The 72089-nt window shown below is 41.3% G+C and overlaps 4 protein-coding genes across 7 annotated transcripts; 2 read left to right on the top strand and 2 right to left on the bottom strand.

Annotated features, from left to right (window-relative positions):
* Positions 1–11894: 11894 nt before the first annotated feature.
* Positions 11895–34248, top strand: LOC135541494 (interferon-induced protein 44-like). Its single transcript, XM_064967808.1, has 8 exons — positions 11895–11997; positions 15149–15244; positions 15557–15590; positions 20054–20258; positions 31805–31954; positions 32086–32257; positions 32429–32529; positions 32833–34248. The coding sequence occupies exons 2-8, from the start codon at positions 15190–15192 to the stop codon at positions 33004–33006; spliced, it is 891 nt and encodes a 296-aa protein (XP_064823880.1). The 5' UTR covers positions 11895–11997; positions 15149–15189; the 3' UTR covers positions 33007–34248.
* Positions 34249–45965: 11717 nt separating this feature from the next.
* LOC135541495 (protein ABHD14A-like) lies at positions 45966–52046 on the bottom strand. Its single transcript, XM_064967809.1, has 5 exons — positions 51949–52046; positions 51265–51547; positions 50847–50962; positions 50044–50279; positions 45966–46603 (listed from the first exon to the last, which is right to left on the bottom strand). The coding sequence occupies exons 2-5, from the start codon at positions 51525–51527 to the stop codon at positions 46421–46423; spliced, it is 798 nt and encodes a 265-aa protein (XP_064823881.1). The 5' UTR covers positions 51528–51547; positions 51949–52046; the 3' UTR covers positions 45966–46420.
* Positions 52047–52273: 227 nt separating this feature from the next.
* LOC135541489 (zinc finger protein 43-like) lies at positions 52274–57582 on the top strand. Of its 2 annotated transcripts, none has more exons than XM_064967800.1 (3): positions 52274–52786; positions 53033–53245; positions 53362–57582. In XM_064967800.1, the coding sequence occupies exons 2-3, from the start codon at positions 53047–53049 to the stop codon at positions 55917–55919; spliced, it is 2757 nt and encodes a 918-aa protein (XP_064823872.1). In that variant the 5' UTR covers positions 52274–52786; positions 53033–53046; the 3' UTR covers positions 55920–57582. The 2 variants fall into 2 exon arrangements, with proteins under 2 accessions (XP_064823872.1, XP_064823871.1); XM_064967799.1 differs by having other exon boundaries at positions 52274–52565.
* A 3308-nt stretch (positions 57583–60890) lies between these two features.
* LOC135541491 (hyaluronidase-2-like) lies at positions 60891–69832 on the bottom strand. Of its 3 annotated transcripts, none has more exons than XM_064967803.1 (4): positions 69626–69832; positions 66001–66970; positions 63402–63491; positions 60891–62773 (listed from the first exon to the last, which is right to left on the bottom strand). In XM_064967803.1, the coding sequence occupies exons 2-4, from the start codon at positions 66952–66954 to the stop codon at positions 62381–62383; spliced, it is 1437 nt and encodes a 478-aa protein (XP_064823875.1). In that variant the 5' UTR covers positions 66955–66970; positions 69626–69832; the 3' UTR covers positions 60891–62380. The 3 variants fall into 3 exon arrangements, with proteins under 3 accessions (XP_064823875.1, XP_064823878.1, XP_064823877.1); XM_064967806.1 differs by lacking the exon at positions 69626–69832 and adding an exon at positions 69412–69614; XM_064967805.1 differs by lacking the exon at positions 69626–69832 and adding an exon at positions 68869–69386.
* Positions 69833–72089: the final 2257 nt, after the last annotated feature.

Here is a 72089-nt window from a genome sequence, read left to right on the forward strand (position 1 = left end):
TAACTGCTGTATATGAACTTTCATTCATTCTACAATAAACCGTAGTATGCCAAGTGTCCTCATTTCTACCTCCTGCACCTGTTTGACCCCACACAAATGCAAGCTCACACACATGCACGCACAGACACATTTTCTGCAGACGTCGCTCTCTCTCTCTAGAGTCTAGACACTCAAAATTAGATCCATATAGATAGAGGTATCAGGCCTCCTCTATATTTAACCAGATTCACTAGTTGTGTTACCTCCTTCAACTGGTTTTTATTACACTGAGATTAACAGTCCTACAGTATTGTAGCTACGGTAACTACCGGTAATAGTACGCTATTTGTTGCCCTGATTCCTGAAAAGGATCTGATGTATTTTTTATCCAACATAACAGATTTACATTGTAATTTAAAAACTAGAATAGGACTTTTCTTGAAGACAACATGCGTGTGTTTGCTCTTCTTGAAGTATTTTTCATGGTAGTGAAAGAGGCCCTGAGATTACAGAGTTGGATTGACCAGCTGCTGCCTCCCTATGGTACATCTTGGCCATTGCACAGCAAAGAGGTGAGCTCTCCTTTCCAAACCTGCCTTACCATTACATTTATGGTCTTGCTACATTGGTGAGAGAGATTTTCAGTCAAGAAAAAGTAGGAGGTAAAATTACAGAACAATGTTGTGCGTAATTGCAGGGTATTCTTTGAGAGCTGAAATCAGATAATTATATGTGACGTCGGAGATCCAGTCTGCCCACATTAGTTGCTGGTCAACTCCATCATGGAGTTGAGTTTAATTGGCTAATACTGGCTAAGAGTGCCCTACAGCAAAAGCCCTGATGGGAGACTAAAACCAATAACTAGGAATTAAAAATAGTTTATCTTTGCCCAGCAGCCCATTGTGTCAACAGAAGAGTATGGAGAACATGTACAATGCATTCAGAAAGTATTCAGACCCCTTCCCTTTATCCACAAGTTGCTACATTACAGCCTTATTTTAAAATGTATTAAATAAAAATCCTTGTCAATCTACAGACAATACCTCATAATGACAAAGCAGGTTTTTAGACATTTTGAAAATGTATTCAAAATAAAACACAGAAATACCTTATTTACATAAGTATTCAGACCCTTTGCTATGAGACTCAAAATTGAGCTCAGGTGCATCCTGTTTCCATGAATCTCCCTTTAGATGTTTCTACAACTTGATTGGAGTCCACCTGTGGTAAATTCAACTGATTGGACATGATTTGGAAAGGCACACAACTGTCTATATAAGGTCCCACAGTTGACAGTAAATGTCAGAGCAAAAACCAAGCCATGAAGTCGAAGGAATTGTCCGTAGAGCTCCGAGACAGGATTGTTTCGAAGGCACGGATCCAGGGAAGGGTACCAAGAACGCAGTGGCCTCCATCATTCATAAATGGAAGACGTTTGGAACCACCAAGACTCTTCCTAGAGCTGGCCGAACGGCCTAACTGAGCAATCAGGGGAGAAGGGCTTTGGTCAGGGAGTAGACCAAGAACCTGATGGTCACTCTGACAGAGCTCCAGAATTCCTCTGTTAAAATGGGAGAACCTTCCAGAAGGGAAGCACCACCAATCAGGCCTTTATGGTAGAGTGGCCAGATGGAAACCATTCCAGCCCGCTTGGAGTTTGCCAAAAGGCACCTAAAGGACTCTCAGACGATGAAAAACAAGATTCTATCGTCTGATGAAACCAAGATTGAAGTCTTTGGCCTGAATGCCAAGTGTCACATCTGGAGGAAACTTTGCACCATCCCTACGGTGAAGCATTGTCGTGGCAGCATCATGCTGTGAGGATGTTTTTCAGCATCAGGGACTGGGAGACTAGTCAGCTTTGAGCGAAAGTTGAACGGAGAAAAATACAGAGAAATCATTGATGAAAACCTGCTCCAGAGCGCTCAGGACCTCAGAATTGGCCAAAAGTTCACCTTCCAACAGGACAACGACCCTAAGCAAACAGCCAAGACAATGCAGGAAGGGCTTCAGTCTCTTAATGTCCTTGATTGGCCCAGCCAGAGCCCAGACTTTAATTCGATTGAACATCTCTGGACAGACCTGAAAATAGCTGTGCAGCGACGCTCCCCATCCAAGCTGACAGGGCTTGAGTGAGTCTGCAGAGATGAAATGGGAGAAAAATCCCCAAATACAGGTGTGCCAAGCTTGTAGCGTCAAACCCAAGAAGACTCAAGGCTATAATCACTGCCAAAGGTGCTTCAACAAAGTACTGAGTAAAGGGTCTGAATACTTATGTAAATCTGTTTTTGCTTTGTCATTATTGGGTATTGTGTGTAGATTGATAAGGGGGGGGAACAATTTAATCAATTTTAGGATAATGCTGTAATATAATAAAATGTGGAAAAAGCCAAGGGGTCTGAATTATTTCCAAATGCACAGTGTAACCAATATAGAAAAACATTCTTTTAGTATTTCTCCAGTATGTTTCCTCAAGGATAAAGCCTCCACTTCTATGTACAATATAATAAAACAAAAACACTAAAGTAAATACTACAGTAATTTCTGAAAAAATACTACAGTAATTATTACAGTATACTACAGGCCTCAAAAACACTACAGTAAATACTACAGTATACTACAGTCCAAAAACACTACAATAATTACTACAGTATACTACTGTTTTCTTTTACTATGGTAATTATACTATAGCTAACTGTAAATGCTAGTTTTCACAGTCATGTTTTTCCAGACTTTAGTCTATAGTATTTAGTATTGTTTCAACAAAACACCAAATAATTAAGTTTCTCATAGAAGAATTGTGTTGCGTTCTTCCAATAGAGTTCCAGACACTTGTAGGATACACTGTATGCCAAGAAGCATTTGAAGCTGTTCTGGCAGCTCATGGTGGCCCAACACTCTATTAACCCTTTAGATCCCAATAGAATGATGCTGTAGATTAATGAGAATTTTCAAGATAAAGCTACATTTCTAACACATTTCAAACAAACAAACATAGCTCAAAACAAAGCACAAATGAGAATTACACAACCTCGTCTTTAATATGACATCACGTTCATGTCAATAGGACTAACACTAATTGTGTCTTCCATTGTGTAGACACACTATCAAAAAACGATTAACATTCAACTCAACAACAAAAACCTAAAGTATTTAAATTGGAGTAAATTTGACTAAATGACTAAACATGTATATTATATACATTATATACATAATATATTATACTTAGAAATATTATTTAAATATAAATAAACAATTCTCCAAAATGTGACAAGAGGACAATATTCAGAAAGTATTTCAAAACCCACACAAAGTAGGTTATGTGATTGTTTAAGAAGTAAGAATCGTTGTCAATGTAAAAATGCAAAAAACTATTCAGAGACTATTTCAAAATGTAGGTAACCTCTCTCAATAAGATTTAGTACAGACAAGGCCTGACACAAAATGTAGAAATAATAGCCTACTTTGACAACAATTCAGTGAATGCAACACGTATTAGATAGAGACAGATAAAGAGAGAAGATACAAAACACAACAACTGTTCAGAGACAATAAAATATTTGTAGGACAAATCCATATTTCACATTTAGCCTAAAACATGTCATGTTAAGCATGGCCCCATCCTGCAAAGTGGCACAGAACACGTACAGTACCAGTCAAAAGTTTGGACACACCTACTCATTTAGGGGTTTTTCTTTATTTTTTATATTTTTTTCTACATTGTAGCGAAGGCATCAAAACTATTAAATAACACATATGGAATAATTTGCCTTGATGAAAGCTTTGCACACTCTTGGCATTCTCTCAACCAGCTTCACCTGGAATGCTTTTCCAACACTCTTGAAGGAGTTCCCACATATGCTGAGCACTTGTTGGCTGCCTTTCCTTCACTCTGCTGTTCAACTCATCCCAAACCATCTCAATTGGGTTGAGGTCGGGTGATTGTGGAGGCCAGGTCATCTGTTGCAGCACTCCATCACTCTCCTTCTTTGTCAAATAGCACTTACACAGCAAAGCACCCTCACACCATCACACCTCCTCCTCCATGCTTCACGGTGGGAACCACACGTACGGAGATCATCCGTTCATCTGCTCTGCGTCTCACAAACACACGGCGGTTGGAACCAAAAATCGCAAATTTAGACCTCTGAACAGTTTATGTTGAGATGTGTCTGTTTCCTGAATTCTGTGAAGCGTTTATTTGGGCTGCAATTTCTGAGACTGGTAACTCTACTGAACTTATCCTCTGCAGCAGAGGTAACTCTTGGTCTTCCTTTCCTGTTGCCGGTCCTCATGAGATCAAGTTTCATCATAGTGCTTGATGGTTTTTGCAACTGCCACTTGATGAAACTTTAAAAGTTCTTGACATTGTCTAGATTGAATCTATTCATGTTTTAAAGTTATGATGGACTCTTACAATTATAATTTATCTTTGCTTATTTGAGCTGTTCTTGCCATAATATGGACTTGGTCTTTTTCCAAATAGGGTTATCTTCCGTATACCACCCCTACCTTGTCACAACATAACTGATTGTCTCAAATGCACTAAGAAGGAAAGAAATTCCACAAATTCACCTTTAACAAGGCACACCTGTTAATTTAAATGCATTCCAGGTGACTACCGCATGAAGCTGGTTGAGAGAATTGCAAGAGTATGCAAAGCTGTCATCAAGGCAACGAGTGGCTACTTTGAAGAATCTGAAATAGAAAATATATTTTGATTTGTTGAACACTTTTTTCGTTACTACAGTACATGATTCCATATGTGTTATTTCAAAGTTTTGATGTCTTCACGATTATTCTACAATGTAGAAAATAGTAAAATTAAAGAAAAACCCTTGAATGAGTAGGTATTCTAAAACATTTGAACGGTAGTGTAGAGTCACTTAGAAATGTTCTTGTTTTCCATGAAAACATACATGAAATGAGTTGCAAAATGAGTATTCATTAAATATAGTCAAGATGTTGACAATAATGATTTTATTTTTGAAATAATAATTGTGTCCTTCAAACTTTGATTTTGTCAAAGAATCCTCCATTTGCAGCAATTACAGCCTTGAAGACCTTTGGTATTCTAGTTGTTAATTCGTTGATGTAATCTGAAGAGATTTCACTCCATGCTTCCTGAAGCACCTCCCACAAGTTGGATTGGCTTGATGGGCACTTCTTATGTACCATACGGTCAAGCTGCTCCGACAACAGATGGGGGTTGAGATCTGGTGACTGTGCTGGCCACTCCATTATAGACCGAATACCAGCTGACTGCTTCTTCCCTAAATAGTTATTGCATAGTTTGGAGCTGTGCTTTGGGTCAGTCTCCTGTTGTAGGAGGAAATTGGCTCCAATTAAGCGCCGTCCACAGGATATGGCATGGCGTTGCAAAATGGAGTGATATTCTTCATTCTTCAAGATCCCTTTTTACACTGTACAAAAATCCTACTTTACCACCACCAAAGCACCCCCAGACCATCACATTGCCTCCACCACGCTTGACAGATGGCGTCAAGCACTCCTCCAGCATCTTTTAATTTTTTCTGCATCTCACGAATGTTTTTCTTTGTGATCCGAACACCTCAGATTTGTCTGTCCATAACACTTTTTCCCAATCTTCCTCTGTCCAGTGTCTGTGTTCTTTTTCCCAACTTAATCTTTTATTTTTATTGGCCAGTCTGAGATATGGCTTTTGCCTAGAAGGCCAGCATCCCGGAGTCTCCTCTTCACTGTTGACGTTGGAACTGGTGTTTTGTGGGTACTATTTAATGAAGCTGCCAGTTGGGGACTTGTGAGGTGTCTGTTTCTCAAACGAGACACTCTAATGTTCTTGTCCACTTGCTCAGTTGTGCACCGGGGTCTCCCACTCCTCTTTCTATTCTGGTTGGAGCCAGTTTGCACTGTTCTCTGTGAAGGGAGTAGTACACAGCATTGTAAGAGATCTTCAGTTTCTTGGCAATTTCTCGCATTGAATAGCACTCATTTCTCAGAACAATAATAGATTGGCGAGTTTCAGAAGAAAGGTCTTTGTTTCTGGACATTTTGAGCCTGTAATCAAACCCACAAATGCTGATGCTCCACATACTCAACCAGTCTAAAGAAGGCCAGTTTCTTTGCTTCTTTAAAACTTCTTCAGGATTGGTGGGTCCCCGGCGGGATGGTTGAGCTAACGAAATCTAGTTTTATTGCTCCTTTAATTAGGACAACAATTTTCAGCTGTGCTAACATAATTGTAAAATATTTTTTTAACATCTGAACATCACACCTGCGGGACAGGTACAGGATGGCAACAACAACTGCTCGAGTTACACCAGGAATGCACAATCCCTCCATCAGTGCTCAGACTGTCCGCAATAGGCTGAGAGAGGCTGGACTGAGGGCTTGTAGGCCTGTTGTAAGGCAGGTCCTCACCAGACATCACCGGCAACAACGTCGCCTATGGGCACAAACCCACCATCGCTGGACCAGACAGGACTGGCAAAAGTAGTGACTGTTACTTTTGATTTTGACCACACCCCCCTTTGATCAGGGACACATTATTCAATTTTTGTTAGTCACATGTCTGTGGAACTTGTTCAGTTTATGTCTCAGTTGTTGAATCTTGTTATGTTCATACAAATTTTTACACATGTTAAGTTTGCTGAAAATAAACACAGTTGACAGTGAGAGGACGTTTCTTTTTTTGCTGAGTTCATATATTTTGTGTCCTCTATTGTCCATATTTAGTCAAACTATACTTACTATACCCGCCATGGGCCGTCAAATTCTGTGACACATGGGAATGCATTTTGATTAAATTAACTTCCAGTCTCCAACTCCCATATTTCACCAACTAGCCACTACAGTAATTTATTGTTTTTATAACACTAAATGAGAGTATTGTCAACAGTGTGCTGCTAACAGCTAGTGTCCTCACTGTCCAACTGCTGTCTCGAACCAGCGAGGCTCTGCTTCGCAAAACATACGTGACGGTCCTTCCTTGACAACGTTACCAACGGGTGGCACCAGCCACAACATTTCAAGCTATCTATGGAGTGAGCTTATGGCACATTCTTACCTCCGTTACACATGCCTTTGGACTTTTGTCAATGCAGGCAATAAAACTGAGTATACAGATCAGGCTTTAATTGTATTTTAACTGATATGTCTCATGCTGTTCCCACAGTAGGTCATATCTCTTACCCTTCTTTGGTGACGTGCTTTTTGCATTACCCATGACTGCTTTTCGGAGGAAGAAAATAAAAATACAATTTTGGGTAAATAGTGTATGTCATGTCTGCACGGCAGCTAGGGCCACATAGAAACAGATACAGCGCAGTCTGGAATTATTGGATCCCTTGACATAGTTGGAGAGAAAAAATACTAAGATAAGTAATACAAAACTGAACTAGAGTGTATGCAAAAATATATATATATATTTAATTTAATATAATCGCTCAGAAAGATAGGGATCAAAATTATTGGATCCCCTGTTTTCAATACCGCTGGTGTGTGTGGCCAAAGAGCTCTATTTTCATGTCATCTGACCATAATACAACCTGGAGTTTGCTAAACTGCATTGGAACTTAGATTGAAACCAGTGCTATGATCAAAATGACACCAAAATACAGGTCTTTGGCCACATACACAAGCGGTGGGTTAGGCCTTGGAAAATACCTCGTACCTTTTTGTCAAATATGGTGGTTGATCTTTTATGTTATGGGGCTATTTTGCTCCACTGGTCATTGGGCCCTTGTTAAGGTCAACTGCATCGTAAACTTTATCAAGTACCAGGACATGTTTTGCCAAAAACCTGGTTGCCTCTGCAGGAGGATGAAATTTGGCCACAAATGTATCTACCATCATGATAATAGCCCCAAGCACACATCAAAATCCAAAAAGAAATGGTTAATTGACCACGAAAATCAATTCAATTCTCTGGACTTGAACCCCAATGAAAACCTGTGGTTTGAAATGAAGAGAACAATCCATAAGCACATACAAAGGATATCATGGATCTGGAAAGATTCTGTTTGGAGGAATGGTCTAGATCCCTCCCAACGCGTTCTCCAATCTCATGAAACATTTTGGAAAAAGGCTCAATGTTGTTATCCTCGCATGTGAAGGGTGCTGGAATTTCAAAAACAGGGGATGTACACCAGCCCATGTACACCAGCCCGAAGAGACGCACTGGAGACCAGGTGAGCTGAGCCGGCTTCATGGCACCTGGCTCGATGCAAACTCTAGCCCGGCCGATACGAGGCACTGCAATGTACCGCACCGGGCTATGCACACGCACAGGGGACACCGTGCGCCTCACGGCATAACACGGTGCCTGCCCGGTCCCTCTCGCTCTCCGGTAAGCACGGGAAGTTGGCGCAGGTCTCCTACCTGACTTCGCCACACTCGCCGTGTGCCCCCCCCAATAAATGTTTGGGGCTGCCTCACGGGCTTCCAGCCGCGCTGCCGTGCTGCCTCCACATAATGCCGCCTCTCGGCTTTCACTGCCTCCAGCTCAGCCTTGGGGCGGCAATACTCTCCAGCTTGTGCCCATGGTCCCTTGCCGTCTAGAATCTCCTCCCATGTCCAGGAGTCCTGCGATTCCGGCCGCTGCTGCTGCCCGTTACCACGCTGCTTGGTCTTTTCTTGGTGGGTGATTCTGTAGCATTCTTCGTCGGGCGAAAGAGAGGAGGACCAAAATGCAGCGTGATGATTATCCATTTTAATAGAACAACGAACAAAAACAATAAACCGACAAAATGAACGAAGACGAAACAGTCCCGTAACGTGAACACACACACACACACACACACACACACACAGACACACACACACACAGGAACACATGAAGCAGGAACAATCACCCACAACCCACAATACAAAACAGTCTTCCTAAATATGGTTCTCAATCAGGGACAACGATTGAATGCTGCCTCTGATTGAGAACCATACCAGGCCAAACACAGAAATAGAAAATCATAGACAAACTAACATAGACAACCCACCCAACTCACACCCTGATCACACTAAAACAAAAGACAAAACAAAGGAACTAAGGTCAGAACGTGACAGGATCCAATAATTCAGGACCGCACTCTATATTTAACTAGGCAAGTCAGTTAACAACAAATTCTTATTTACAATGACGGCCTAGTGTGTTAACTGCCTTGTTCAGAGGGAGAACAACAGATGTTCACCTTGTCAACTCGGGGATTTCGGTTACTGGCCCAACACTCTAACCACTAGGCTACCTGCCTCCCCTAATGGCCTGTATATGTTGTGTAACTTCTTGTTGCTGACAACTAAAGGATTGTAAACTGTTGCAAATGATGTGAAATACAGTAATACAATCAGTACATATACAACATATGTGGAACTAACATCTATCTGACTTCAAAATTATAATGTCTGTACTGTGAACAATCTTTTCAGATCTACAATGAGAAAAGGTGACAGTTCAGCCTGGTGTAGAATTCTCACATATGAGAAGGTTTAGACATTGAGAAGCTACTGGGTAAGAAATACAAAGCACTCAATGTAAGTAAGAAATTTGACCTCTATTATTTCAAAAAACATTTAGGGGCAGTTTCCCAGATTAAACTTGACCAACCGGCCAAAAGATGAAGCTATTATTCCTTTTACATCATTTGTCATCTCACGTTTGACTATAATATATTCAGCCAGCAATACACTAATTTCTCCCATGGACCGGCTCGTACGTAAAACATCCACCATTCAGGCTGCGAAGGCATCAGTTTCCTCCTTAACTCGATTGAATGACTCATCGTGGGAAATTTAAAAAAAAACCTATGCTTACTGTTTCAATAAAACACAAGTATCATTCTCAGATTTCCGGACATTCGCGTTAGTCTGTTAACCACTGGATGAACATGCACTGCATCAGGAAATAGCATAATTGTGTTTTATTAAGACAGTACACATATTTAGCTGTTTATTTGTCACTGATGAGCCATCCAATCGAGTTAAGGAGGAAACCCCCATGGACCGGCTCGTACAGGATGTTTTATGGGGGACACAGAGTACTACCGGCTGGGATGACTGCATCAACACCTAGAGGTAATAAGACATCAGGAAGAACTACACCCTCTAGGAGTCTCGGCACTAAGATTACACCTGGTCCTCGACTAAAGCCTTGTCCTGGATTATATGCAAGAATCATCTGCAAAAGGGTGTGGTCTCATCATGAATTCCAGGATTTGATACAGGAAATGTCACACAAATGAACACATTATGTTTGCAATTCTAACAATTTAAGTCCATAACCATGTGTGTGAGGTGTATACTTTTGTTTTCTCAGTAGATTTGTTTAAGACTACCATGAAACGCTTTGTTTGCCCCTTATATAAACAACCCAGTGCATTAAAAGGTCATTAAAGGGGGTAAAATGGATCTGTTTAAGTCATAAGTACGATTACCCTTTCAAAAACAGGATGGCTTGATTGAATGAGACAGCCACCAGAGGTGACAGTCCCAAGGGACATCCTCTGGAGAAAAAAATCTACATTTGTTATGGGGTACCACTATGGACATACAGTAACCTACTGTGTTGTTATGAGGTACCAATATGTACATATAAGACCTGGAAAAGCTAATACACTAATCAGGGATACTTTTAAAACCATTTTAAACTCCCTGTGCCTTACTTATATTGTTTATCAGACGATTCACTACTGCAAATAAGCACTCTAAACCCAGTGGGATACATAGACTCGGTTTAATACTTTCAAAACAAATATTCTGTATCTATTAGCTAGAACATGGAATCAACACCTGCTAAATACAGGGTAAATGTTGGCTGTGACAGGTAGTTTATTATGAATATTATTATAAATTAATAATAATCATGGATTAAAGGTTACACAATATGTACCATATTTCTAATGCCAGGTAGCCTTCCACTGACTCAGTGTTTACAATTATAAAGCGTTTAACATAGATTTCGTAAGTGGCAAAAAATAATTCTGGTAGAAATTAAAGAGATTTAATTTCAGACCCTAACAAACACGCAATATCAAAACTAGTCGACATGACGTTACCTATTCTTGTGACATGTATGTCAACCCTCGTGCTGAGGCGGCGACTCTTAACCCAGAGAGAGCGTTGGGTATGGGTTATAGTGCGTTGGCGTTTATCAACAAAGCGAAACGAGGTTTGTTTTGTTTTTTTAGTTTTTGAGACAATTTCTTTTCACTTTGTCGTCATTTGGGAGGCAATGGAAACTGTACCATCTCGTGACAGGAACATTCTGATTTAGGTTTATGGTCGAAGGACTCCAATGTCAACATCTAGCGAGTGAATACTTTATTATTCCTTATCCCAATTGGCTAACTTCTGAAACCAAAAATACAGCTGGTCAACTCAGTACCGCTACTTCCGCAGGAAATGCCACCCATAATGGTTTCCCCAGGAAACTTCTGGATAAAAACATGTTTTCACTTTGTCATTATGGGGAATTGTCTGTAGATGATTAAAAAACAACAACGATTTAAACCATTTTAAATTCAAGCTGTAACACAACAAAATGTGGAATAAGTCATGGAGTATGAATTAAATATTTCTGAAGGCACTGTAGAAGCACGTTTTGGTACCTTAATTGTGTTCTGGGAAAAAAAATCTAATTTACATGAATATTGACCACAAAGATTGCCATTTTCCCAATGACTATAATGGAGGATTCTGCTTCTTGAATACAACAGCCTGCAGCATCCAGGTCAGCATTCAACTTTGGATCCTCGATGAGATGGGACTGTTATAAAACAGAGTCATATTGAAAGTGAAACTATGGCCCCTCTATTCCTGTAAAGGTACCATTTACAGGAAATTGGTATAGAAATAAGAGAGCTAGATTGCCCTCTCTACTTGATAGATTTGTAGAATTATCTAGTTATTCTATATCTAACACTGGAAAGTGAAAATCACTGCACCAGTCAATTTCACTTTCTATTGTAGCCTATATAAGTGCAGCTGCAATCATTGTTTCACATCTATATCAGCATCCCAGTCTCAGGAGGAACTAGTACTAACAAGGTAAGTCTGTGGCATTACCAATTATTCTACTGATAAATATTGGTAGAGGACCTACTTGATATACAGTACAGTATATTCTTCCCATTTGCAATGTAAAAGGAAAAATGTAATTGCTATATTTCAATGTTTGTAGAAGCTCCCTGTAATTTGTGCAAAAGGGGAATGTGTTACATTGTCTTCTATTGTTCTTACCGTATATAGCCTCTATATTACGGGGCAGTTTACAATATACAGATTAAGCCTATACGATAAATACGAAATAAGACATTATACTTTAACACAAATTGAATTGTAACCCGTGAAATTGCATTCCACCCATCTTTGCTTTCACAAATACCCGACAAGCTAGTTTGGAGTGCATTTATTGTTACTACATTACAAATGTATTGGAAACAGGTTATTAAGTCATTTCACATGCCGTGGAACATGTCAGAAATGCAAACGAAGCGTGTTACTTTTGTGTGAAATGTCCGGCAGGGAATACTGGACTAATGCTGCTTTTCAACTGTATACACCCTTATATTATACTAGGGAAATTGTGTTTCCTAGCTAGGGCTGACAGTGAGGACATGTGAAGAGTAGAATCAACAACCTCTGCATAGTCTAAACAGTTGCTTTATGAGAAGGTGTTAAAGTTCACAGTTAACCATTTTTATGACAGCTGAAAAGTACCAGTGGCCTACCTTTGGCCCCAAGTAAGAGAAGGTCTGCTCGAGCCATGGCCCAGTGAGACATGGGTGCCAGCCATCGACTGCAGCCCCAAATGTTTTTGTTCCAGACCCAAACCTTTTGATCAGGGCAAGCTCTAGTCTTTGGTGGACCCTAAGTGGGATTTGGGCCCTAAGTGGGAAATATGTTTTAAAGTAAATTTCCTGCAATTATACACATTTTGCCATTGGGCGTAAAGACAATGTTGCTGCTTTAAACCACTTTTTTTCAGTTCTACACATTTTGCCATGGGGCTCAGAGAACATTGTAGCAATGTTAAAGCAAGTTTTGTGTTGTTATACACATTTTCCATGGGGCGGAGAGAAAAGTTTGCAATTTTATTACAAATGTAATGTAATTCTACTCATTTTGCCATGGGACATAGATACATTTGTTGCAGTTTTAAAGCTAATTTCAAGAAATGGCTTATGCTGTGTTAATGATACTGTATCTGAGTAAGAGTGACTATAGCCAATAGCCAATTCATGCAATTCTACTAATATAGCCACTTTGTGAACTTGTACTATTCGAACTCAAGTATTCAAACTCTCAACAGTTGCTTTTGGTCAGGGCACCCTAGTGGCCAGAGGCCCTATGTGACTGCTTATGTTGCCTGGACCCAGCCCTGCTTTTGATGGTCGAATAATTGTTAAATTGCACACTTTAGGACCAACCAGATGACTTGGAACTTTGCACCCAGCAGTTTCTAAATCCATTATGGCATGTTACATTTGTTTTCTTCCTATGAATTTGGCTCCAGCCTTGGAAATGTTTGGGCTATTAGCAATTATGTCCCAATTCCTGAAAGCTAAGACTCTCAGGAACATATCTTTTGTTCTAAATACCCAATGATTGCCTGATGATCTTTCTTCTGCTTTCCTGAATGTTCCAATAACTGTATGATGCATTTCAATCACTTGAAAGCATACCTAATTCAGTCTTCATTTGGCATTACCCGACTTGACTTATCCATCTCTTATTTATAAAGTCAGATTCAAAAGCTTCATCAAATAACTTTAACAGATTTGTTATATATACGTTCAGGGTCCTAAAATAGAAAATAAAAGTGTACTGGTCCATTTTATCCCTACTTTAAAACAAATATGTGTTCATAGGGCAGTAAATATATACTGAACAAAAATATAAATGCAACATGCAGCAATTTCAAAGATTTTACTGAGTTACAGTTCAGGAAATCAGTCAATTGAAATAAATAAATTAGGCCCTAATCTATGGATTTCACATGACTGGGCAGGGGCGCAGCCATGGGTGGGCCTGTGAGGGCATCGGCCCACCCACTTGGGAGCCAAGCTGACGCACTGGGGAGCAAGGCCCAGCCAATCAGAATGAGTGTTTCCCCACAAAAACACTTTGTTACAGACAGAAATACTAAAATGCTCACAAATAGGGATGTAAACAAATTTCTGCACAAAATTTGACAGAAATACACTTTTTGTGCGTATGCAAAATTTATGGGATCTTTTATTTCAGCTCGTGAAACATGGGACCAGCACTTTACATGTTGCGTTTATATTTTTGTTCAGCGTAATAGAAAAAATATATGTATACAGTAGAATGCACTGTACTTCGGCATGGTCTGCCACTAGTGCTGAGCAATTTATTCACATTACTTTACTTAAATAAAGTATTTCAGTTGTTGTGTATATTACATTTGTTTTATTTGATAACTTTATTATTTAATTCCAAGTCATCATCTCATCTCCAAAGAGCTTGCCTAGTTAAATAAACATTTAAATATCTGCTAGCTGGACATTCATCTTGAAGTGGACCAGATTGATGCATTTAGCTATTGAAATTCTTTTTGTTTTCTTCCGGGGGAAACCCCAGGACCCAACTACTAGGGTTCCCCCTCTGGCTTTGGGCAGAGCCCCCAATGTCCTCAAATCCTAACAAAGCCCCTGGTGCCGGCCAGCATGGATGTAAAAATAAAAGTCTGAGCCTTTGGGCAAAACACTGGTGTAAAACCTGTACAGAAATACGCCATAGCATTTTCAATGGAGCCATTGAACTTTTTTTTATTCCAGGACCAGGCTTGATCTGTCTGTGAAACTACCCCTGAATGTTACGTGTTTTTTTGTGAAATAAATAGAGGTCAAATTGCTAACTTATAACGAGTGCTTTGCGTTTCTTGGTCAGTAGTTTCTCGATGTCTGAAGCCACCTTCTCCACCATCTCATAAGGAGAATTCTTCACTAGGCTGAACTACCATCTTTCTCAATGTAGATCTGCAAAAATAGTTTTAAATACAGACATCATTTTGAGTGCAGTTGTATAATAGTTCCACATGTTGTACTGATTGTATACTGATTGTATTACAGTATTTCACATGATTTGCAACAGTTTCCGATCCTTGAGTTGTCAGCAACAAGGAGGCACCCAGAACATACATAACATATATCTGTTTGTATGTCGCTCTTTGCAGACTCAGATAGTATTTGTATATTACCCCTCTGAAAAGCAAAGATGGGCGGAGCAGAGTCTACACCATCACCATCACCACCACCACCACCAGAGAAGGGTAAGAGACATATGACATATCTGTAAAATACCCTTTAAGTGAATATATCGGCTGTGAGTGCAAAATCTGTTCAAGCACAGTTCATCAGTCACAATTCCTGTCACTTGTTCTGGAAATCAGCATACTCTGTTTTAGAGCATGCATTGACAACAGTCTCAAGGCAGTACTTATCATTGACTGTAGTCTACTCTCATTTATTGTGTGTAATCAAAATCATCAGATTCTTTTGAAAATTATAGATGGGGATATTAGAATCTGGAAAACAATAATTAAGTTCATTTAATCAAAATGTGTCCCATGTGTGTCACACAGAATTTGACAAACAATGGAGGAAAACATGTTGGAGGTAAGTACTATACTGTCTGATCAAATATTGAGGATGAAGGAGTGGAGCTCCCTCACTTTTTTCAATTTGAGAATACACAGTGTTGGAAATATTATTTCTGGAAAATGAATTATAATAAATTCTAAATCTTATTTTTTGTAATCACCATAAGAAAAATCAATGAAAAACAGAATGACAAACCAAATAAATATGTATAGCAGCCTAGAGGTAGGTAAATGGGCATTTCTTGGCGAGAAGGATGAAGAATATAGGCTACAGGGGTTCCTACTTTAAAAGTTGCGTCATACTGCGGCACACCTTGAGGGCTGCTGCAGCATTCTGTGGCATGTTATCTATTTGTCAGCCATTTTTTCTGTTAATGCAAGTTATTGTTAGTTTGCCCCAAACCTAACACTTTGTAGTCAGGCCAAAAATTGCTTTGCCAACATTTTTGTAGTATTTAGTGTCTAGTTGCATTAGCCGGTAATAGCATGCTTTTAGCTGTTTAAAAAAATAAAAAATAAAAATAAAAATCGAAGAGGTGATAAATACTAACACAACTCAGGAGAAGACCCAGATGCAGACAGTTCAAAGTAACAAATGTTTATTACAAAAACAGGGGGCAGGCAAATGACAGTTCAAGGGCAGGCAGAGGTCAGTAATCCATAGCAGAGTCTGAAAGGTACAGAACGGCAGGCAGGCTCAGGGTCAGGGCAGGCAGAGGGCAGTAATCCAAGACATTGTCACAAGGTACAGAAAGGCAGGCAGGCTCAGGGTCAGGGCAGACAGAATGGTCAAAACCGGGAAAACTAGAAAACAGGGACTAGAGCAAAACAGGAGTACGGGAAAACCGCCGGTTGACTTGACGAAACAAGACGAACTGGCAACAGACAGAGAACCCAGGTATAAATACACTGGGGATAATGGGGAAGATGGGTGACACCTGTCAGTACCATAAGGGTCAGTACAAACTTTGATTGAGGAAATTATGACAATTTTAAAATATATATATAAAAAAATAAATTATAATAAATAAATAAAAAACTCACTCACCTACAATAAATAGCACTACACCACTGACTGTCAATCAAATAATCTTGAGCTGCTTGCATGCAGCCTGCCTGTACACAGACCACTGTCTCCTAAAAAAAGTACTTTAAAAGTTTGTTAAATTACTTACCAAGACAGTTAGTAGAAAGAAAGCACACTACCCTACCATTAAAAAACAGCATAAAAATCAACACAGCAGCACATCAATCAGGAAAATGTATTGTTGTCAGGGAAATGATACAGAACATTCAGTAACACTTTACTTGACATCCAGTGCTATAACACGTTATGACATGGTTATAACCACTTTTTGCACACCATGTTCACTACTTACACACCATCATCTGCTCATCATCATCTGCTCATCTATCACTTCAGTGTTAATCTGCTAAATTGTAATAACTTTGCTACTATGGCCTATTTATTACCTTACCTCCTCATGCCATTTGCACACACTGTATATAGACTGTCTTTTATTTCTATTGTGTTATTGACTGTATGCTTGTTTATTCTATGGTGTAACTCTGTGTTCTTGTTTCTGTCACACTGCTTTGCTTTATCTTGGCCTGGTCGCAGTCATCAATGAGAACTTGTTCTCAACTAGCTTACCTGGTTAAATAAAAGGTTAAATAAAAATTGAATTAAATAAAAAGTCCCGACACAAATCTAGGGTTGCTACCCAAGCTGGCTGGTTGTTTGTTCTATCGGTTCGGTTGCTAGAGACTCGACTCAGTCATTCAGTCTTTTTGTTCTGTATCTATGGATATTACCCAGTCATTCGTTCTAAATGTTCCATTGCCATCCTGGCTGGCAATGTTCTTATCCGTTGCTTGCTAGCTAGCCAACTATGGCTAACTTACAGTCAAAAAGCGCAGCCAGAATAATAGCAAAGTAGCCGCATTTGCCTTTGTTTAAGCTGTTTTCTAGTGACATTTATTTGAATACATCCATAACAATGAGCTAATGAGGCGCGATTTCGCCTGGCATAGAAAATGTGCTCACTCTTCAGGACACTGTTGTTCAGAGGAGCTAACCAACAACACAGCTAACACAATTATGCTGATTCATGATTTCAACTGGCTGAGAAAAGCTGCCTGCCTGTCTGGCTCATACCGACATGTTCATTACTTTGAGACATCTGGAGATCAAATTTTTATATTAAAACAATGTTGCAAATGTCGGAGAGACAGACAGCAAGGTTTATACAAATCTCCTCTGTATAAACTAAATGTTAGTCTAAATGTCTAGATGCTTGTTATAGTGGAGATCAAGTTTATAAATTGTGCAGTCAGATGGAACAGAGTAAATAGGCATTTTAACGTCATTGATTTAGCCGGTGGTAACTTGAGGAATAGACACCGGCTGGAATGCAGTTTTAACCAATCAGCATTAGACCCACTCGTTGTATAACTTGTCATAATATGGTCATAACACTGTCATGACCCATATATTTACACCTGTTGTGACATATATTCTGATATTTTATTAAGGCTGGTTATAACACCTAAATAAGATTGTCAAAGCCCATATTTATTCAAATGAGATGTTTTCCCTACCAAGAAGTTTACTTCCGTTTGAAAATGTGTTACTTAAATAATTTGTTGTTGTTGTAATGAATTCTTTATAGCCATGTTTGCATCATATTTTAAATCTTGAGGAAAATACACTTTGACACCGTCATGAAGCATTATGACCATCCTGTGTCACTTTACTTGGACTAGGAAAATACACTGACACTGTCAAGAAGCATTATGACCATCCTGTGTCACTTTACTTGGACTAAGAAAATACACTGACAAGAAGCATTATGACCATCATAATCACATAAGCCAGATAGGCCTATCATGTACTGTATATGCCCTTATGTCAATCATCAGTCAAAAAGAGGGTTCTTGTCCTGCTCCTGAAATCTGCTCATGCATTCATTCTAGTCATCAGCAACAGAGCATTGGGGTAGGTGCTTGTCTGATATCAATGTGTACGCAATTACAATGATAATTTAAAATGGTCAATAGATTTTTTTTGTTGAAGTTAAATAACTATATACTGTTGACACAGACTATGGTGTAATGGAATGTTTTGCCTTGTCTGGTAGGTTTTGTGGGTTTTGACACTCTTGTGTAGGTGTCATAACCAGCCATAAAACGCAATATATGTCACAACAGGTCTAAATATATGGGTCATGACTGAGTTATGACCATATAACAACAGGTTATGGCACATTATGTCAGATGTTATGACATATGACATGGTTATGACCATGCCATAATATATTATTACGTTGGGTGTCAAGTAAAGTGTTAATGAACATTCTATGCCGCTGCAGAATTCTACTATCTGAAAAGGTACAGATGCTTCTGATGCGGACTTTGTTTAATTGTCAGAAAAATTATCAATTGTCGCTATCGACATGTTACTGTTCTATGTCTGTAAAGGGTCGCGGTAGATATAACTTCATCGCCCGGCCCTAGTGGTAATACATACGCAGCAGGACCATTATTCTGTATGTGAGTTGACATGAAATTTTATGATATTTTCTTATCATTTTAATGGAAAACCAATCAAAAATGTTAAGCAAAATTGTCACAGGACAGACAATTCAAAACAAACTTGTGTCACGCCTTGACCATAGAGAGCCATTGTTTCTCTATGGTGTAGTAGGCCAGGGCGTGACTAGGGGGTGTTCTAGCTTAATATTTCTATGTTGGTGTTTTGTATGGTTCCCAATTAGAGGCAGCTGGTAATCGCTGCCTCTGATTGGGGATCATATTTAGGTAGCCAGTTTTCCCACCTGTGTTTATGGGATATTGTTTTGTGTGTGTGCGCTAGTTGCACCACTTATGTTACTTTTCATTTTGGTTTATTGTTTTGCCTAGAAGTTTCGCTTTATTAAAAGATGTGGAACTCAACACACGCTGCGCCTTGTTCCTTACTACAAACGTGACAATTTTTGGGGGATAAATTTCTGTTTTACCATGTATGAATATGTTATTCAATGTGTTTCTATGGTCTAATAGCAGTATGGCCAAATTCAATGATTCATCAAATACTTTTTAAAATATATTTCTTGGATACTTACAGGGATCCTAAAATAAATAGCTAAATTATTATTGTTATGACCATCTTAAAACAATTCCATATGTTAGCTTAGTAGAAAACTAGACAAGAATTTTCAGTTTTTCCCTCCCCACTCAGACCATTTCCAGACAATCCTAGCAAAATTATTGCTTGAGAAATTGCTCTTTACTAAGAAGCTATTTGATTATTGAAGTCAGGTGTGTGCCAGCTAGAGCTGGACCAAAAGTGTGTCACAAATGAGGTCCCTGAGGACTGGAGTTGCCATCCCTGTTGTAGCATATTATATATGTTATAACCCATACTGTATGTCTTCCATGAGATGTGCTACAGAAGTAACACTTTATTTTATCTGACAGTAAACTAGAGAGAGATGCCATGGTGGCTGCACTGAGGAACTTTGAACTGAGTGATCCTGATGTGGGTCAGCTGAGATGCCTGCTACATGGACCAGTAGGTGCAGGGAAGTCCAGCTTCATCAACTCAGTCAACAATGTTTTCCAAGGACGATCAACACATAATGCCCTGGTAGCTGCTACCTCTGGCACAAGTTTCACCATGAAAGTAAGTTGGTTTGCCTAATAAATTGAACTACACCATTCAGGGATGGGATATGGCTTCCTAATATACATTGGTACACTAAGACATTTCATGAGCCACATACAGGCAGAACAGAGACATGAAGAGACTTATAGAAACAAAGAGTGGTCATCTGCACACTTCCAAAGAGGCCCAGTGCAGTTTTTCCTGTGTTTTGTATCATATTGTACAACAGCTGATAAAAATAACACTGTAAAAGCGTGAAAAAATGTGACCATCGTTATTTACTGATGGTTGCTGGTTGAAAATACAAATTTACACAGCACCTTCTAATCAGCAGGTTTAACATGGCAGAGTTTTGGCTTGCCTTTTGACATCATCAGGCAGTATATGTTAATAGACCCATAACAAAGAGAGTTCCAAGCCTCTCTGCCAATAACAGCTAGTTTTCAGGTTACATATCTCTCCTAGTAGGCCCTCCAATCAGGCCCCTCACTCACACCAGCTCCCAGACAGTCATAGCAAAATTCTGACTTTCTATTTTGGTTTCATAATGGAAAACTATTACAGTAAGGTACTTAACTGTTACCCAGAAATTATTTGATATGGAGCTAAAAACTGCTGCATTGGGTCTTTAGTACACAGCATAGTCAGTCACATGTGTAGGTTTCAAAAAGTAGGATAATGGAAAGGATAGAAACTGCACACTGTTGGAAACATGGGAAAAATCCAAAACTTTTACACTGAGTGTACAAAAAAAAAAATCTCCCCGCATGAGGCCCCATCATATCAAGATTGCAACGCGTTAAACCAACTTCCTGATCTTCAAATGTACCATTAATATTTCACATAGGGAGTCATTGTTTTATATACACTGAGTGTACTAATCATTATGAACACCTGCTCTTTCCATGACAGACTGAACCAGGTGAAAGCTATGATCCCTTATTGATGTCACTTGTTAAATCCACTTCAATCCGTGTAGATAAAGGGGAGGAGACAGGTTAAATAATGATTTTTGACCCTTGAGACATATATTGTGTATGTGTGCCATTCAGAGGGTGAATGGGCAAGACAAAATATGTACTGTAAGTGCCTTTGAACGGGGTATGGTAGTAGGGGCCAGACGCACCGGTTTGTATCAAGAACTGCAATGCTGCTGCTTTTTTTACGCTCAACCGTTTACCGTGTGTTTCAAGAATGGTCCACCACCCAAAGGACATCTAGCCAAGTTGACAAAACTGTGGGAAGCATCCCTATGGAATGCTTTTGACACCTTGTAGAGTCCATGCCCCAACGAATTGAGACTTTTCTGAGGAAAAGGGGGGGGGGATTGGAGGGGGGGGTGATGCTGTCTGGCTGACAGCTGTGGTGTATCAGACCGTATACCACGGGTATGACAACATTTATTTTTACTGCTCCAAATGCATTGTTAACCAGTTTATAATAGCAATAAAGCACCTCAGGGCTTGTGATATATGGCCAAATCAAATTCAACTTTATTGGTCACATACACCTGTTTAGCAGATGTTTTCGCTGGTATAGCGAAATGCTTGTGCTTCTAGTTCCAACAGTGCAGCAAACTAACAAGTAATATCTATCACGCCCTGACCATGGAGAGCCCTTGTTTCTCTATGGTGTAGTAGGTCAGGGCGTGACTAGGGGGTGTTCTAGTTTAAATTTTCTATGTTGGTGTTTTGTATGGTTCCCAGTTAGAGGCAGCTGGTAATCGTTGTCTCTAATTGGGGATCATATTTAAGTAACTATTTTTTCCACCTGTGTTTGTGGGATATTGTTCTGTGTGTTTGTGCATGTGCACCACATAGTCACGTTTCGTTGTTCGTTTTTTGATTTATTGATTTGTTTTAGTTTCACTTTGAAATAAATATGTGGAACTCAACACACACTGTGCCTTGGTCTGTCTCTCATGTTCGTGACAGAATATCCCACCAGTGTTGGACCTGGGAGGAGATCATGGGAGGTTGTGAGGCCCTTCCTTGGAAGGAGACACCAGGGAAGGTGGAAAGACAGCGATGACGCCGGGGACCGCGGCTACAGAAACCCCAAGATTCTTGGGGGGGGGGGGGGGGGGGCTTGGTCGGCGGAGTGTGGAAGAGTTGCCATCTGTGCCAGCTCCTCATACTCACCCTGAAGAGCCAGAGACCATCGGGTGGCGATGGATAAGTTGGGAGAGAGAGAAATGAGAGAGATGTTAGTTAGTTGTGTTCGACCGGCATCCGACCCTAGTCACGCCCTGACCTACTACACAATAGAGAAACAAGGGCTCTCTATGGTCAGGGCGTGACAGTACCCCCGGCCAAAGGTGCGGACTCCGACCGCAAAACCTGAAACCAAATGGGGAGAGTAGGGGGTTGATTAGTGTTGGTGGCGGCTCCGGTGTAGGTTGTAGCCCCAGCACAGATCCCGGATCCCGGATCCCGCTGTCGCGCCGGGCTGAACGCCATGCCTGGAATGGGCATCGGCACAAAGGAGGACTCCGGCTATGGAGCTGGGTTGGACGCCATGCCTGGACTGGGCACCGGTGCAAAGGAGGACTCCGGCCATGGAGCTGGGTTGGACACCGTGCCTGGACTGGGCACTGGCGCAGAGGAAAGCTCCGGCCCTGGAGCGGGACTGGACACCGTACCTGGACATCGGCGCAGAGGAAGGCTCTGGCCTTGGAGCGGGACTGGACGCCGTGTCTGGACTGGACACCGGCGCAGAGGAGGGCTCCTGACATGGAGCGGGCTGGACGCCGTGTCTGGACTGGGCACCGGCGCAGAGGAGGGCTCCGGACCGGGGACAGTCGCCGGAGGCTCCGGACTGTGGACCGCAGCCGGAAGCTCTGGACTGGGGATGCGCACTGGAGGCCTAGTGCATGGAGCCGGTACAGGTGGCACCGGACAGATGACACGCACTTCAGGGCGAGTGCGGGGATGAGGCACAGGACATACCGGACTGGGAGGTGTACTGGAGTCCAAATGTGTGGAGCCGGCACAAGTTTTACCAGACTGCTAACCAGATCCTCTGGTTGAATGTTGAGCAGAACACACTTGCACAACATCTCTCTCATCTCTCTCTCCCAACTTCTCCATTGCCTCCCTGAAGGTCTCTGGCTCTCCCAGCTCCATGCCCCCCCCCCAAAAAAAAAGAATCTTGGGGTTTCTTTGGCAGCGGACTGACGACACGCTCCTCATGGCGAGTGCGAGGAGCCGGCATAGGACATATCGGGCTGGGGAGGCGCACTGGAGATCTGGTGTGTGGAGCCATCACAAATGGCACCGGACTGATGACCCGCTCATTCACTCTACGCTGCTCGACCAGCCACCCCTTATGCCACCCCCCCCAAAAAAAATCTTGGGGTTGTCCTTGGGCTTTCTGTGGCTGCGAACCCTGGTGTCGTCGCTATCCTCCATTATTATCATCTTCTGTCTGCCGCCAAGGAAGGGTTTCACATCCACCCATCACTTCTTCCCATGTCCAAAACTCCTTTACCTCGAGGACCAAGAAGCGTGTCCACTTTTGGTGGGATATTCTTGTCACTGTTGTCGTAAGAACGGGACCAAGGCGCAGCAGATGTTGAGTTCCACATATTTATTGGTTTTCCTTTTGTAGTCCCGTGATTGTCGGTAGACCCTGCCACATACGTCTTGTGTCTGAGCCTGTCGTGGCTTCCTTTCCTTTTTACCATAGCCACTGCCCAAGCCTGAAGCAGGGTTGTTTGGTACGCATACAGTCCACACCCAAGGTTTCCAAACGGCCAAACATTCAATGACATCCAGGGATATGGTGCAACAAAAATGTTTATTCTTCTTATATCTAACAAATAAATGATTCTCCAACCAACTTAAAGCATAGATTACTTGATATGGAAAATACATAATATGACCTGTATGTATGTCTGTTTGGTCAAAAAACTATACTGCTCCCGCATCTAGCAAGGACTCTCTCCCCCGAAGGCCCAACTTCCTGCCTTTATCCTAACACACTTACCACAATACAATGAATAGGCAAGAGGGGCCAAAAACTGAATTACACTAACAAATGAATATATCTCAATCAAGTAAATATAAATCATAATATTAATTAACTAATATTTCATCATATACATCAATATATATACACACAAATATACATGGAGCTCCGTATGTTCAGTCTTTTATACAAATATGTCCAAATCGGCTCTAACATACCGGCCCCTAATTGTTGACTGCACTGAATGCACAACAATTACGTAGAGCCAATACACAAAACATTCTATACCAGAATACCAGCACTATTACAGTTCATAGCTATGTAAAAATATACAAGGCGCCATATAGGAAAATAGTCCATAGATCTCAGTCTGAGTTGAAGTGTAAAGGTGTTCAACTTCCAAAAATGTCAAGAGATTGACGTCCAAAAATGTATGACATCAAAGAATGTAAGAGTACGACATCAACGAATCAGAGGTGCACGTGATTCTAAGATGGAGCACTCTGTGTGTGTTTCACTTGGTCGCCTCAAGGAGCAGACAGAGTTTATTGATAGGTCTCTGTAAAATATTGGTCTTAGTCTTAACCATGACGCTCCGGACAAGACCTTTGGTCCCTGGCAAAGCCTCCACCACACGCCCCATTAGCCAACAGTTCCTTGGGGCGATGTCAGACGATGACCACGAGGTCACCAGGACTGAAGTTTCTCTTAGTTTTGTTCCACTTGTTCCGCTCCTGCATAAGTGGAAGATACTCCATGATCCATCTTTTCCAGAAGAGGTCAGTGATATATTGTACTTGCTTCCATTTCCTTCGTGAGTACAGGTCGCTTCTCTGGAATAGTCCTGGTGGCAGGACTGGCTTAGCTTTCAGATGAAGCAGATGGTTCGGAGTCAGGGGTTCTAGATCATTTGGGTCATTTGTTACAGTAGTGATTGGTCTGTCGTTCATAAATCGCCTCAACTTCACACAAGGCTGTCTGCAAAGCCTCATCATCCAGTACTTGCTCTTTAAGGACTGAATAGAGGATCTTTTTCACCAGTCGGATCAACCTCTCCCATACCCCCCCCATGGTGGGCTCCAGAGGGAGGATTGAATGACCATGTCACTCCTTCCTTCAGTAATTCATTTTGAATCTTGTTGTGATCCAGCTCTTTCAGAGCTTCTCCTAGCTCTGTGTGTTCCAACAAAGTTGGTGCAATTGTCTGTTCTGATACTTGTTACTGGGCCCCTTCGACAGATGAACCTGCGCAGGGCATTGATGCAGAAATCAGTATTCAGATAACTAGCAACTTCTAGATGGACAGCTCGACTCAAGGCAAGTAAAGATCACACCATACCGCTTCACATGAACATGGCCTCGCTTCACCTCTATGGGGCCGAAGTAATCTATGCCCACATGGGTGAATGGCGGCAAATCAGGTGACACCCGATCTTGTGGAAGGTCGGCCATCTTCTGTTCTCCAGCTCGAGCTTGCATCCGCCTGCAGAAGACACAGCTCTTAAGGATATTCCTTGCTTAGGAGTTGGCACAGGGTATCCAATATCGCTGGCGAAGTCTAGAAAGCATGTGACCTCTCCCAGAGTGGCCAACCTGCTCATGGATGTGGAGTAAGATCAGTCTGGAGATGTAGGAGTCTTTGGGCAGGATCATAGGATTCTTTAGTTCCGTAGGCATAGCAGCTTTGCTTAACCTTCCTCCTACTCTCAGAATGCCATTGTCAACAATTGGATCAAGCTTACAGATTGAGCCGCCTCTCTTGGCACATTGTTTTCCTTCCAACTAGTGCAATTTCTTGTTTAAAGTGCTGTCGTTGCTCAAATCAAATGATGACCTTTTCTGCTTCATTTAGGTCATCCACAGACAGACTCTTTTCCAAACGTCAGTTTGAACTTGTCAATTTGTTCCTTCGGTGAGTTTGCCAGACTCTGATCTGATCTTGGATCAGTTTGAGAGAGAATTTTCCTTTTCTGGCTTAACTGTAGAAGACGTTTCTTCAGTTTCAGCATCCAGGCAACTGCTTTCTTCAAGCTGTTTCATGTTGAATAGTACTCAGTTTGCCGGTTGGACTCTTTTCTTCCACACTTGTACTGTTTACGATTATGTCTTTTCTCACCTCTGGATCATCCGGAGGGATGGAGCTAAGCTCCTCGGGGACTTTTGGCCATTGAGTTTCTGGTTTCTCCAGGAATTCTGGTCCTTTGCACCATCTCTTTGAATTCAGGAACAGTTCAACATGTAATCCTCGAGGCATCATCGGCTGGGTTGTGTTTGGAGATCAAATACCTCCACTGTTTTGCTTTCGATAGGTCACGGATCATAGCAACCCTATTAGCCACAAAAGGTATGGAATCTCTTGGTATCATTGCAGATGTATTTTAGCACAGAATGGCTGTTCGTCCAAAAAGTTGACTCCTCAAGTTCAATCTGGAGCTCCAACCTTAACATCCTGTCCACTCGCACTGTCAATGTTGCTGCAGCAAGTTCCAGTCTGGGGATTGTCATCTGCTTGAGTGATTGCATTCATACTGGGAAATCAATGTGAACCTTTTCCATACCGTTTGTGAACCTAAGGTAGCTTGCGGTGCCATAACCTTGTTCACTTGCATCACCGAAGTGATGCAGCTGTGCCGTCTTGACTTGACCAAAGTTCTCAGGCATCATACACTTGTCTATCTGGAATCTGGAGAGCTGGTCCAGCTCTGAGAGCCATCTCTGCCATGAAATAGAGTGTTCTTCAGGGATGACTTCGTCCCATCCACACTTTAGCTTGCAGAGCACTTGAAGAATTTGCTTTGCCTTTAATACAAAATGGGGAGAGGAAACCTAATGGATCATAAATAGAGCTGACAGTTGAGAGAATACCTCTTCTTGTAAGGGGTCTGTTCTTGACAGTGACTCGGAAGGTAAACGCATCACTTTCAATGTTCCATCGAATTCCAAGTGCTCTTTCAACAGGCAGCTTTTCTCTGTCCAGGTCTTTTATCTGCTTGGTTTTGTATTCATCAGTGATAGAAACCAGCACAGTGCGGCTGTTGCTGACCCACTTGGTCAATTTGAACCCACCCTGAGAGCACACATCCCTGAGGATTTTTGTGAGAGCTATGGCTTGTTCTTCTGTGGCCACTGACTTGAGGCAGTCATCAACATAGAAGTTGGACTTGACTGTTTGAATCACCTCTTCATCGTACCTCTCACAGTTGTCTTTTGCAGTGCAACGTTTGCACAACTTGGAGAGGATATAGCACCGAAAAGATGAACTGTCATTCTGTACTCCTCCAATCTTTTGTTAACATCACCGTCCGGCCACTATAGGAATCGCAGGAAGTCTAAGTAATCTTCATGGACACGTACTTGATGGAACATTCCTTCGATGTCTGCCATCATGGCAATGTGCTCTTGACGAAATCTTAGCAAGACTCCTATAAGCGTGTTCGCCAGGTCAGGGCCTTGAAGGAGTTCACTGTTAAGAGATGTACCTTTATAGGATGATGAACAGTCAAACACCACTTGTATCATTCCTTTGCGCTTATGGTGAACGCCATGGTGTGGTATGTACCATACCTTGCCTTTCTCTCTGAGGAGCTGTTCTTGTGGTACCTTCTCGGCATAACCTTTTGTTATCATCTCTTCCATGAGGCCTTTGTACTCTGCAGCGTAACCTTTGTCCTTCTTGCACTTCCTGATAATATTTAGAGCCCGCTGCTTTGCCATGTCACGATTGTTTGGCAGGACTACATATTTTTTTGCAAAAGGGCAACGGTAAGTAGTAGTGATGGTCTTTGAGGGTTATGGAGCTTGATACGATCTCCATAAACCTACAATCCTCAGCTGACATCTCACTTCATACCCTCTCTCAGGGAAGTCATGGTTGTACTGATTTACAAGAAGAACCCCCAGGTCGGCCATTGAGATACGATTGGCTATCACCGTAGGATGCCCAGATTCTTCTGCCATGGTACAATTGTTAAGAGGACCGTTCATCACCCATCCAAAGAGGGTTTTCACTGCATATGGTCCGTTGCCTTGACTATTTATGATTTGCCAGGGTTCCATTGCCTTTGGAGCATTTACGCCAATCAGGAGTTCGACGTCGGCGTCAATTTCCTTCAACTGAATCTCTTTCAGGTATGGCCAACTTTTGAGATCTTTCTGAGTGGGAATATTTTCTCTTGTCACTGAGATCTTATTTTGGGTGTAGACCTTTGGTAATGCAAGAAATGTGTCACCTTCCACATTGCCAATCTCTAATCCAGATATTGCAAAACTCTTGGTAGGACTCTCCTGCCCAATTGTGCGTAGCAGAATTTCAGTCTCACTGCCTTTAGCTTGCAACTGCCTCAAAATGTTGCCGAGCTGCCAGAATCAAGAAATGCATAGGTTAACACAGACTTGCTTCCATCTGCCATCTTTACTTGAACTGGCACAATCGCAAGTGCACAATCTGTACCGGCCCCGGTATCTTCACCAGCTTCCAGTGAAACAAGAGCACTGCTGAGTCTCCTCCCGCTTTACTGCTACACCCCTCGTATCTGCCTTTGAATGACAGTAGAGAGATTATCATGGCTGGTATTATGGCTGATACCTGCAGTGTTGATTCTGTGTTGATTGCTAGACCTTGATGTTGGCTGCTGAAGGGTGTGGTTTATGACTGTTTTCTGAATAGGTTTTGATGGCTTTGTGGTCGGTTGTTGTAAAACTCTTTGTAGTGGGGTCTTTGGAACTGCACCTAATGCAGCAAACTCAACAAGTGATGGTTCAGGTTCCTTATAGACCTCGGGTTCCTGGTTCTCAAAATAAGAGTTCATTCCATCTTCTTGGCTTAGAAAATGGGCTGCCACAGCATGGGATTGAGAAGTTGACTCAACACTCTCCAGGACCTTCAGTTTGGCATTATATGCTGCTATGTCCGTTTCCAGTGGCATTTTTTCCATCCTAACATTCAGTTGAGCTTTCTGTTATTCCAGTTGAGCTTTCTGTTGTTCCAGTTGAGCTTTCTCCAGTTCCAATGCATGCTTGTCCTGTAATGATGCCTGGCGAGCTAGTAGAGCTGCTCGTCCTGCCTCAGCTTTTAGGCGTGCAGAGGACACTGAGGAAGCAGTCTTAGAATACTTTGTTTTACTTGATGTTTTTGACACATTGGAAATGCTGTCATGTGGTTCAATGAGCGTTTGGGGCTCAATTTCAGCTTTTTTCCATATTTCCACCTCTTTCAGGAAATGTTCATAAGTGCTCATTCTTGGTTGATAATAGTTAATGCTCTCCTGTTCGTGATTCCTCCTCTGTGACCAGCTCTAGCACAGAATCATGAGCATTCTTAAAGTCATTGAGAACAGCATGAAATGCTCCAAGACTCTCATCCACAGTTTCAATGTTTCCTCCATCAATAAGAAAGGCTTTTATTTCATTCATTTTGCATGTACACACTCCAAGTTTGCCTCTCCGGGCTACATAGAGTGAATTTAGATGCTCCTCTGCCCTCTCCAGTGGAGTTTTATTTGGGATTTCATCCTCCATCATTCAATTTTAGTTCACTCAATTTACAATGACACAGTTGTTGATTTGATTGTTAAACGTAATGCCCCTTTAGACCTTTAAAAAACAGTCCTCCATTTCAACATATTGACCCATTTTGAATTGACCATGTGCAAGTTCTGCATTTTTTATGCGTTTTAAACATTTCATCCCATTATAAGTTGTCCCTTTAATGAAGTTTAAACACGCAGTATCTTTAGATCCATTGTTGATGCATTGCATTTCCACGTCAGGCCAAATATTAGACATAAGATTAGGCTACGTTGTGCGTAGTATCTCAGTGTTTCCCAAACTTAAACTTCTTAATTGTTTTCACAACGCTGTGTTTTGAATTCCATTCCCAAGTTTATCAAGCATTCCAATTAAAAGCACATTTGCGCTTCCATAATATGCATGATCAAACGATCGCATTGAACAGGGCAGCTCATTCATTCGCAGTGGTTACTCACGGCTGGCGAATTCTAGGAGTTCAAACCCTTCCAAGCGAGCTGTCCTTACGATCCGAATGCAATTACAAATAGAACAATATCCAGCGTGTGTCTGAACTGGAGATTTCCTTCCAATAGTAATCCTTCACGGAGTTTTTTGACTTGAATGTAGTTGCTTCCTTTCCTTTTTACCATCGCCACTGCCCAAGCCTGAAGCGGGGTTGTTTGGTACGCATACAGTCCACACTCAAGGTTTCCAAACGGCCAAACATTCAATGACATCCAGGGATATGGTGCAACAAAAATGTTTATTCTTCTTATATCTAACAAATAAATGATTCTCCAATCAACTTAAAGCATAGATTACTTCCGCATCTAGCAAGGACTCCTCCCACGAAGGCCCAACTTCCTGCCTTTATCCTAACACACTTACCACAATACAATGAATAGGCAAGAGGGGGGGCCAAAAACTGAATTACACTATAAAAATACATATATCTCAATCAGGTAAATATAAATCATAAAAGGTACGTACCTAAAATTTCATCATATACATTAATATTTAATATATTTACACAAATATACATGGAGCTCCGTATGTTCAGTCTTTTATACAAATATGTCCAAATCGTCTCGAACAGAGCCGTTGAAATGCAACTCCACTTTGTCTCTATACTGACTTTTTGCCTTATTGCCTTTTGGAGGGAATGACTACTCTTTTTCTATTCTTCCATATTCCCAGTCACCTTGCCATGGTTAAATGTGGTGGTTCACGCTTTCAGTTTTACGCAAATGCTGCCATCTATCCACGGTTTCTGGCTAGGGTAGGTTTTAATAGTCACAGTGGGTACAACCTCTCCTATACACTTCTTAATAAACTCAGTTACCATTTCAGTGAATTCGTCAATATTATTCTCGGAAGCTACCCGGAACATATCACAGTCCGCATGATCAAAACAATCTTGAAGCGTGGATTCCGATTGGTCAGACCAGCGTTGAATAGTCCTTAGCACAGGTACTTCCTGTTTGAGTTTCTGCCTAAAGGGAGAAGCTAAATGGAGTCGTGGTCAGATTTGATGAAAGGAGGATGGTGAGGGCCTTGTAGGCATCCCAGAAGTTAGAGTAACAGTGGTCTAGTGTTTTAGCAGCGAGTGTACTCCAGTCAATATGCTGATAGAATTTAGGCAGCCTTTTCCTCAAATTTTCTTTGTTAAAATCCCCAGCTACAATAAATGCAGCCTCAGGATATGTGGTTTCCAGTTTGCATAATGTCCAGTAAAGTTCCTACCACATGTTGCGTCATGCCAAAGAACAGCCGTTAACCATGATATATTGGCCATATACCACACCCCCTCGGGCCTTATTTCTTAATTCTACTGTTAAGTTACATACTTTTAGTTGAGTAAACCGAAACATTAGTCTTGCACGTTTACTTTGTGCACCTTTTTGCACTTTGCACATTTTGGGGTATTGTGTCCCAAATAAATTATATATTTGTGCAGTCGGGATGTTTTATTATGTTTCCGAGTTCTATAATTTATAGATAATAATTTATATATAATTCTATATCTATAATTATCTTCGAACATAAACATTTAAGTGATGTTATTAAAATAAAATGTTTCTTTTTAGTATAAGACACACTACATTCAAGGCCGAAAAGGAGAAAAACGTCTGCCCTTTGCATTCAATGATGTCATGGGTCTGGAGACACAGAGAAATGGGTTGCACCCTGATGACATCATCAATGCTCTGAAGGGCCATCTACCTGAGGGCTATGAGGTAATTCAGAAGTCATAAACACACACCAGCACACACGCACGCACACACACACACACACTAGCCAAAGATTAAAATGAACTAGATGTAAACAAAGTAGTATCATCTGACAAGTTTGATCTTTTCTTGGCCAGTTCAATCCTTTACACCCGCTATCGGACCAAAAAGAAGAATACATTAAGAATCCCAGTTTAAGTGACAAAACTCACTGTCTGGTCAGTATTGTGACAGCAGACACAATCTCTCGCATGAATAAGGATGTCATAGACAAGATGAAACACATCAGGGCAGAAGCCAGTAAACTGCGTAAGTAAGCTCATCAAACCCTTTTGTTTTTTAGCGTTTCTAATCTAATCTCAATTGTAACTGTAACTGTGGTTGGGTATTTAGCTGTAGTAGTTTTTGACTTTTTAATATTACATGACAGTATTACCTAAGTTAGTCCTTCTATTAATTAATTCTACATTTCTACGGCAGAAATCCCTCAAGTTGTTGTCATGACCATGCCAGACAAGGCTTGTGAGCTGGTGAACAGGGATTTGAAGAGAATCTACTACAGCAAGGCAATCAAAGATAAGGTAAATCACCGCAGAGCTGATGAAATTTCACAATGGCCACGTTCCAGGCTGACTACATTGCCAAATCTCACAACGCCCGGATGAGATTTGACATATCAGCTGACCACATCATATGATAAAGCTGTACCTTTGATGCCCAAAGGTACAGTTGATGACATGGCACGCAATTGGTTGATGTAATGCAACATCTGCAATATAGTCAACCTGGAAAGCGACCGTTAAATCTTGGTTGTGTTGACCTGATCCAAAGATTATCCCTCATGCTAAATTAAACCAGCCCTTTTTGCCTTCACCGTTTCTCAGATGCAGATCTGCAGTAATGAGCTGGGTGTTCCCATGAACTGCATCCTGCCGGTGAAGAACTACCATGAGGAGGGGATGATGGATGATGACATGGACATCCTGATCCTGAACGCCATGACTCAGATTATGAACTTTGCCAACGACTACATCTGGGACCTCCAACAACATGCATGAGTGTCACACGCTAGGAGATTAGAGAGCCATGCAGTACACAGCCTAGATTTGATTTCAGAGTAATTCAAGGTTAATGTAGTCTTTTTCCCCCATAGGAAATAGGACATTTGTTTTCGAGGCAGGATAAAGTAACATTGGAGGGAAAGTTGTCCTTCACATTTTTTCATATTGTGGTTGTATCATTTAAGTTAATATAAAAGCCTAAATATACTGTTTAAAGGCACAATATGCACCTGCGTGACAAAAACCTTGAAAGAAAGTGCATGCACTGGATATGCATTATACTACTTTAAACTATACATGTAACACCCAACAGTGTACACTTGCATTAGATAAGCTAATATCCTTGCTATATTGCAAAAACATGATGCAGATAACTCACATTGATTTTATATCAATCATTGTACTTTTCAATATTTGATGTGATGTTATAGTTGTGTTTTTATGCTTTTCCCTGGTAAAAAATATATATAGGATTTCAATACAAATTCAATTTAGAATCCAATAGAAAATCCTAGAAGATTTTGGAACCTATCCTAAAGGATTCCAATAGGACTGGTTCCAAAATCTGATGGGATTTTTCTATTGGATTCTTGTATTGGATTCCTATAGGATCCTATAAGATAAAATCCTATAGGATAGAATCAAATCATATATTATTTGTCACATGCTTCGTAAACAACAGATGTAGACTAACAGTGAAATGCTTACTTACGGGCGCTTCCCAACATTGCAGAGACAAAAAAAGAGAGAAATAATAGAAAAATAACACGAGAAATAAATACACAATGAGCAACGACAACTTGGCTATATACACGGGGTACCAGTACCAAGTCAATGTGCAGGGGTACAAGGTAATTGAGGAAGATATGTACATATAGGTAGGGATAAAGTGACTACAGGATAACAGGATATATAATAAACAGTAACAGCAGATGAGTCAAACGTGTTAGTGAAAAACTGGTCAATGCAGATAGTCCGGGTAGTGTTAACTATTTAACTAACTATTAAGCAGTCTTATGGCTTGGGAGTAGAAGCTGTTCAGGGACATGTTGGTTCCAAACTTGGTGCGGTACCACTTGCCGTGCAGTAGCAGAGGGAACAGTCCCATAGGACTGGTTAAAAAAATGTTTTGCCTGTTTTGCATGCTATTTGGGCATTAATATGTGTCACATATCAGTTTGCAAACAATGTAAAATACATATATATATATTGAGTTAATAAAGCCGCATACAAACATTCTCTTTTTTGCTTTCTTGACTACGGCAGCACCAAAATGCAGGCGTTTCAGCCGAACTCAGTGTTTTCTGTGGTTAGCTGAAAATACGGAGTGTAGGGGTTGGTAAATGTTCTCTAGTTGCGCAGTGATTGGCTCAGAGTTCTGTCACTCATGGGGACACTACGTCGCCACAAAATCTACAGGGAGGGCTTGAAAATTCAGTGCAAGAGGCGTCACTGCATTACCTGGTTGAATCCAGGCTGCATCACAGGCTGTCATTGTAAATAAAAATGTGTTCTTAACTGACTTACTTTTTTAAATAAAAGAACACATATTAACATGATCAGTCTAATCAAAGGTACGGTAGATATAATGTGATTTGACATAATTTTATCTGTGGCCAATGACCTTGAGCCTTAATGGATGGGCATTTCTAATGTAACTTTATGAAATTTTTATTTCATTGTTATTTATTTAACCTTTATTTAACTACGCAAGTCAGTTAAAACTTCTTCAGGATCGTTGGGTCCCCTGCGGGACGTTGAGCTAATGCATGCTAATGCGATTAGAATGAGGTTATAAGTAACAAGAAAATTTCCCAGGGCATAGACATATCTGATATTGGCAGAAAGCTTAAAATACTGTTAATCTAACTGCACTGTCCAATATACAGTAGCTAGTACAGTGAAAGAATACCATGCTATTGTTTGAAGAGAGTGCACAGTTTTGAAACATGAAAAGTTATTTATAAACCAATTAGGCACATTTGGGCAGTCTTGATACAAGATTTTGAAAAAAATGCAATGGTTCATTGGATCTGTCTAAAACTTATCACATACACTGCTGCCATCTAGTGGCCAACATCTAAATTGCAGCTGGGCTGGAATAATACATGATGGCCTTTCTCTTGCATTTCAAAGATGATGGTATAAAAAAATACAAAAGGACAGTTGGTTTTTTCTTTGAATGATCTTTTACCAGATTTATTGTGTTTTATTTTCCTACATTCCTTTCACATTTACACAAACTACAAAGTGTTTCCTTTCAAATTGTATCAAGAATATGCATATCCTTGCTTCAGGGCCTGAGTTACAGGTAGTTAGATTTGGGTATGTCATTTTAGGTGAAATTGACAAAAAGGGTCCAATCCTTGACGGCCTACCCCGGTCAAACCCTAACGACGCAGGGCCAATTATGCGCCGCACTCTGGGACTCCCAATCACAGCCAGTTGTGATACAGCCTGGAATCAAACCAGGGTCTGTAGTGACGCATCTAGTGCTGAGATGCAGCGCCTTAGACCGCTGCACCACTTGGGAGCCCCAAACATCATACTTTTAAAATCTTAGCTAGCAAGCCAGACAAGTAGTCATCATCATGAATCACGTCGACAATCTATTGGCAAATCCTTTTCAATCCTTGTCATATGAAGAGAAATTATAGATAAAATGTACCGGTGCTCATCGGCCATTGGACATAAACATTACACAACAAGTTGGAAATCGCTAATTCAACAATAAGTGGTGGAAGTGGAAGGATTCTGTGGCTAACTACAAGCGTTGCAAAGTAATCATTAGGCTGCTATTCAGTGGAGTGGGTGTGTGGTCCACGTCTGGGTTTAAGGGTCTCTTTTCTAAGCTTAAAAGGATAAATGTTCACATGCCATGGGCCAGAAAAGGTTGAATACATTGGCCATGCTGTCAGTCCAGGATGACTTCTGACGCGTTCAAAACAACTGGGAAGTCGGCACTGGGAAATATCAGACTTCAGTGAGTTCAAGAAAACTGGGAACTCTAGAAAAAAAACGAGCTCTGACTGGAAAAATACGTTTTGAACGGGTCATCCAACTCAGAATTCCAAGTCGGGATCTCGGCCTCTTTCTAGAGCGCCGACCTGAAGATCACTGATTCAACCTGTTTTTTTTTTACCAGTTCCCAGTTGTCTTGAAAGCACCATAAATCCAGAGAATGCCAAACATTGATGACGAAGTTTGATGACAAAATTTGCCCACCAGGACCGCCGCACCACCTTCCTGTTCAAGTGAGCACAACAGTGTGAGTCCTTGTCTTGTATGCTGCTGCATAAATTATGTAATATGCCAGGGAGATATGTATACTGTAGCTAAGAATGTCATACTAAGTGTATGTTGTGTAGTAAGCTGTTAGTAGCCCATGTGCCTCACCCTAATAATTTGGTCCCTTTCCCCCTCATTACTTAGCCTACTATTCTGACTTGGTGGTGCACATGTAGCCTATAACCTGTTTTAGAGAAATGTAATCATCAAATATTGTAAGAGCTTTCATTGTCTGCTTATATGCCCTCTTTATTCATCCTACGGTACCGACTTGGTGTACATGGAGAATATTGTAAGAACGTCCCATGTTCTGAATTCTGTCACTGTACATTTCAAAACTGCTGAACAAATAGTTATATTGACTTCGTCCATCCTAGCTCGCTCATTAACGTCTTAATCTAAATTACAGATTGCCTCTTATCCGCTCGTCGTCCCCTTATGCCATAGTTTGTACATCTCAATTGTCAGTAGAAACCACATTTGTTTAAGCGAGTTAGCCATATCAGCTGTTTTTTTACAGAAGTAAATAAGGCTGAATGAACTGTTTTGCTGCCAGACAAGGCTCTGCTGGCAGCCAGGTGGAGCAGTGGTAAGGATTCATGGTGCTGAAAAGAAAGCTCTGCTGTTGGGACAGCTTTATGTAGGCGCTAACAGTTTGGGGCACCATTTGTCACTGTTATAGTGCAATTAATGTATTGTTTAGTGTTGTGTAGTGGCTTAGCTGGCATGCATGAACTAAAATATATGAATGTTTATCCCACCAACATTTACATGCTAAAATTGCCACTGCTAAGGTAATAATGTGAGAGATAGAAGAAACAATGGCATGATATAAAATCAAATGAGAAATTTTAACAAACCTTACATTTGAGCAGAGCACTATAATACAGAAATGATGCAGAAAGGCCAGAAAGAAGGCCAGAAAGAAAATAAATCTTTGCCGTTGCGAACCAAACAACCAAAGCCTAATCCTACTAAGTGAAATATCACAAAAGCATTAACACAAATTAAAGTTATGAAGAATATTTTCCAAACTATTCTAATAAAGTGTTTAATGTCCTAAAGTTACAGATTAATAATTGGGAATAATTATGAAAGTCAGAGTCTATGCTATTCTCATTCACAGATGCATTTTGAATGACAAATATTTTAGGCCACAAGAAGTGAAATTGAGCAAACAATACCAAGATCGAAAAATAAACTCAGCAAAAAAAGAAACAGGACCGTATTTTCAGGACCCTGTCTTTCAAAGATAAATCGTAAAAATCCAAAAAACTTCACAGATCTTCATTGTAAAGGGTTTAAACACTGTTTCCCATGCTTGTTCAATGAACCATAAACAATTAATGAACATGCACCAGTGGAACAGACATTAACATTTTACAGGCGGTAGGCAATTAAGGTCACAGTTCTGAAAACTTAGGACATTAAAGAGGCCTTTCTACTGACTCTGAATAACACCAAAAGAAAGATGCCCAAGGTCCCTGCTCTTCTGCGTGAACATGCCTTATGCATGCTGCAAGAAGGCATGAGGACTGCAGATGTGGCCAGGGCAATCAATACATTGCAATGTCCGTACTGTAAGACACCTAATATAGTGCTACAGGGAAACAGGACGGACAGCTAATCTTCCTCCCAGTGGCAGACCACGTGTAACAACACCTGCACAGGATCGGTACATCCGAACATCACACCTGCGGGACAGGTACAGGATGGCAACAAAAACTGCCCGAGTTTCATCAGGAATGCACAATCCCTCCATCAGTGCTCAGACTGTCCGCAATAGGCTGAGAGAGGCTGGACTGAGGGCTTGTAGGCCTGTTGTAAGGCAGGTCCTCACCAGACATCACCGGCAACAACGTCGCCTATGGGCACAAACCCACCGTCGCTGGTCCAGACAGGACTGGCAAAAGTACTATTCACTGACGAGTCGAGGTTTTGTCTCACCAGGGGTGATGGTCGGAGTTGCGTTTATCATCGAAGGAATAAGCGTTACACCAAGGCCTGTACTCTGGAGCGGGATCGATTTGGAGGTGGAGGGTCCGTCATGGTCTGGGGCGGTGTGTCATAGCATCATCGGACTGAGCTTGTTGTCATTGCAGGCAATTTCAACACTGTGTGTTACAGGGAAGACATCCTCCTCCCTCATGTGGTACTCTTCCTGCAGGCTCATCCTGACATGGCCCTCCATCATGACAATGCCACCAGCCATACTGCTTGTTCTGTGTGTGATTTCCTGCAAGACAGGAATGTCAGTGTTCTGCCATGCCCAGCGAAGAGCCATGATCTCAATACCATTGAGCACGTCTGGAACCTGTTGGATCAGAGGGTGAGGGCTAGGGCCATTCCCCCCAGAAATGTCCAGGAACTTGCAGGTGCCTTGGTGGAAGAGTAGGTTAACATCTCACAGCAAGAACTGGAAAATCTGGTGCAGTCCATGAGGAGGATATGCACTGCAGCACTTAATGCAGCTGGTGGCCACACCAGATACTGACTGTTACTTTTGATTTTGACCCCGTCTTTGTTCAGGGACACATTATTCCATTATTTTGCTGCTGCAAAGGCTGGTGTTCGCACTCGTGACAGGTCTACTTGTATCTAACATTTTGGTTAACGTTAGCCACTGCTGTGGCTTGAGATTGCTAGCTAACAGTAAACTGACAGGAAAAGGCTCTAACAGGACGGATTCATGCAGATAGGCTACGATGTGAATGTGTGGTAAGTTAGAACAGAGAGAGAGAGATTATTCAAGAATGTTATCGCAACTATAGACTTTGGTCATAATCAAAGCTTTGTTAACCAATGTGTTTTTTGTGAGGTATCCTACGTTTTCTGTCTGCCAATAACATTATTGCATGTCTAATCAAACATTTAAATTAAATAATTCAATAACTGTACATAACTGATCAACCTGTAACCTGTTTGCTTGTTTACATCTCTGTCTCTTACACTATTTTCATACAAATATTAACACTTTAATACATGTTATTGTGGCATCACATATTTAAATATATTACCTGAACTAAACAGAGCCTTTGTTCATAGAATATAAAACAAATAGGATCTAAAATGTTGTTGAAAGAAAGTACAGAAATTTCAGATGCCTTCATCATCCTTTTTCTTTACTCTGCTCCAGGACCTAGGGGTTGTGCCAAAAATCCAGACATGGATCCAAGTCCAGAACAGTCTATGGGAGGTACAGAGTACTACATAGAGCCATGACTACATGGAACTCTATCCACATCAAGTAACTCATGCCATCAGTAAAATTAGGTTTAAAAAACAGAGAGAAATACACCTTATGGGACAGTGGGGACTGTGAAGCAACACAAACATAGACACATGCATACAAACACACAATAGCATACACACTATACACACATGTACACATGGATTGTTTTGTTATAGATAATTGGTAGTAGAGTAGAGACCTGAGGGCACACACTTAATATGTTGTGAAATCTGTTATGGATGTATTGTAAGGTTTTTAAAATGTATGACTGCCGTAATGCTGCTGCACTCCAGGAACTGCCTTAGCAGTAGCTAATGGGGATCCATAATAAATACAAATACATGATGTCTTCTATTACCAACCACCCTCCAACTTTTCATAACATCATCTACAACCACTGTTATTGTCATGTTGTCATTATCTGCTGAGAAAGTTATTGATCTATCATACTGGACACATAATGTGAGATAGCTAAAAACACTAGCACTGCAAACACTCAGAACAAAAAGAGCAGCAGGACCTGGACTTTGCAGTCTCCCTCTTTGAGTCTCCTTTCCGAGACAGCCTGCTTGTTGAGAACAAGTGACAGGCAGAACCTCCCACCCACACAGCACCCACCTCTTCTCTATTCCACACGTCATCATTATTTATTATTTAGTATTTCAGTCTATGATTGCCATGTGAGTGTACCAACAAAAATATCAACGTTCATATATTTAAATCTTAAATATTGCCAGGTTGGTTTTCACAGCTGTTTCACAGGTTGTTCATTATTGTAAATTGTAACGTATCCCTTGATGGTATTTGTTAGTTTAACATTATTCATTGTATCCTAGGACCTACAGTAAATATATATTCAACCACAAGGGAGGACTAATGAGCTATGATTCTTTTTTAATAGAGGACTACTGAAATAATATTATTTCAGCGTAGATAAGAGACGGCCAATGTAAAATAACAACATTCCAGACAAGCTAATGTAATGAATGGAGTGTAAATTAGCTGACTTTGTGATCTGTAAGGTAAGTAACATTAATGTGTGTGGGGATGCATCGAAAACAATTTCTTTGGTGTATTACCGCGATGCCTGTTTATTCAAAAAAGCAGAATAGCACTTTGATAATCGGCTGATGTAAAAAAGGGCTTAAATATCAATTTGATTCATCTTAAGATAGTAAATATCATTATCACAATGGTTAGCCTATGCAAATTAATAGGAAAAAAAAAAGCGTATTAATAGGACTACATTTAGCCTAATTGGGAACAAATATAACATGTGAAAAAGTCAAAGGATCCTTGTGGTAATGGCTGGAGTGGAATAGGTGGAATGGTGTCAAATGCATTAAACGGGTCATGTTTCAGAGGATGCATGACTCAATCTTCGCCTCTCCCGAGCCCATTGCAGCAATGAGACAAGATCGTAATCATGAAATTGGGGAGAAAAAAAGGTACAAAAAATAAAAATATAAAGTGAATGTTTTCATAAGCCTATAGGTCTACCAAGAAACCATGTTGAGGCTGAGCAAGACCTTCGATAAACTAGTAGACTATGCAGAAATACTAGTATCGTTAATCATTGTTATAGCCTAGATCGTTTTATATAATCTCGACCGTTGTGTTTTCCAAGGCTAAGTAAACAAGGGGTAGCATATGCTTTTTGCTTTTAACCATAAGAAATTTCCACAGAAATGTATAGTCTAATGATTGCATGGTGACAGTGATTGTGTCTGTTAAACCAGTAAACTGCGAACTCTGGGGGGAAAACGAGGTCAAATCATGACATCAGTGATTTCCAGGCAATAGACAGATGCCAGAGTTTCTGAGTTGGTTAACCATTCAAAACTATCCCTGTCTGAGCTTGTTTTTTTCATAGTTCCCAGTATTTTTGAACACATTGAAGTCGGAAGTTAGAGATTGCCTTTTTCGAGTTGTTTTAAATGTGCCACTAGAGACCTAGGCTACCTCTTATTTCTGAATAGGGCTACCTCCAACAAAGAAGCCCTTATGTCCGTATTGATTGGAGAAATAGGTATATCTGCACTGTAATGGTGGTTGGCTGCAAACCAACTAGCCTAATAATTGTTGTATTGAGGTGATATGCCTATTTTAGCTAATCGACTTATTAAATTGATTAGATTACTCTGGCAATTTAAAATATTTTTTTACTAAATTAAGTACATGTGGAAGTCATGTAGACGTTTGTAAGACGTTCATTGTGAGACATTTAATAATAAACTAACTTAAACTAACACGTGACGCATGTACACGACGGGAAAGAATGATGTCATGTAGACGTTAAGGCATTCATGGTGAGATCATTCATAATAAACCTACACGCAAACTGACACGTGATGTGTCAGTGCTACGTTACCCGAAGTGAACACTATGTCTACATGATGTGTACATGTCACATGAAATGAGCGTGATGTGAACACATCAGAAGTTTGACCTCAGAAAAAAACTTGTCTCAATTGACAGTCCATGTTAATTCATGGTGGTAATTTATGAAGCTTGGAAGACGTTAGGTGTCTTGGTGAGAGGTATCAGTAGCTTCACGAGGCTAAATTCTGGCATGAATCACCCCCCATACTCAAACCCCTGCAGCCTTCCCCACCACTCACTCACTCAGCAACAGCCTGCTTCACTGCCTGATAGTCAGCAGCAGGTCGCAGTGAAATATATATTTTTTTAAAGGTCTGCTGACATGGAACAGAGTACGTATGACCATATTACAGCCACATATTTCCCTCAGGTTAAACAGACCCACAAAGAACAAAAAAAATATCTATTGGGTGAAATACCAGTTTGCAATCACAGCAGCAAGATTTGTGTCCTGTTGCCACAAGAAAAGGGCAACCAGTGAAGAAGAAACACCATTGTAAATACAACCCATATTTATGTTTATTTATTTTCCCTTCTAGATGGTGGCTGGGTGAACAGGCAGTGGCTTGATACGTATATAATGACCGATATGGTAATTTCTCATGATTCGCTGACCTCAGGAGAGGAAGCAGCAGAAGAGAGAGAGAAAAGAGCGGTTAAATTCAACAACCACCTAAAAGGAAGCGATTCCCAAACCTTCCATAACAAAGACAATCTACAGAGAGATGAACCTGGAGAAGAGTCCCCTAAGCAAGGTCGTCCTGGGGCTCTGGTCACAAACAGACCCCACAGAGCCCCAGGACACCAAATTATGAGGAAACAAAAATATTATTATTTTCAATGTGTCAAGTAATTAACAAAAAACAGAGCAAACTAGAATGCTACTTGACCCTAAACAGAGAGTACACAGTGGCAGAACACCTGACCACTGTGACTGACCCAAACATAAGGAAAGCTTTGACTATGTACAGACTCAGTGAGCATAGCCGTGCTATTGAGAAAGGCAGCGGTAGGCGGACCTGGCTCTCAAGAGAAGACTGGCTATGTGCACCATGCCCACAAAATGAGGTGGAAACTGAGCTGCATTTCTTAACCTCCTGACAAATATATGACAATATTAGAGACACATATTACCCTCAGATTACACAGATCCACAAAGAATTAGATTATTTTCTTTTGGGATAAACTCCAATATCTACTGGGTGAAATACCAGTGTGCCATCACAGCAGCAAGATTTGTGACCTGTTGCCACAAGTAAAGGGCAACCAGTGAAGAACCAACACCATTGTAAATAAAAACCCATATTTATGTTTATTTTCCCTTTTGTACTTTCACATCGTTACAACACTGTATACAGTGGGGAGAACAAGTATTTGATAACCTGCAAAATCAGCAGTGTTTCCTACTTAAAAAGCATGTAGAGACGTTTCTTTTTTTGCTCAGTTTACATTGACATTTGAAATGTCTTTGTTATTTTGGAACTTCTGTGAGTGTAATGTTTACTGTTCATTTTTATTGTTTATTTCACTTTTGTGTATTATCTACTTCACTTGCTTTGGCAATATTAACATACGTTTCCCATGCCAATAAAGCCCCTGAATTGAGAGGCGAGATCACGTGGGACCATTCTAGCCAATGAGAAGGCAGGTATTGTCGCCCTGAAGAAGGCAGTGATGCCGAAACGTTGGTGATTTACCCAATAAATTACTGGAAGTTTATATATGGAGTGTTCAACTCTATTTTTATAGTTTATTGGCTGTTGGTCAGCACCCCCACACAAAATATTTTTTCTGGGTGTGCGTGCGCCAGCTTGTTTTTTTATTCTGGTATTGTGTGACCAACAGGTCATAAATATAAAATACTTTTTCTCCAAGTTGCCGGTTTGCCACGTGTGTATTTATATCATCCATTCGTAACAACCTAAAACATCACAAAATGTCTTTTCAATCAAATAAGCCTCACATAACAAATAAGATGACCAAATTCCACACTCACGTTGACCTCCATACAAAAACTACTTGCTTGGTGGGCGAAAAAACAAGCAAAAACACCACTTACTTAAAGAGACGCCTCTCACTTCTCCTCTTCCTCTCTGCTTGGAACATTCGGCATAAAGGATGTGCAATCGATCTCCAAATCATACATTTTTCTCTGACCAGTACAGTCTTTGTATATTTGCTTCACTGAGTACTTGTTGTAAATAGACAAAAACTAAATACAGAACATATTCTATGCAGTCTTTATTAAAGGAACTTAAGCGCAATAACAGCACAACTCAAAATACCTTTCATGATTGTTTAAGCCATTTAACTTGAGGCTTTAACTTGTTGTCCGATGAAACAAAATCATCTAATATGTACAAACTCATAACTTAAAATAGTGGTCATCCTCATAACATAGAAATGTAACGGAGTGTACTTCTCTGGTTGCAACAGCTTTCTCATTTAGTAAATACCTTAATCATCGTTGGACCCCCCCCCCCACACACACACACACACACACACACACTTCAGCAAGAAATTCAGAATGATCGTGAACATGCTTTAACAGGGAGCTGAAGTCTATAAATAAATATCGTAATGTTATTGTTAGTCTTTATCCAAGTTTCTGTACCATGAGATACAGTTGTGAATTGGCAACCATCGATTCTGTCTCCTCAACAAACAAAAAAACGCACAAGAGATTGTATTTTAAACTGATCTCACAATTTTCACAGGTAATTTCTCTAAACAGGGTCGTTCGTATTCACTATGAACCAAACAGAAGCAAAAGGGATGAAACAGGAAGGGACTACCTGAACTTTGTTTTCCGTTACAAAACACTTTGCTACAGTGTGCACGAATGAATACGACCCTGGTACTATCGCCTTAGATCTCCTTTAAGCTCTTCATCATCATCTCAACTAACTGATGTTGATCTTCATCATGGAACCAATAATGATGCCTGTAGAAAAAAACAAGTCTTTGCTTCTAGTCTTTGAATTTGCATATATTCTGTTCTACATGCTCAACTCAAAGAGTAAACTTCTTTTAGAGTTGCTCTCGATTTGATGGGATGTCAGCAAAAGCATCGCAATGTAAGCCACTCTACCAGGGTGGCTAGGGGCCTGGAGTAAGCCACTCTACCAGGGTGGCTAGGGGCCTGGAGTAAGCCACTCTACCAGGGTGGCTAGGGGCCTGGAGTAAGCCACTCTACCAGGGTGGCTAGGGGCCTGGAGTAAGCCACTCTACCAGGGTGGCTAGGGGCCTGGAGTAAGCCACTCTACCAGGGTGGCTAGGGGCCTGGAGTTAGCCACTCTACCAGGGTGGCTAGGGGCCTGGAGTAAGCCACTCTACCAGGGTGGCTAGGGGCCTGGAGTTAGCCACTCTACCAGGGTGGCTAGGGTCCTGGAGTAAGACACTCTACCAGGGTGGCTAGGGGCCTGGAGTAAGCCACTCTACCAGGGTGGCTAGGGGCCTGGAGTAAGCCAAACTACCAGGGTGGCTAGGGGCTGAAGTAAGCCACTCTACCAGGGTGGCTAGGGGCCTGGAGTTAGCCACTCTACCAGGGTGGCTAGGGGCCTGGAGTTAGCCACACTACCAGGGTGGCTAGGGGCCTGGAGTAAGCCACTCTACCAGGATGGCTAGGGTCCTGGAGTAAACCACTCTACCAGGGTGGCTAGGGTCCTGGAGTAAGCCACTCTACCAGGGTGGCTAGGGTCCTGGAGTTAGCCACACCTCCAGGGTGGCTAGGGGCCTGGAGTAAGCCACTCTACCAGGGTGGCTAGGGGCCTGGAGTAAGCCAAACTACCAGGGTGGCTAGGGGCTGGAGTAAGCCACTCTACCAGGGTGGCTAGGGGCCTGGAGTTAGCCACTCTACCAGGGTGGCTAGGGGCCTGGAGTTAGCCAATCTACCAGGGTGGCTAGGGGCCTGGAGTTAGCCACACTACCAGGGTGGCTAGGGGCCTGGAGTAAGCCACTCTACCAGGATGGCTAGGGTCCTGGAGTAAACCACTCTACCAGGGTGGCTAGGGTCCTGGAGTAAGCCACTCTACCAGGGTGGCTAGGGGCCACACCTCCAGGGTGGCTAGGGGCCTGGAGTAAGCCACTCTACCAGGGTGGCTAGGGGCCTGGAGTAAGCCACTCTACCAGGGTGGCTAGGGGCCTGGAGTTAGCCACTCTACCAGGGTGGCTAGGGTCCTGGAGTAAGCCACTCTACCAGGGTGGTTAGGGGCCTGGAGTAAGCCACTCTACCAGGACGGCCAGGGGCCTGGAGTAAGCCACTCTACCAGGATGTCTAGTGGCCTGGAGTAAGCCACTCTACCAGGGTGGCTAGTGGCCTGGAGTAAGCCACTCTACCAGGATAACTAGGGGGCCCGGGGTAATTTGTAATATCAAAAGCAGCCTTTGCCCTATTATCCCAGAGGACTACTTTCCCTTTTTCTTATTTGTGTATAACTTCTCCACTTCCACGCAAACACAACCCTGTTTATCTATTTTTTCCTTCCCTCTATCTTCCTCCTCCCCCTCTCACTCCAGTTTGCTGAGAAAGTCCAACAGTGCTTGGTGGAACTCCCAAGGTTTGTCCATGTAGCAGGCATGGCGCGCCCCCTCCATCTTCAGGACTGAGTGGTGTGGGAGCTGCATGAGATTCTTGTGGGACTGGGCCCCCAGGTTGGTGTCCAGTGCTCCAAACACAATCAGAGTAGGAGTCTAAACAGGGACATAGGAGCATCAAGGATCAGGAAACAATACATCTACTCAGAGCTGCAAAATTCTGGCCACTTTCCCAACATTTTCTAGAGCTCCAGGTTGGATGATTCCTGGAATCAGGATGGAATAAGAAAGAACATCGGAAACCCTCCAATCAGGAATGTTACCAGAATTTTGCAACCCTACATTAGTGTTTTGCTATAAATTTGTGGACAGCATTGCTACTCAGATTAGAGTCAAAATAAATTTCAAAGGCTGTTCTCAACATCTAAAAACAGATTCTGTCATTTGTGCAAATGCATTACAGATACAGGTCACGAAAAATACCACGGTGTTTGGTTAGACTGTAGACTCTCCTTCCAGACTCATATTAAGCATCTCCAATCCAAAGTAAAATCTAGAATTGGCTTCCAATTTCGCAACAAAGGATCCTTCACTCATGCTGCGAAACATACCCTCGTAAAACTGACCATCCTACCGATCCTCGACTTCGGCGATGTAATTTACAAAATAGCCTCCAACACCCTACTCAACAAATTGGATGCAGTCTATCACAGTGCAATCTGTTTTGTTACCAAAGCCCCATTTACTACCCACCACTGCGACCTGTACACTCTCGTTGGCTGGCCCTCGCTTCATACTCGTCACCAAACCCACTGGTCATCCACCCTCCATGTCATCTACAAGTCTCTACTAGGTAAAGCCCCGCCTTATCTCAGCTCACTGGTCACCAAAGCAGCACCCACCCGCAGCACGCGCTCCAGCAGGTATATCTCTCTAGTCACCCCCAAAGCCAATTGTTCCTTTGGCCGCCTTTCCTTCCAGTTCTCTGCTGCCAATGACTGGAACGAAATGCAAAAATCACTGAAGACTCATATCTCCCTCACTAGCTTAAAGCACCAGCTGTCAGAGCAGCTCACAGATCACTGCACCTGTACATAGCCCATCTGCAAATAGCCCATCCAACTACCTCATTCCTATACTGAATATATTTATTTATCTTGCTCCTTTGCATCACAGTATCTCGACTTGCACATTCATCTACTGCACATCTACCATTCCAGTGTTTAAATGCTATATTGTAGTTACTTTGCCACCATGGCCTATTTATTGCCTTTACCTCCCTTATCCTACCTCATTTTCACATACAGTATAGACTTTTTCTACTGTATTATTGACTGTATGTTTGTTTATTCCATGTGTTGTATCTGTCGAACTGCTTTGCTTTATCTTGGCCAGGTCGCAGTTGCAAATGAGAACTTGCTCTCATCTAGCCTAACTGGTTAAATAAAGGTTAAATAAAATAAATAAATAAATAAAGTACCCATAGCTCCATTCTGCTCCCTGGTGGTTATTTTGCATGGCTGCACAACATTCAAAACTAGTCAGTGACATTTTTTATGTAAACAAAACCTGTAAATATCCATATCAGAAAAATGACACTGATTTATTACTGATAGAGGCTCTGAGTAATTTAATTTAATTGTGAATAGAGTTAAAACACACCAACTATGATTGTGTGTGAGCCCAGTCAGGGGTAACCTTAAACCAATCACGGACTTCCACTGATCTAAGACGACAAGACCTGCTGTTATTGGTGTATTTCTCCGTGCCAAGAGAAACATTTAGCTGTGCCCAAGACCATTATGTCAGATACTAACTGCTTAAGAGTGACTATATACAGTAACCCTTAAAAGTAAACAAAATGTACAGTGCCTTCAGAACGTATTCAGACCCCTTGACCTGTTCCACATTTTTTTTGTTACAGCCGAATTTAAAATGGAATAAATATAGATTTGTTTGGTCACTCGTTACCCCATAATGTCAAAGTGTTGTATGTTTTTCTTTTTACAAATTAATAAACAATAAAAAGCTGAAATGCCTCGAGTAAATTAGTATTCAACCCCTTTGTTATGGCAAGTTTAAATACATTCAGGGGTAAAATGGGCTTAACAAGTCACATAATAAGTTGTATGAACTCACTCTGTGTGCAATAATATATTTTAACATGATTTTTGAATGACTACCTCAACTCTGTACCCCACACATACAGATAATTGTAAGGTCCCCCAGTGAATTTAAAACCCAGATTCAACCACAAAGGCGAGTGAGGTTTTCCAATGCCTTGCAAAGAAGGGCACCTATTGGTAGATGGGTAAAAGAAAAAGGAATAGTTATTGATTACACTTTGAATGGTATATCAATACACCCATCACACTAAGGATACAGTCATCCTTCCTAACTCAGTTGCCGGAGATGAAGGAAATCGCTCAGAAATTTCACCATGAATCCAATGGTGACTTAAAAACAGTTAAGAGTTTAATGGCTTTGATAGGAGAAAAACTGAGGATAGATCAACAACATTGTAGTTACTCCACAATACTAACCTAGTTGACAGAGGGAAAAGAACAAAGCCTTTACAGAATACAAAATATTCCAAAACATACATCCTGTTTGCAACAAGGCAATAAAGTAATACAGCAAAAAATGTGGCAAAAATAATTCATTTTTTGTCCTGACTACAAAGTGTTAAGTTTGGGGCAAATCCAATACAACACATTACTGAGTTCCACTCTCCATATTTTCAAGCATAGTGATGGCTGCATCATGTTATAAGTATGCATGTAATCGTTAAGGACTGGGGAGTTTTTAGGATAAAAAATAAATGGGAATGGAGCTAAGCACAAGCAAAATCCTAGAGGAAAACATGGTTCAGTCTGCTTTCCACCAGACACTGGGAGATTAATTCACTTTTCAGCAGAACAATAACCTAAAACACAAGGCCAAATCTACACTGGAGTTGCTTACCAGGAAGACAGTGGCCAAGTTACAGTTTTGACTTAAATATACTTGTAAATCCACGGCAAGACCTGAAAATGGATGTCTAGCAATGATCAACAACCAATTTGACAGAGCTTGAATAATTAATTTTAAATAAATGGGAAAATATTGCACAATCCAGGTGTGAAAAGCTATTAAAACTTATCCTGAAAAACTCACAGCTGTAATCGCTACCAATGGTGCTTCAACAAAGTATTGACTCAGGGGTGTGAATACTTATGTAAATTACATATTTATGTATTTAATTTTAAATTAGTAAACATTTCTAAAATGTGTTTTCACTTTGGTTTATTGTATGTAGACGGGTGAGAAAAAAACATTTAATACATTTTGAATTCAGGCTGTAACAACAAAATGTGGAATAAGTCAAGGGGTATGAATACTTTCTCAAGGCCCTGTATGCCTTCAAGTAATCATTGCCATCTTTACAGTGACATTTTCGCACTGCTTCCACTGCTACTACTAGAAGCGTCCCACTGGAAGCTGGTTCACACCCCAAAAAAGTATCTAGTTCCACGCAAAAATTCATCCAGTTCTTTGCTTTTATTAGGTTTATGTATCAGACTAAACTCCCATCCACCCAGAATTACAGCTCTCACCTGGATGCTCTGGTACTGCTGAGGGGTGTAGCTGCGGGTTCCTACTGGGGCTATGGGGATGAAGCCGTGCAGCTGGGCACTGTGTTTCATAAGGAAGGGGATGGAGTAGTGGCCGCTCATAGAGGGGCTGAGCAGCACCGCTGTCCTCACGCCCAAAGCCTCCATAAACCTCCCCAGAAGGTCTACCCGATGCTGGTCTGTCTTCACAGCATCCGAGTCTGGAGAGTTCCCAAATCCTGGAGGGAGAAAAGAGAGCGAGAGAGAAGATAAATAACTGATAAAGCATTATAAAATACATTCTCCATCCCATTTTGGCATTTTGTGTGGGTGTAAAAAAAAAACATTTGTAGAATTCAATGAGAACCAAGGAACCTAACTTGATATGTACTTAAGTTCAGTAATTATAGTGTTCCCTTCCAACTCCTTCACACTGCCATTTCCAACAGTTGGGTCAGTGATGCTGTGCTACACAGCGAACAACACCGTGCAGCACATTAAACCACAGTTAAAGCTGAAATTCTGCAGTAACATTTGTTATTGTTTCGTTGTTGAAACAGAGGAAAAGAGCATCCAGCATCGTGGTTAAAAAAAAATCATTACATACTGTTCTATCGTACATGCAATGATTTCTGAGGGAAAAAAGCAGTGTTGGTTGTTTGAAGTAACTTCTTTGTTGTTGTAAAATCCCAAACAGATGTGGCAGTTTCACCATTAAGGATTCCAGCTTTAAGTGGGCTTTAACTGCATTTCAGCCAGTTAAACAACATAACATTCTCAGGCTTGAATGTTATCGTAGCTCGAACCTGGTAGGTCCACAGCCAAGGCCTGGTATCCGTTTGTGGCCAGCAAGGCCAGGGTGCCCAGTTCCTCCCAGGTTTTGGAAGAGAAAGCTTGGCCATGGAGAAGGACCACTTGCAGCCTGTATAGGAAAGACAACCAGGTGTTTAAGTCACTATTTATTTCAGTCCTCCCGCACTACTGTAATGGCAATCCAGTGACTAACAGTTGCACAGGGTAATCATAATTATTGAGTAACTACAGTGCTTATGCATCAACACATCTTTAGGTAAATCTGTTTACATGGGCTTGGGTTCTCTGCAATTCTTACTTTATGCAGTTTCCAGATAAGAGGTTGCTGGGCTAGGCTAATTTGTATGAGGAGGGGGTTCGGTGTGTGGATGTCTGACCATTTTTACTGCTGCTGGAGGTGACTACCCTCACCTGGGCAGTATCTGCCTACCAGATCCATCGACCGGCAACGCTTCCCTGAAGAAGAGTGGAGGGTCCCCGGGTAGCTGCCCTGTGCGGACGGACACGTTGATGGCAGGAGGCGGAGGAGGAGAGACAGCCACCAGGCCCATCCTCTGGACATCCAGCGAAGGCTCCATGCTGCCCTGACGAATGGACGGCAGTAGCAGGTACAACAGAACAGTGGCCAGCAACACCAGGCCCAGCACAACAAGACGGTTACGTAGAAAATTCATTTCAGCCAAAGTTGGTTGATCTGGAGAGAATAACAGAGATTTGGGATTTAGTAAGAAGCCAACAAAATGTCCATAAGTACTTTCTGATATACTAAAATATCCATAAAGAGGTGAGTATTTGCCTGTGGAGTACTCCATAATTAATGCTTGTATGACACTTGTATATTTTAATGATTATGTTTAAAGCAATGAACATTATTATGATAAAGTTAGTGGCTAGTAGTGCTGAACTGAATGGCAGCGAAGGTAGGACACGAAATAGTTCCAGTGTCAATACAACCATCCATGTGAAATTAAGCTAACGTTGTTAGCTACCTAGGTACCTAACTAGCTAACATGCATGATATAAGCCTTCTTCACGACAGTCATTCGTCCCGTGACACAAATTTCATAGCTAACATACAATTATTTGAAAATATACCTCATAAATAGCTGGGTGCCCGCAGTTGATATTAGTCTAAGACAGTAGCGAATGGATGCGTAGTGAAATCCTTTGCTATTTGCAGTGGCAGATATAAAGTGTGTTTCACATAAATAATTCCGGAAAACAACTATTACTATGCGTTGTTTTCGTTCCAAGACAAATCCAGGTACGTGTAAAACATATACAATTAATATAGCTCAGTATCAATTATGGAATAATTAACTACTGAACTATGACATCTACAAGATATTATAATGAAACGTTTTTCATTTAGATCAAATAAATTGTTGTTTCTAATCGAACACATTTGTGGGCTGCACAACAATATGGCGGGGTAAAAGCCAGGTTAGGGCTAGACGGGATGCAGCTTTTGTCAAATTAACATCATATTTGACTTTTTGCAGTAGGTTATGATAATTTACGAAGCAGGTTAAGAGAATGAACGTAGCAGGTTAGGATACTTGTGTTAAGGTTATGATAAGAGTTATGGTTAGTGTTAGTAAAATGCTAAATAAATCAACTTTTGGTGTTAATTTGACCAAAGCTGGATACCTTCTAGTCTTGACCGGGTAACCACGGCAGAAAAAGAACGGAGTGACTCGATGTTGTATTAGGTTTGTATCTGGTAAATTTGTGAATTTGTTAGGCATAGCTATCGTGCTTTCTGTCTCTCTGCGGAAGTTTGTTATTTAGATGATTAGATGGTTCCTCATCCTGAAAGTAGTCTATGGTAGAAAACCGAATCCATGGTTCGTTTTTTTTTTCGCCAACATCCGCTAACTTTACCCACAGCTAGCTAGCTAACAGTCAATGGATGTGATATCAACCGTGCAATGTAATTTATTTTTTTATCTCAATAATATTAAAGTAACTTCAAACCAAATAATTGAGTTAGTTTGGCCATGATAGCGTTCAACTTTGAGATCCTCTGATAATTTGCATTCTGCTTTGCTTCTCAATTGAAAAGTGCACATCTCGTGTGCCTATCAACAATGAGAAGGGATTCTTTATCTAACATTTAGAAAGATGTTTGTAGATTTATTTTTGTGTGTTTGTGTGCTTCTTTGGTGATACGTCTCAGAATAAGACGATAACATGGAGTCCATTGATTTGGAGAGGGAGGACCTTTCTAGCTCACTATCTGGATATGCCAATGGAGAGATAATGACCCTGGAGATCTCAGACGTCTCTCCAGACTTGCTTGTTCTCGAGGTAAAAGACAACCTACCTGAAAGTAACCATGGCAGCCTAGACATGGAGATGGATGCTGACTTTCATAATGATGATGGGCATGGTAAGAAAAGAACAAGGGTATTGGTTTGTGGGTTAGGCTAACTTGTTATTAACTGGGTTAACTGTGAGGTCAAAATAATCTAAATGTTGTACTTGTTGCCTCTGTCTTTTTTAAAGGTTTTGCGAATGTGGAACTCCAGTTCTTTCCATGTGATGCCTGCGAAGCCTCCTTCACTAGTGAACCAGAGCTGGAGCAGCACTTCATAAGCTCTCATTCAATATGTGATGTAGCAAGTGAGAGAGGAAGACCGAAAGCCAAGTCAATGGAAACAGAAGGTGTCTCAGCCCTGCACACCTGCATGACTTGTGGGAAGGTGTTCAAATACCTAACTTCATTTCGAAAACATGAGGAAACTCATATCAAAGCCCTGTACACCTGCAAGACTTGTGGGAAGGAGTTTAAATACCTAACTTCATTCACAAAGCACCAGGCCACTCACATTGTACCAAGACTGAGAGGAAATGGAAAGTCAATCATAGCAGTAGGCTTAAATGTCAATCAGAAAGTGAAAGGCCTTCACACCTGCAGGCACTGTGGTAAGGGGTTCAAATACCTAACTTCTTTCATAAAGCATGAGACGACTCACAGGATAACCAAAAAAAGCAGAAAAAAACAGAGGAACCCTTCAAGTTCTGAGATTATTGTACGTCTTGAAGGCAATAGGAAAGATGACACAGAAACTTGTGTAAGGGCCACCAAGAAAAAAAGGAAGAACAGCAATGATACTGAGGATCAGGATGCATGTATTCTAATATCTTCTGATGATGAACTAGCCAACACTGCAGAGCAGCAAACACCTGACTCTAACCGTTCTCCTCCTTTTCCTTCTGACTCTAACCGTTCTCCTCCTTTTCCTTCTGACTCTAACCGTTCTCCTCCTTTTCCGGCTGACTCTAACCGTTCTCCTCCTTTTCCGGCTGACTCTAACCGTTCTCCTCCGTTTCCTTGTCTGGACTGTGGGAAGGTTTTTAAGTTTTTCAAATCTTACCAAAAACACCAGAAAAGACATGCTTGGGCACAGGGCAAAAGTGAAATAGTGCCTCCTAAACAGGAGCACGGACCGGAAGTGAAACAACAGATTAGATGTCCAGTTTGTGGTAGAGCATTCAACAAGCTTAAAGCTTGCACCAAACACGAGAAAATGTATCATCGGGAAAATAACTTGCGTAAAAACACATTTTCTTTAACGTGCTGTGAATGTGACCGTCATTTTGAGAAGGCTGATATTTTCCAAAAGCATAAGTGCTTCCACCTGCGTAAGCATGTAAAGGCTTTCATAGAGGCAAGTAGGGTGAGCCAACAGGGGGATATTTTCTATTGTCAACTCTGTGTCCTAAAGCTCGCCAGTGGACTGGAGTTTGAGAATCATGCCAGGGAAATGCACCCAGACCAATACCGCAAAACCCTAAAAGCAGTAGGCAATGTCAGGACATGTATCATTAAAGACACCTTGAAAGGCTTGCCGACACAAAGGGATCTGGGGGCAACTGAAATAGACTTAAACACTGTAGGAGAGACAGTGGAAGATGTATCGAGACAATTTATTTGCAAAGATTGTGGGGACTGTTTCATATATCATGTTTCTTTTAATTTTTGTGGGAAATGTTTAAAGGATCGCAAAGACTCTAGGAGAATTCGGGAGAGCAACGTAAAAGCCTCCAAGCTGCACCACTGTGAAAAATGTGGACTTGACTTTGGCCGAAAAGATCACCTAAAGCGCCACAGCTGTTCTCATTCTGGCAGTTCCTTTATCTGTTTTGATTGTGGCGTTGGATTCAGGGATCCAGGAGAGTTGCGGACGCATGAAAAGACTCATCAGGTGAGAAATCACATCTGCCAACTGCGTGAGAAGCGATGTGAACATCAAAAGGAACTGATGTTGCATCATGAAGTTGATCATCCAGGACCAGATGTTTATAAATGCCACCAGTGTGGCAAGAAATGTAGTACTGGGGAAAAGCTGGGGAAACACAGAATGATCCATTCGGCCAAAACTCCCCATGTTTGTTCATATTGCGGTACAAAGTTCAAGAGGCGAGAGCATTTGAGACGGCATGAGAACCTGCACACCAATGAGAAACCTCACCTTAGTCATTGTTATGGAGATACATTTGGGCGGCAGGAGGATTTAAAGACCCACCTCGGTAAAATGCACACACTGTTGAGAAGTTATCTTTGTAAGGCTTGTGGGACAACGTTCAAGGACCGTAACTCTCTCCGGAGACATAGATATCACACTCACACAAAGGCAGGTAAGGTGTTCCAATGTGAGGAGTGTGGCCTAAGCTTCAGCCGGGCGGATCATCTGAAGCACCACAAGTACACACATTCTACTGAAAGGTCCTTCTCATGCTCAATGTGTTACAAAGTATTCCACATTGCAGAAAACCTCAAGAAGCATGAGCAAAACCATAGAAACAAGTGGCTGGAGTACCTCAACACCCGCCGCCACAATAACACACCCAAGCAGGAGAGCCATGTTTCTGGGCGCTCCAAGTGGAAACTCGGCTGGTCTGAAGCATCTGCCCTACTAAAGCTCATTCAGAGCCACTCCAAGCAGCAACATCATACCTGCTATGTTTGTAAAAATACTTTCAGAGGGCTTTACTATCTGAAAAGACACCGTCTACTAAACTGTCTTGGACAAAGGAGTAAAATTATGGATTCATTCTGATATGGAACTGTTCAATAACTCACTTTGGTGTTGATAATATGAGAGATTTAGAAGATTAATTTAATTTTGTAGAACTTGTTGTGTATTTGTATATAGTGAGCTGTGGTTTGGTATCTTGTATTGTCTGGTTATTTAAATGTTATTGTAGACCCTCATAGCCATCATACCAGAGCCAGTGTTGCCAATATTAGACTGCTGTGCTATAGTAGGATTACATTAGGCACAGACGTCAGTTCAACATCTATTTTACATTTTTGTAAACCAACGTGAATTCAAAAGGAAATCAGCAAAACATTTCACCATGACATTGGATTTAGGTACCAAGTTGGGTGAAAAAAAATCCTGTATGTTGATGACTTTTTGCAAATATGATCATTTTTCCACGTAGATTCAAAGTCATCACATTGTTTCCACATCATTTCAACAAAAACATATATGTTGATTAAACCAGTTTTTGTCCTGTGGGATTGCTGGGGAAATAATTATTTCCTTAAAACTGGTGCAGAAGAATGGAATGGTGTACCAAACCTTGTTAAATCCATCCCTACACTCGGGAGTTTTAAGAAACCTTAAGGGGAAATAAATGGTTTATGGGTAAAATGCTTTAAAACTACACAAGCTAAAAGAAAGTATAATTGTATCAATGAACATTACTTGGTCATCTATTTTATTCCTTTTACTGTTTCCTCCCTATTGATGAGATTTATTTGAGATGTTATAATTAAGCAATAAAGCCCGACGAGGTGTTATATATTGCCAAACTACCACAGCTAAAGGCTGTTCTTAGGTGCAACGCGGCGTGCCTTGATACAGCCCTTAGCCCATATAAAGCAAACTCCTGATGTGCCTTAATTATATTATAAACTGGTTACCAATGTAATTAGAACAGTAAACAAGTAATTATGCATCATACCTGTGGTATATTTAAGCAATAAGGCCCCCGAGGGGGTGTGGTATATGACCTACATACCACGGCCAAGGGCTGTTCTTATGCACGACGCAACGCGGAGTTCCTGGATACAGTCCGTAGCTGTTGTATATTGGCAATATACCACAAACCCCTGAGGTTACAAACGTAATTACAATAGTAAGGAAGTAATTATGGGTCATATCCTTGGTATATTTAAGCAATAAGGCACCTCAGGGGTTTGTGGCATATGGCCAAAATACCAGAGCTAAGGGTTGTATCCAGGCATGCCACGTTGTGCCTAAGAAAAGCCCTGAGTTGTAGTATATTGGCCATATACCACCCCCCTCTGGCCTTATTGCTTAAATATACCACGGCTTTCAACCAGTCAACATCCAACATTGTGTATTTTCAAGGGGACCACAATGGAAATACGTTTTAAATTGTGTGGTTTTATTGTGTTTAAAATGGTCCAATTCTATCATGCATTTTAACAATGACAATTATAAAATCAAACAATTGTTTGTTATCTTGTTTCCTGTATCGAATGCCCACTGAAGAATGTCTATAGGACCAGGCATACATATCAAATGATCCTTCAACATTTTGTTATTGAAGCAGTTAGGAAGCTTGCATGCATACTTTATAGTATATTCTTACTCTTACCTCTTTTGTAACATTTTGGAAATGAACAATGAAACAGATGTTGATGATCAATAAAACAAAGAGATGGTGTAAAAAAAAAAACACTATCCTTTTTGTTCCAAAGTATCCTCATGGTGTGATCACAGAGCATCATTGTGGTCCAGACTTGAATAATGACAGATTAGAGGATGGTATTGTGTTCATCTCTCACCATCCACACCTGGCGTTTCACAATACCTTGGTTTTCTTCTCTTACATCTAACTCGTATTTATTTAAGATGGCTTCTCTTTCTACACAATTAATACCATACACTATACTCTCACATATACAAACAATCCTGTATAAGAAGGTAACGTTCACTGAAAAAGGTCAGAAGTATGGATTAACTGCTCAGCATCTGACCGTAAGGAGCTACAGAAGGTAGTGCTTACGGCCCAGTACATCACTGGGGCCAAGCTTCCTGCCATCCAGGACCTATATAATAGGCTGTATCAGAGGAAAGCCCATTAAATTGTCAGAGACTCCAGTAACCCAAGTCATAGACTGTTTTCTCTGCTACCGCACAGAAAGCTGTACCAGAGTGCCAAGTCTAAGACCAAAAGGCTCCTCAGCAGCTTCTATCCCCAAGCCATAAGACTGCTGAACAATTAATCAAATGGCCACCGGACTATTTACATTGATCCCCCCCTCCATTTGTTTTGTACACTGCTGCTACTCACAGATTATTATCTATGCATAGTCACTTCACCCCTACCTACAGTTGAAGTCAGAAGTTTACATGCACCATAGCCAAATACATTGAAACTCAGTTTTTCACAATTCTTGACATATAATCCTTGTAAAAAATTCCCTGTCTTAGGTCTGTTAGGATCACTACTTTATTTTAAGAATGTGAAATGTCAGAATAATAGTAGAGAAAATTATTTATTTCAGCTTTTATTTCTTTCATCACATTCCCAGTGGGTCAGAAGTTTACGTACACTCACTTAGTATTTGGTAGCATTGCCTTTAAATTGTTTAACTTGGGTCAAACATTTTAGGTAGCCTTCAATAAGCTTCCCACAATAAGTTGGGTGAATTTGGCCCATTCCTCCTGACAGAGCTGGTGTAACTGAGTCAGGTTTGCAGGCATCCTTGCTCATACACGCTTTTTCAGTTCTGCCCACTAATTTTCTATGGGATTGAGGTCAGGACTTTGTGATGGCCACTTCAATACCTTGACTTTCTTGTCCTTAAGCCATTTTTCCACAACTTTGGGTCATTGTCCATTTGGAAGACCCATTTGCAACCAAGCTTTAACTTCATGATTGATGTCTTGAGATGTTATGTTGCTTCAAAATATCCACATAATTTTCCTGCCTCATGATGCCATCTATTTTGTGAAGTGCACCAGTCCCTCCTGCAGCAAAGCACCCCCACAACATGGTGCTTCACGGTTGGGATGATGTTCTTCGGCCTGCAAGCCTCCCCCTTTTTCCTCCAAACATAAGGTTGGTCATTATGGCCAAACAGTTCTATTTTTTTTTCATCAGATCAGAGGACATTTCTCCAAAAAGTATGATCTTCGTCCCCATGTGCAGTTGCAAACCGTAGTCTGGATTTTTTATGCCGGTTTTGGAGCAGTGGCTTCCGCCTTGCTCAGCGGCCTTTCAGGTTATGTCGATATATAGGACTTGTTTACTGTGGATATAGATACTTTTGTACCCGTTTCCTCCCGCATCTTCACAAGGTCCTTTGCTGTTGTTCTGGGATTGATTTGCACCTTTCACACCAAAGTACGTTCATCTCTAGGAGACAGAACGCGTCTCCTTCCTGAGCGGTATGAAGGCTGCGTTGTCCCATGGTGTTTATACTAGGATACTATTGTTTGTACAGATGAACGTGGTACCTTCAGGCGTTTGGAAATTGTACAGATGAACGTGGTACCTTCAGGCGTTTGGAAATTGCTCCCAATGATGAACCAGACTTGCGGAGGTCTACAATTTCTTTTCTGATGTCTTGGCTGATTTCTTTTGATTTTCCCATGATGTCAAGCAAAGAGGCACTGAGTTTGAAGGTAGGCCTTGAAATACATCCACAGGTACACCTCCAATTGACTCAAATGATGTCAATTAGCCTATCAGAAGCTTCTATAGCCATGACATAATTTTCTGGAATTTTCCAAGCTATTTAAAGGCACAGTCAACTTAGTGTATGTAAACTTCTGACCCACTGGAATTCTGAATTATAAGTGAAATAATCTGTAAACAATAAAAAAAATGAAGTGGAGTGGTTGAAAAACGAGTTTTAATGACTTCAATCTAAGTGTATGTAAACTTCTGACTTGTACATGAACAAATTACCTCACCTAACCTGTACCCCCACACACTGACTCGGTACCAGTACCCCCTGTATATAGCCTTGTTATTGTTACTTTTAATTATTTGTAGATATTTTTTACTTTAGTTTATTTGGTTAAAATGTTCTTAACTCTTCTTGAACTGCACTGTTGGTTAAGGGCTTGTAAGTAAGCATTTCACATGTATTCGGTATGTGACAAATAGTTTGATTTGATTTACATTTTCCTATCAATCTAAAAATGTTATAAAGGTCCTGTGAATTGGCTAAGATGTTATAAGGCTTTAGTAACATGTTTGTTAATGATTGTTTTGTTTACTTACCTACCAACTAGAGTAACAGCAGTCTTGCATTCACAGTCTATTGATTTATGGAATTCACATCTTGGCCACACATTGCCTTTAATAGTCCAACTGTACACGCATCAATAGTATTACACGTGCTAGAAAATGTGGATGCTGTTGAATGAGTGAACAGCAGTACCCTTCCTCCTGGAGGGTCGGAACTGGAAGATTGGGGGGGCTTGAAGTCTGGTTTTAGTTATAAAACAAGGCTTTCTCTGTACTCCTAGCACAATAATATTGCTTTTGGCACCATGAGATTACCCCCCTTACACTTGGAAGAGATTCCCAAAAACGGAGGGGAAAAAGAGGAAAAGTGAAATGTTGGCAAGACACAGAGGGAGGTGACTCAGGAGAGCAAGTTACCAAGGTGCAAAGGCCTTCACGTGAAAACCTTACCAGACACGTTGCAGCCTGCTCCCCGGGCGCCTGAGGCGATGACGTGGACGTCGCTTAAGGCAGCCCCCTGCACTTCTCTGATTCAGAGGGGTTGGGTGAATCCATCCAGTTGTGCAACTGATTAAGTATGGCCTTTTCCTTACTTTTCTGATGCCATTAAATCCAACTACAACTTAATGTGTCACTGTACTGACCATGAATGGTTAAAACATGCTTTTCCAAAATGTATGTCAAACTGCTCACTGTGTTTGCAACACGTGGTATGTGATTGTGAACTCCGACCCACCATGATGTTAATAACGGCAGCACAACAGCTCCAAGATACAAATTCATTGAGAGCCTTCTCATATTTCAAGTTTAATGTAATAAAAAGAAATGACTAATTACACTTAATTACAATTACATCCAATGTACATGTAGGAGAGTAAATGAGAAGCATGTTTGGGACATAAATAAGAGCAGTGAAAATGATAGACCCTCACTGAGGCCCCTGGAGGCCCCCTGAAGAAGCCTACGAGAGGACAAAGCCATTTTCTTAGGAATTTGGTTTCAGGCAACAGAAGGCAGAATAGAGTAAAGACAAAATGAGCAAAAGTGCTTTCAGCTTTGGTTTACAATCCTCACAAACACTCAGAAAACATCAACACAGAGAAAATGTAGATGCACCAGAATAAGAATCATGACAATAAGGATGATGACCACAGACACGTTAGGCCAAACACACTTGTTGGACAGGCACTTCGCACTGTCATCTGTGTAGATGAGTGGTGTGTTTACAAATATCAAAGAATATGTTGTGGACTACAAACATTTCTTACACATTCTTAGATGAGTTGTTTCTTGTTAATGTGACAGAGGTGCTAAAGTGTTGCAAAAGCAGTCAGCGTACGACACAGTAGGTGAAATGAGTTCCTTGCCACAATGCTCAGCTTTACTGAAGGTCATGAATATTCAAATGAAGCAGTCTTTTCCAAATATTCCAGTTATTTTCCACAGCATCATTCGAGGTATAAAAAAATAAGACCATAGAAAAAGAGAACATTACAAAAAGATGTTGAAAATTGCTGTTGATTTTCCTCGCCTTATCTGCAGTTGGACCAGATCAGAACTGGGTGAGGGGGTAGCCGTCTACCCGAGAGGTGTGCACAGCACAGGTCTCTTTGGACAGAATCTTCACAGTAGGAGTCTCTTCATAGAAAAGTAGCATTCTTGTGTGATGTGTTAGCTTCTCTGTTGTTGAAGATTCAATTCCCTCATAAGTTTCAACATGAGTAAAAAGAGAGAGGCATATTCTAACAAACTACTGTCTAACTAGTAACCCAGGTACACTTCTAACTAATGACAGTTTACTTAGACACACACACAAACTCAATAATACAGCTGGTTAGCATTCATACACCTTGCAGACATCTTAGTTCTAGTTCTGGCTGTTAGCTCCAGATGCCTTCCAGCTCTGGTGAAGGGAGGGATAGATCACTACAGTATGGACCTTCATTTCTGCCACACTTGCAGCGCACCCACTCCCTAAAAACATCAAGTCAAAATAGAAGGCCTGTTGTTTTGCCCACTTCAAATGCTGTCCCGTTAGCTTGTGTGGGTAACTGAAGGGTACTGAGGGGTATCTTCAGTCCCCTCCTTCCTTCATCATGTTGAGAAGCAGGCACTCCCATGTCCTCTCCTCCATGAATCAGTCCCACAGAGCAGCTTGTGCCCATCCCTGACCAGGAAGCCCCCTGAGCACCAGTAGAGGCCAGGACTAGAACCAGGATCAAGGTGTGGTGGTGGTGGCTTCCCCCATATTGCACGGTGTCAGCTCCTGCTCCTCCCAGCCTCAGTGGAGCACAGTGAGAAGCCCCAGAGGGAGCAGCAGAGTCAGTACAGACCAGACTTTCCAGACAGGGGCAGCACCACTCTTCCCCAGCTCTCTCTGGGCACAGCCCTCGCCCTTGTACCCACTGTAACACTGGCACTGGAAGTGTTGACGGTACCCAGCCAGCTCCAACTGGCCTAGTTGCCCAGTCACCTTCAGCCTCCCCCCCTGGCTGCTGATACTGTGGGTGAGGGGGCTGAGGTGCAGGTAGGCATCAGTGTCTGGGTGTTTGCGAAGGCAGCGGCCATGGAAGCCGCACAACTTCTGACTGCACAGTTCTGCTGCTGTGGAGACATTGAATAGATACCGGCCTAGTGGACCCCGGAGGTACTCACTCAGACTGGAGCAGCTGGCCTGGAGAGAGAGACACACATACATACAGCGAAACACACACACACACACACACACACACACACACACACACACACACACACACACACACACACACACACACACACATACATTGAGACACACACATATACCCACAGAGTGAGACAGAGGCACAGACTCAGAATGGAAATGAGAAACTCACACAAAAACAAAGTGGGGAATTGGGGGTCAAGTGTGATACGGGGCAAACAGAGACACCAACACATGTTAGCATTTAATGTGGATAGACAGGAAATAGTCGTTACATAGTAGCTACAGGGGGGAACACCAGACTGATGACTCAAACTAGGCATAATCTATGAATGATCAAATAGGTGTGTCCCCCAAATGGCAACCTATTCTCTACAGGGCCCTGTTCAAAACGAGTGCACTATGAAGGGAATAGGGTGCCGTTTGGGAAACACCCCAATTTGAACATTCATAGATTATGCATAGTTTGAGTCATTATGTTGGGAATAGGGAATCTTCAGGGAGAACACTCCCATTGCTGCAGCCATAAGTATGTTACAGAGGGGAACACCAGACAGAGGACTCAAACTAGGCTATGCATAATATTGAATGATTAAACAGCTTGAGTGATGAGAACACTCACATTGCTGCTGGCGTAGGTATGATCTCCCCAGATGATGACCCCAGATGCTCCCAGGGCTACACTCTCCCCAATAGTGGACACCAGGTCTGTCTGCACACACACACAATCACACACACACAAGTTCAGTATGGAAGTTGGCAGGCCATTATGAACATACTGGCCATGTTTGAGATCGACTACATTGCAGTCGGCGACGACCCCTCAAATCATAATGAGTTGTCATCATGACGTCAGGTGATTTGTAGTTCAGTCAGTCTGCAGTGGCTGACTACAGTGACATTAATTGTAACACACGCACCACCCTCTATGAACAGGAACACACATCATTTATTCATTTCTTTAACACTGACCAGCTGAGCTGACCCACACCCTTCATGTAGATGATGAGGTCACATTATATGGAAAAGATGGTGATTCAGAACAGAATGTCAGAGGAACTGACACATATCTCTTTACTCCCTGGTTTAAACACACAGACAGATGTGTCACTCCCACGCACATCCTTTCACTCCAACACATCCTTATGGAGGCTTCAGACACACTCAAAGTAAGAAATTAAGCACGATACAATATATAGGCTAACCATGATCTCTCGTTCGTTCAGAATAATCCTACAAACACACCTTCTGTCTCTCCCTCTCTCCTCCAGTGTGTCTGTGTGAAGAGTGGTCCAGTGGGAAAGTAAACACTGATGCCCAGGCTGCCTAACAGCAATTTATTCATCCACACACAACAAACCTCACTGCACACATACGTTCACACACATTAGTACCAACCTCTCCAAACGCACCTCTTCAGCACACACACAACCAACCTCTCATTTAAATATATTCAGGCAGTAATCTATTTTCAATTGTCTTTTGACTCACTACTACAGTGAATTTGTCTAACTCCCCTCTTCTATCCCTTGGTGAAACAGCTGCAGGAAATGTAATGTAAACTGCTGACAGAAATGGGAATCAGCAAACAAACGTCACTCTTCAGACGAGCAGTGGAGTTTTTCCACAGAGTTTTCAACAGAGTGGTTAAACAGTACATTCACATGTACACGCACGCACACACACCACACACACACAAAATTCACTTGAACTTGGAGACAATCTGTCTTCCTTCCTGCATTTGTCCTAAACAGAGAAAAACTGGACAGTAAAGAGCGAAGGGAATTATTTAGACTGGGCTAATGGCTCTACAATGGCCCAATCAATTCATTCATGACTCTGGTGTGGGTAAGAATCAGTTGCTGCTTGAGATACAGTATTTTGTGCGCAATGGGTGTGTGTCTGTACTCCAGATTAGTGCATGTGCGTGTTATTAGAAGGTTGGCCAAAGGTAATGATATTTGGTGTAGAAACCGCAGAGAGACATATTTAGGTTTCTGGGGAAACACAAGCAACTCTGTGTTGCTGGACATGCGAAGCCTGGTCATGTAGGAGTGTGTGTGGACATGTGGATGTTCTATATTTAGCCCTGACATATTAGCCTGGCTTTCTTTAACACTATACGATTCAGACAACAAAGCATTCAGATCCTCATGGGCCGGTTTCCGGACACAAGTTAAAGGGATACTTTGGGATTTTTGTCAATGAGGCCCTTTATCTACTCCCCAGAGTCAGATGAACTCCTGGATACCATTTGTTTGTTTGTGTCTAGTATGAAGGAAATTAGAGGTAGTTTCATGAGCCAAAGCTAACTAGTGTTAGCACAATGACTGTAAGTCTATGGGTATCTACTAGCAGGAGTAATTAACAACCTACTTCAAACTGCACGCAGAGATATAAAAATGGCATACACGCGTTCATCAGACTCTAGGGAAGTAGATAAAGGGCCCTATTTCCAAAATCCTGAAGTATCCCTTTAAGCTTAGTCCTGAAATAAATACCATGGTCAATAGAGAATCTTCATTGAAAATGCTTTTTAGTCCAGGACATGGCTTAATCCATGTCTGTAAAACCACCAGCCCTATATTTTTAGGCCCTGGTTAGAGTAACACTTGTCTTGTAAGACCAGAGAGGACTGCATTCTTGGTTAACATGTTTAAACTTGATTTGTTTAACGCTTTTTTGGTTACTACATGTACATTCCATATGTCTTATTTTTACTATTTTCTACATTGTAGAATAATAGTGACGACATAAAAACTATGAAATAAGACATGGAATCATGTAGTAACCAAAAAAGTGTTCAACAAATCAAAATATATAGCAAAGAGTTGCTATTTGAAAAATCTCAAATATAAAATATATTTTGATTTGTTTAACACATTTTTGGTTATTCTACAATGTAGAAAATAGTACAAATAAAGACAAACCCTTGAATGAGTAGGTGTTCTAAAACTTTTGACCGGTAGTGTACATCAGGGTTAATTCAGTCTCACACACAGACAGACACACTTTATCGACAAAAAACAACAAAAAAAACAGTTGTGGTAAGAGGCAGCTGAGAATTTCAAAGCTATAGTGTGTCTGATTGATTTCTTACCGGAATAACAAAAACAGAGATATCAGGTCTCTGCATAGCACAAGTTATGGTCATGATGAAGTAGGCTAATCATATCTACAGTATAGGGACAGAATCAGGCCTATAACATGGGCCTTCTCACCTCAGTCAGCGGAGTCAGCTCGTTGGCATACGTAGGCCGGGTATAGACAAAGACAGGCCGTGCCAGCGCGTCACCTGCTGATGCCAGACGCATCCCCTCCTTCACCCGGTTGCGGACAAACTGCCGTCCAAACATGGTGGAGCGCAGCACTGTGCTCATGTAGACAGATGGGAACAGGGCCGTACTCTCAGTCCATAGCCATGTCAGCTGGTCATTGCGAGCCACCTCCACGTCAGGGCAGCGACCAGTGTAGTTCTCCAGGCCGCTTCGGTAGTCATGGTTGTAGCAGTCTGGAAACAGGTAGAACCCCCACAGCTGGTTGGGCCGCAGGCTCTTGGCCAGCCGCAAGGTCTCCAGCATGAATTTCCGGGCCGACAGCTCAAACTCCTGCTGGGCCACTTTCCCCACGCGCTCCAGGGGCCACTCCAGGTTTTTGTTGGCCACCAGGTGCCGGGATTGGTTCCGGTATACGTCCTTGACGTCCCAGTTGCGGATCCACAGAGGACGCCACTCCTCCCAATCGATGACGGCAAGGCCTTTGGCGTTTGGTTCACTTATGTACTTGTGAACACCTTCGGGCATCTTCTCGTAGTGCTGCGTGAGGCTGGCGGCCTGTGGGAGCCCACCGTTCACCGCGGTGCCGTCCCGCTCGTAATACGGATACAGCCCTAACCGGTCCTTATAGAAGATGGTGAGGTTCTGTCTGACAAAGCCCTCGTTGGGCGACGCCACTATCTGGAACTGCTCCAGCGGGAAACGCACACCATGCCGGGGGCGGCAGTCCTCTGTCGGGGCATTCCAGGCGAGGAGCAAAGGCTTCTGGGAGAACATGGGCCATCTAGTGGGCTTCAGTTCTTCAATTCCGAGGACATTCCTGGGAGTGAGCAGAGCCAGGAGCAGCAGCCAGGGCAGCTGGCCAGTCAGGGCCAGGAGAGAGTGAGGCGCTACCCCCATGGCCACCTTCTCTGCCCTGGAAGAGAGACACAATGTCAATGTAGCTCTTTACAATCACAGCCTAGGAAATGAGCCTCTCCAGTTACTCAGTTTCTCTGTAGACTATATAATTTGGCAGTGATACAAAGAGAGCTATTTTTACTGAATGAAATGGCATGTTTACTTAATATACATTTCTCCAGGTGCCCTCACCAACCATTTCTAACTGTGTTATGTAATAATATGCCTTGAGCAAGAGTGTGTGTGTTTTCAACTTCAAATCAACATTAACTTCCTTTCACAACACTGATTGGCACACATATGGTAGGAGATTGCCAACCATTATGACAGGGCTAGCTTGTAGGATATCTCTGAAATGTAAGAGAGTATCTTGGTACTACTCTTCATACTAACATTGTTGGAAGGTCATGTAGCCCTGCAGTAAATAACACAAACAAAAGACAGACAAAACTGTCTGACAATGCATGGGGAGATAATATATTATTTCCAGGGTTGGGTAGGTTACTTTCTAAATATAATCCGTTACAGTTACCTGTCCATAATTGTAATCAGTAACGTAACTTTTGGATTACCCAAACTCAGTAATGTAATCTGATTACATTCAGTTACTATTAGATTTCTTTCCCCTTAAGACACATTAGAAGAAGACAAAAATGTATGTTACCAATTGAACAACATCTATTGCAGGATAAATCAACGTTAAAGTTTACATAGCTGGCCATATATGGATGTAAAATGTTACTTTATGGGTTGGTTATGTAGGCTTCTTCTAACCCATCGCTTTCTACTACATATAAAAATAATATGATTAAATGATATATTTACATTAAAAACCAAAGTCTATCAGAATTCCAGTCATTCAAATAAATATTATACCCCTTGATCTTCAAGAATAGGATTTGGAATTGATTTACCTGAGCATAACCCCAAAACTAAGGACTTATTAGCCAGCACTACTCTGTTCTTTATGATTTTGTGGTCATAGAGGACTGATTGTGCTCATTGATTCCAGTTAACAAATAAATGCTGCACTCATTGAATGGCATGCTTTGAGCACTACTGAAAAGTGCTATTTACATGTGAAAAATGAATGCCTTATGCTGCATTTGCTATAGGCCTATTGTTGACCTTTTTGTTGGTGACACTTTTTGATATCTTGATAATATGCAGCTGTTTATTGGGCAAATCCACAGATGAAACAATAACAAAATCGCCGCCCCGCCTCTGTTTTGGTAAAAAGCTGAGGGATGGGTTTGGAGAAATGTAACCACTCTCAGATTAATAGACAGAACTACGGATGGTAGGACTGACCATCCACGATATCAAAAGTATTGTTTTAACCATGTTAGGAGGCTATACAGTGTTTGTTCACATTTACAAACATTTGAGAAAAACAAGATTATATTTCGAGTTCTCATGGAGTGTGACAGTTGAACTTAGCTCATGAGGCATTATAAATTATATTCTTCAAGAATCAAATATATATATATATATATATAAAATCTATAAGTCAAAAACATTATGTAGCAACTAGATTGCCCCTTTAAATCTATTAAAAATGTGATTTTGAGCATGTGTCCATTCGGCCTATGATTTTTATTTTATCAGCATGAATTTGATTGAGCAATAAAAGCCCAACTTTTATTCCATAGCCCGCTGTTGCAAGAGTGTATTTTTCACTGGATGTCCACTGGTTTCAAAAACAATGATTGCTAGGCAGGTTAAACTTCTTGAATTCAACCATTATTGGGTTCAAATACACATTTAGATTGTGAACAGCCATGCACAACAACCACAATCCGTAAGGCGCAAATAACTAAATGAGAGCAGTGTGATTCACATCAATGCGCTATGTAGATATCAATAATAAATTATATCCATATCACCATATCACACCACTGCTGTTATCCTCACCTCCAAGCGTTAATTCAAATTCGATAATCTTTGGATGCCGACAGTAGTCGCACCATTGGACAGTAGCCTTCAAAAGCCTATTCCTGCGATCGATCAAACACATTTTGTGTGTCATCATGGTGGTCTCTGACTTGTGGTCAGACTCGCTCAGGTGGAACAAATGTGAACTTTTTTTCAATGCTTGAATGTCATTGAGAAAACAAGTCTAAAATATGTTTTTCGCTAACATTCTTTCTGAATTTAAAAGTAACCCTTAAAGTAATCATCTAGTTTTTCAAAAGTATCTGTAATCTGATCACAATATTTTTGCTGGTAATGTAACGAATTAGTTACCGTTTTTGTAATCCTTTACCCTGATTATGTCTGTGGACCAAAAAATACCGATGACTGCATTTTACCCTGTTTTCGTGTTTATGCTGGCCTCGAAACGAATCAAACAATACACTCAAATGTAAAAACCAAACCAGCTCACCAGTTTCAGACAATGTGAATGATTATCATTACTCGCTAATTCGTTAATCAAATAAGTAATTATATGCATACCAAATTCACCACAAACTAGTACGAACACGCGACGTAGTTGTACACGCGCACAACGTTAGCACGAGCTAGTTTCACAGTCCTTGCATTTACTCATCACATTGTAGCCAAATACAATAACTGAAATTGAATGATACAGTTGCGAACTGTTCAATAATGTTACACTACTTGCTACTGTAGCAACACAAGTTTCACTAGATGACCAAGGGAATCTGACCTGTAGCAGACGACTAAGATCAGAACAACGGTTTATTCCACTAATGTGGTTTCAAACAAAAAACGACAAGAATCTGCCGACATCCTGGTATACATATCTCCTCATGATGGAAATGTTCCACCAGTCTTCTTGCTAATAACATATTATAATCAATACATTTTTCGGGAAAATCCACTCTTGCCAACAACGCATAGCGCCCAGATCCAAGCAGAGAAACAATGCTCTGATGTGCTACGAGTTTAGAACTGCTCGTTCCATTCTACGGGAAAGGGGGGTGGGGGGGTACGTTCAGAAATTGACTTCAATGTTTAGGTCACTTCGTCTTGATGAGGAGTAATACATATATGTCATTGGACTAATTCATGTCAATATATATTTATGTGTATGTTAAAGCCATACTAATGTATTTGTAGCGTTTTTGGTTTGACGTTTGTTTACGATTACTCCCTTTAAATGTCAATAGTGGCTTAGTCTTCCAATTTCGCTGAGGGTAGGATCTCACGCCAAAATGTGTTCTTTAAATTAAGATAGGATATAGTCACATGTAGGAACCAATCCAATGAATTATGTTTATGTAGGTTTAGATAGCGGATATGTGGGTGACTAGCACTGCTAGCTAGTATATTAATACCACGTGTTACAGGAGTGTGGATGTCCACTTTAAACGAGCCCATCCTACTTTTAGACCGCGTGTTTCTTATGTCAGTCATCTTAATGTAGTCCTTACTGATACTTCTCAGTAATTGACAAGCTATGTGACCATACTCTTTCAAATCTTTCAGGAAACAGAAATAAAGCATACAGCTGTCTAACTTCATCCACACATCTGCAGTTCACCCCCTAGAAAGCATGATGTCCACTGACCATGTGCTGTGGACATAGCTGCTGTTCCTGTGAAAGTTGGGAGCGACCACTGACTCTCCGTGCTGACTCACCTGACAGGGTCAAACTTATGAAGGGGAAAGCGTCTCTCATGGCTGCTGACCAAGCAGGTTAAGACCTACAGCAGAAATTTCTTGCTCTCTTTCTCACTCTGTTTGCTTGTTCGCAGATGTAATTTCAGTACAAGGAACACAGAAGACCAGACCATTTTAAGTCAACTGGGATACCTTAACGTAACGTACGTATCATGTAAACAGGGCCTGCCTGCTTTACATCAGTCCCAGGTGTATCTGCCTGTAGTCTGGTCTATCACCACTGAATGTCCATGGTTTAAAGCCTTCCCCTCTCTCTAAGCCCTGTGGAGCGGGCAGTAACCAGGAATTGCTACTAACTAACACACACCTGGATGTAAACTACAGTAGTAGTGAAGCCACCTCTTCATTGCTTAATTGTTCTTTTAGGCTGGGTTTCTGTATAACCACTTTGTGACAACTGTGGATGTAAAAGGGGCTTTATAAATACATTTGATTGTATATAGCCTGGTTATTGTTATTCTTATTGTGTTACTTTTTATTATTACCTTTATTTTAGTCTACTTGGTAAATATTTTCTGAACTCTTCTTGAACTGCGCTGTTGTTTAAGGACTTGTAATTACGCATTTCATGGTAAAGTCTACACTTGTTGTATTCGGCGCATGTGACAAATAAAGTTTGATTGAATGATTAACCAGAGTAGAGTGCATTTACCGCAATGCAATCAGTGCCTTAGTATGCCACCCACACACAGCTAGGCAGCTACAGGCACAGATGTGTGGTGCTTTGAAGTCTGGCCTAGGGTCCACTGTTGTGAAATCCAGACAGGAATCTACTTGACAGCAACAAATCATTCAGCAAACCAGAGGGGATTTGACAGAGTGTTTTTTGAGAGGAGGGCAGTGCAGTGCAGAGAGGAATGACAAAGATGTTGTGGAAATGTGTTTTGTAGTTTGAAGTAGTTATCCAAGGAAGAAACTCTCTAGCGGGGAAGTTTAGGGATGGATTTGTTTTATGCTACACTCCCTAATTGATAGCATGATAACAAAACTCACAACTTTTAGACAATAATCTCCTATGCATAGACTACACACATGAAACAACTATAAAGAAGCTGAAAACACATGAAAATATATGTTAGAGTAAATTGGAATATTATCAAATTAAAATGACCTAACACACTGTGTGTGATATGTTTAGACATTTTACAAAAGGCATCAATGTGATGTGCCTCCTGTCATAGCAGTGTTACGCTCATCGTCGGATGATAAATGACCGGACCAAGGTGCAGCATAGTAGGTTTGAATACGTAACACCGGGAAAAACAATGAACATAAATCGAACACAAACGCTAGTTGTGTCTAAAGCAACAAACAAAAACAAAAGTGCACAATTCTGTAAGGCAAAATAAACTATACAGAAAACAAGATCCCACAAAACCCAAAAGGAAAATGACAACTTATATATGATACCCAATCAGAGACAACGATAGACAGCTGCCTCTGATTGGGAACCATACTCAGCCAAAAACACAAAGAAATAGAAAACA

This window comes from Oncorhynchus masou, chromosome 6 (assembly GCF_036934945.1).
Source record: "Oncorhynchus masou masou isolate Uvic2021 chromosome 6, UVic_Omas_1.1, whole genome shotgun sequence".
Lineage (NCBI taxonomy): Eukaryota > Metazoa > Chordata > Actinopteri > Salmoniformes > Salmonidae > Oncorhynchus > Oncorhynchus masou.

Excerpts from the sequence above, each read along its gene's own strand:
- LOC135541494 (XM_064967808.1), top strand. The coding sequence starts at position 15,190 with ATGGGCGGAGCAGAGTCTACACCATCACCATCACCACCACCACCACCA. Across the intron at positions 31,955-32,085 it reads ATCTACCTGAGGGCTATGAG|TTCAATCCTTTACACCCGCT; the intron begins GTAATTCAGAAG and ends TTTCTTGGCCAG. Across the intron at positions 32,258-32,428 it reads GGCAGAAGCCAGTAAACTGC|AAATCCCTCAAGTTGTTGTC; the intron begins GTAAGTAAGCTC and ends TTTCTACGGCAG.
- LOC135541495 (XM_064967809.1), bottom strand. The coding sequence starts at position 51,527 with ATGAATTTTCTACGTAACCGTCTTGTTGTGCTGGGCCTGGTGTTGCTG. Across the intron at positions 50,963-51,264 it reads GGTAGGCAGATACTGCCCAG|GCTGCAAGTGGTCCTTCTCC; the intron begins GTGAGGGTAGTC and ends TTTCCTATACAG. Across the intron at positions 46,604-50,043 it reads AGCAGTACCAGAGCATCCAG|ACTCCTACTCTGATTGTGTT; the intron begins GTGAGAGCTGTA and ends GTCCCTGTTTAG.
- LOC135541489 (XM_064967800.1), top strand. The coding sequence starts at position 53,047 with ATGGAGTCCATTGATTTGGAGAGGGAGGACCTTTCTAGCTCACTATCT. Across the intron at positions 53,246-53,361 it reads TCATAATGATGATGGGCATG|GTTTTGCGAATGTGGAACTC; the intron begins GTAAGAAAAGAA and ends TCTTTTTTAAAG.
- LOC135541491 (XM_064967803.1), bottom strand. The coding sequence starts at position 66,954 with ATGGGGGTAGCGCCTCACTCTCTCCTGGCCCTGACTGGCCAGCTGCCC. Across the intron at positions 63,492-66,000 it reads AGCTGACTCCGCTGACTGAG|ACAGACCTGGTGTCCACTAT; the intron begins GTGAGAAGGCCC and ends GTGTGTGTGCAG. Across the intron at positions 62,774-63,401 it reads ATACCTACGCCAGCAGCAAT|GCCAGCTGCTCCAGTCTGAG; the intron begins GTGAGTGTTCTC and ends CTCTCTCTCCAG.